The sequence below is a fragment of the Pan troglodytes genome, chromosome 3, assembly GCF_028858775.2.
Source record: "Pan troglodytes isolate AG18354 chromosome 3, NHGRI_mPanTro3-v2.0_pri, whole genome shotgun sequence".
Lineage (NCBI taxonomy): Eukaryota > Metazoa > Chordata > Mammalia > Primates > Hominidae > Pan > Pan troglodytes.
Window position 1 is genome coordinate 126,092,799 of NC_072401.2, and position 72,089 is coordinate 126,164,887.

A 72,089-nucleotide genomic window follows, 5' to 3' on the forward strand; every position below is an offset into this window, starting at 1 on the left:
AGGTACTGTTTTCATGGAATACAATTTTTTCCACGGACTGAGAGTGGGGAATAGTTTTGGGATAATTGAAATGTGTTACATTTATTGTGCATTTTATTTCTATTATTACATTGTAATATATAATGAAATAATTACACACCTCACCATAATGTAGAATCACTGGGAGCCTTGAGCTGCATTGAAACAGTCCCATCTGGGGGTGATGGGAGACAGTGACAGATCATTAAGCATTAGATTCTCATAGGGGCATATAACCTAGATCCTTTGCATATGCAATTTACAATAGCATTTGTGCTCCTGTGAGAATCTAATGCTACCACTGATCTGACAGTGGGTGGAGCTCAGGTCGTAATGCAAGCAACAGGGAGTGGCTGTAAATACAGATGGAGATTCTTTCATTCCCCTACTGCTCACCTCCTGCTGTGCAACCTGGTTCCTAACAGGCCACAGACCAGTACCATGAGGTGACCTGTTAGCAGGGGTCCCCAACCCTGCTAACAGGTATGCTGTGACATCTCTTTGTAATTTTGGTTGGTATTTCACCAATGATTAGTGATGTTTAACATCTTTTCATATGCTGGAGGGCTATTTATATATTTTCTTTGGAAAAATGTCTATTTAAATCCTTTGCCCATTTTTAAAAGGGTTATTTGAAGTTTTTGTTTTCCTTTTGATATTGAGTTGTATTGAATGCCTAACGTTTGGATTTTAACATTTTATCAGATATATGGTTTACAAATATTTTCTTCTATTTCTTAGCCTGTCTTTTAATTTTGTCTATAGTTTCCTTTGCAACACAGAAGCTTTTTACAGTGATGCACTCTCACTTGTTTATTTTTGCTTTTATTGCCAGAGCTTTCAATATCTTATCCAAGAAATTATTACCCAGACCAATGTCAAGGAGCATTTTCCCCACTTTTATCCTTGGAGCTTTATGGTTTCAGGTCTTACATTTAAGTCTTTAATCAGTGTTAAGTTAATTTTTATAAAAGGTGCAACATAAGGGTACAATTTCATTCTTTTGATGTGGATATCCAGTTTTTCTAACACCATTTACATATTGAAGAGACTATCCTTTCCTAATTGTATATTCTTGGCACCACTGTCAAATGTTAGTTGACTGTACATGTGCGAACTTATTTCTGGATTACCTATTTCATTCTCTTTAATTTTTTGGAAGACTTTGATAAGAATTGGTATAAATTATTCTTTAAATGCTTTATACAGTAACCTGTGAGGCCATCTGGTCCTGGAGTTTTCTTTGTTGGGAGATTTTTGTCTACGGATTTAATCTCCTTACTCATTATGAGTCTGTTCAGATTTTCTGTTTCTTCATGATTCAGGCTTGGTAAGTTGCATGTATCTAGAAATGTATCTGTTTCTTCTAAGCTTTCCAATTTGTTGGAGTATAACTGTTCACAGTAGTGTTCTATGTGGTATTGGTTGCAGTGCCTCCTTTTCATTTATAATTTTGTTTGAGCCCTCTCTTTTTTTTCTTGGTTACTCTGCCTAAAGGTTCATCAATTTTGTTTATCTTTTTAAAAAACCAACCTTTAGTTTTGTTCATTTTTTACATTGTTTTTCTAGTTTCTATTTTATTTATTTTTTCTCTGATCTTTATTTTTTTCTTTCTGCTAACATTGGGTTTAATTTGCTTTCTTTTCCTAGTTTCCTGAGGTGTAGGCTTAGGCTTTCTTTTCTTTTCTTTTCTCTTTTCTTTTCTTTCCAGACAAGGTCTCACTCTGTCACTGTGTTACTCAGGCTAGAGTGCAGTGGTGAAATCCTAGCTCACTGCCACCTTGATCTCCTGGACTCAGGCAATCCTCCTGCATAGCTGGAACTACAAGTACATGCTACCACACCTAGCTAGTTTTTAAAATTTAATTTTAGGAGAAATGAGGTTTTGCTATGTTCCCCAGGCTGTGCAGGTATTCATCATAAACTTACCTCTTAGGGGAAGTATGTAGTAAAGTACTGTTGCTGCATGCCATAAGTTTTTATATGTTGTGGTTCCATTTCATTTGTTTCAAAGTCCTTGATTTCCCTTTTGATTTCTTCTTTGATTAATTGGTTGTTTAGGGGTGTATTGTTTAATTTCCACATTTTTGTAAATTTTCCAAAATGCTTCCTGTTATTGACTTTTAGTTTTATAACATTGTGTTTAAAAAAGATATTAGGTATGATTTCAATTTTGTTAAATTTGTTAAGAATTGTTTTGTAACCTAACATATAATCTGCTGGCCATTTGTTGAAAATAGGTTATTGTAGTTCCCTAGTATTATTGATTAAAGTCTGTCTCTCCCTTCAGATCTATTAATATTTGCTTTATACATTTAGGTGCTCTCATGTTGAGTGCATATTTATTTACAATTGTTATATCCTCTTGATGAATTGGTTCCTTTATCATTATGTAGTCTCTTTTTGTCTCCTGTGACAGATTTTGACTGAAGTATTTTGTCTGATATAAGTATAGTCACATATGCTCTCTTTTGGTTATCATTTGCATGGGATCTCTTTTTCAATCCTTCTTGCAGCCTATTTGTGTCCTTCAGACTAATGCAAATCTCTTATAGGGAGAATATTGTCAATTTTTTTTTTCAATCCATTCAGCTCTGCTATGTCTTTTGATTGGATAATTTAATCTATTTATATTTAAAGTAATTATTGACAGATAATGATTTATTACTGCTATTTTGTAATTATTTCTTGGTTCTTTTGTCATTTCTTTGTTTCCTTATTTCTCTCTTCCTGTGTTCCTTTGTGATTGGATGATTTTCTATAGTGACTTTTTTTATTTTTTAAATTTTATCTTTTAGTTATTATAGGGTTTTTTTGTGGTTACCATGAAGCTTATATAAAACATTTTATAACAGATTACTTTAAGTGGATAACAACTTAATATCTATTGCATAGAAAACTCTAATCTTTTACTCCCCCTCGTTTTTGTGTTATTGATGTCACAATTTACATATTTTGGTATTGTATATCCCTTAACAAACTACTGTAGTTATTACTTTTAATACTTTGTTTTTAAACTTATGTTCTAGAGTTAAAATAATTTACACATTACCCAAATAGTACTAGGATTTTCTAATTTGACTATGTATTCACCTTTACCCGTGATTTTATACTTCGATGTTTTATGGTTTTACTTAGCATTCTTTCATTCAACTTGAAGAACGCTCTTTAGCATTTCTTCTAAGTTAGGTCTACTGAAGATGAACTCCCTCAGCTTCTGTTTGTTTTGGAATCTCTCCTTCATTTCTAAAGAACAGCTTTTTTTGGTATAGTATTCTTAGTTGGCAAGATTTTCGTTTTGCACTTTGAATACATTATCTTACTCTCTCCTGGCTTGAAAGTTTTTTCTGAGAAGCCTGGTGATAGTCTAAAATTCCCTTGTATGTGATAAGTCACTCTCTTTTTTTTATACTGCCTTAAAGATTCTCTCTTTGTCTTTCACTTTTGACAATTTGATCACAATGTGACTTTTTTTTTTTTTGAGACAGAGTCTTGCTCTGTCGCCCAGGCTGGAGTGCAGTGGCACGATCTCAGCTCACTGCAAGCTCCGCCTCCCAGGTTCATGCCATTCTCCTGCCTCAGCCTCCCTAGTAGCTGGGACTACAGGTGCCTGCCACCACACTCGGCTAATTTTTTGTATTTTTTTAGTAGAGATAGAGTTTCACAGTGTTAGCCAGGATGGTCTCGATCTCCTGACCTTGTGATCCGCCTGCCTCAGTCTCCCAAAGTGCTGGGATACAGGCGTGAGCCACTGCGCCCGGCCACAGTGTGACTTTTTAAGTTGATCTTTCTTAGGATCCTTGAAGCTCAGTAAATCAGAATGTCCATATCCCTCCTACATTTTGGAAAGTTTTTATCCATTATTTCTTTAAATAAGTTCTTTGCCTCTTGTCTCTCTTCTCCTTTGGGGAATTCCATAATTCATATATTTATTTACTTTAAGGTGCTCATAGGTCCCTCATTCTTTCTTCACTTTTTTTTTCCTTTTTTTTAACCCTATAACTGGTTAATTTCAAATAAATTGTCTTCAAGTTTGCTGACTCTTTTTTCTGCATAACTGAGTCTGCAGTTCTCTATTGTACTTTTCAGTTCTGTCATCATATTTCTCAGCTCCAAGATTTGTGGGTTTTTTTTAATGAGTTCAGTTTTTTTATCCAACTTCTCCTTTGTTCATGCATTGTTTTCCTGATTTCATTTAGTTGCCTATCTGTGTTCTTTTGCACTTCACTGAACTTTTTTTCAGAATTATTATTTTGGATTTTTTTTAATCAGGCATTCATAGAGATACATTTCTTTATGGTCCATTACTGATTTCCTTGGGTAGTGTCATAATTTCCTTGTTATTCATTTTTTGGGAAGCCTTGATTTGGTGTCTGTGTATTTGAAAAGGCAAACAACTGCCCCCAGAACCAAGCATGCTGATCTTTGTCACTTAGGAGATCCTGAAATGGCCCTACAGACTGATTTCACAGAAAAAGACTTTCTTCTCTTCAGTCTCCATACTGATGAAATAGCCTTCAGGATCACAGTCAAGTGTGATTGGAGGTCAGTCATGTGGCTGCTTTTGGGTTCACAGTGGAGTCTGCTATTTTGGGGGCTTTTACTAGTTGTGTAGATAAGAGTGTCTCCCTCCAGGTCCCTGGGAGGACAGTTGTTCTGCCACTAGGTGGGTCCCTGGTCAAGTAAGACTGGTGCTGGACTGAGACTCAGAGGGGCTGCAGCTAAAGTATAGGGCTGCTTCAGGATCTATAGCCAAGATAAAAATCTTTAGGCTTGCATCTGGGGCTACAAATGAGCATCCTCCCCTACCTGATTCCAGACTGGGGAGGACTGCCTATGGACTGCATCTGGGAGAGAATGGAGTTGGGTTGCAGGGCTACTTCAAGATCAGCACTGGATTTGAAGTCAGTGAATTTGCCTTTGGGGGCATGTTTGGGCATGTCTCCTTCTTGGTCCCTGCGCAGGCAACACTTCTCTCAGAATGCAACTGAAAAGGGCTACAACTAAGTTACAAGGTCATTTCAGAATCTCCTGTGTGACAAAGATCAGCATGCCTGGTTCTAGGGGGCACAAGCAAGTGTTTCTCCTGGCAGAACTCATAAACAGGACTGCTCTTAGCCTACAGCTTACACGGTCTGCTTCAGCATTCATAGCCAGTGAAGTTTGTGGTCCTGCCACCCAAGGCATGTGATTCTTTTTAAGTCGCTTGGCAGATACTTCTAATAGCAGGACCAAGGCCTAATGGGGCTGTAGCTGAGTTTACAGTGGTACAAAGCTGTTTTCAGATTTGGAACCAGAACCACAGTTGCTGAGTGTGACACCTGAGTGCAGGCCTTCCCTCTCAAAATGGCCTTCCTCTGTCTTGGGCTCTTGGGCTTCACCAATGTTTTTCAGCCATCTAAGTGGTCCCAAAGCTCCCACAAAGGCAATTTTGTCTATGAATTGTTGTCAAATCTTGTTGCTCTTGGGTGATGTAAGCAGGGGATCTCCTATTCCACCACCTTGCTAAAGTCACTCCCATTAAGTAATTTTATATAAACTTTTTGTTCCTTATATTTATGACACTTGGATATTCTTCTCTCCTTGCTTATCTTTTTCTCTCTTTCTGGTTTAATAACCATAAGAATTGCTAGTCTCACGAGCCATTGTATACTATTTTCACTCTCACCATAGTTTTCTCCTGAGTTTTAAATCTACCGATCTGCCAGTTTCTTTGTCTTTTCCCTCAATTTTTTTTCCATATGATTTATATGGCTTAATTTCCTCAAGTTTATGCTCCTATTTTATTATGTGGACAAAGCTATAGAAATTTTATGAGCAATTTTATGAAGAAAAATCTTGAGTCATTAGGTAATTTCTTATTTGCCTGCTACCTGACAGCATTAATAGCTTCAGCACATGGTGAATGCCTGTTTTTCTCCCAAAACTGTTGTGGGAAAAAAATAAAATAAATGGCATCAGGAAATGACTGAAATTCATAGTAAGAGTTTTTAATGCGTTTTCTAAGAATTTGAACCTCAGCTCTGCATTCTTTATGTATTTCTTTGAAAGATATCAACTTTTTTTTATGTAAAAATTTGGAATGAAATGTTATTTAAGTGAAAATTTCCAAGCTCAGTCAGTATATGCAGGGTATATATATGCAATATATACCCATTATAGGTTATATTAATGTAACTTACCCATTTCTCACTAATATGCCATTACTTTTTTGTATTATGCCAGTATTTTACTTTCTCTGATTCCTAGAACTTGCCGTGGTCTTTTCCCCTTTATCACATGGTAGCATAACTGAAAGTAAATATTTTTCCCTGCCAATCACAGACACATAAACTCCATGAATATTGAATTCATTTTGTCCACTCTCCTAAATAAGGTAAAAGAAAAAAAAAGAGATTTCAGGTATATTTGGTGGGAATAATAAAGGTATTCACTTTGCATTTATTATATTTATCTATTCATTGAGAAGTTGAAGATGTTCAGAAAAATAAAGAAAATCTGCTGACTCTGCTAATGATCACAATGAAAAAGTATTTCAGTAACTATTCTCCTTATAGTTTAGCATATGGCATTTCTTCATGAACATGGCAGGTACATTATTAACGTATATTCTGCAGTTATTGAATGCAGTCTTCTGCAATGTTGATTAAGTCAATTTGATAGTGTTGTTCGAGTCTTTGTCTTATTTTTCTGTTATTGAGAAGGAAGTGATAAAATCTCCAGCTACAATTGGGCATTTATTTATTTCTCCCTGTAATTCTGTCAAGTTTTTCTTCATGTTCCTTTAAATTCTATCAAGTTTTTCTTCATGTCTTTTAAGCTCTGCACATGAGATTACGTGCAGAGAATACATGGAAAATACATGCAGGATTTTCTTTTCTTTCTCTTTCTTTCTTTCTTTCTTTCTTTCTTTCTTTCTTTCTTTCTTTCTTTCTTTCTTTTTTTTTGAGACAGGGTCTCACTATAGCTCACTGCAGCCTCAACATCCTGGACTTAAGTGATCCTCCCACATTAGCATTCTGAGTAGCTGGGACTACAGGCTTGAGCCACTGTGCCTGGCCCAAGCATTTTTACACATACTTGATAAGTTGACACTTTTCTTTCTTTCTTTTTTTTTTTTTTTTTGAGACGGAGTCTGACTTTGTTGCCACGCTGGAGTGCAGTGGTGCCGTCTTGGTTCACTGCAACGTCTGCATCCTGGGTTGAAGTGATTCTCCTGCCTTAGCCTCCCGAGTAGCTGGGACTACAGTTGCGTGCCACCACGCCCAGCTAATTTTTAAATTTTTAGTAGAGATGGGGTTTCACCATGTTGGCCAGGATGGTCTCCATGTCTTGACCTCATGATCTGCCCTTCTCGGCCTCCCATAGTGCTGGGATTACAGGCATGAGCCACTGTGCCTGGCCAAGTTGACCCTTTTAATATTATAGCATATTCCTCTTTGTCTCTGGTAATACTCATTGTCCTGAAGTTTGCTTGGATAATATAATGGTAATACCAATGTTTTTATGTTTAGTGTTGTTGGCATTTCTTTTTCCTTCTTTTATTTTAACAGGTCTATATCTTTATATTTGTTTCATCTCTTGGGTATAGCATATAGTTAGGTTTTCTCTAGGGACTGTAATAACCATCCTTAATTCATCACAATCTACCTTTAATTAATGTAGCACATGTATAATGTAAGACATTTACAACATCCTTTGTGCTATTTTTATGATACATTTTATTTCTGCAAATGCTATGAGCCCCATGATATATTGTTATTTTTGCTTAAGCAATCAACTGACATTTTTGTTTTCTATCTTAAAACTTGATTGTAGGTAACTCAATAAAGGAAATAAAATAATGTTTCTTATTTCCCCACATATTTACCATTTTCAGTGCTCTTTATTTTTTTATATACATCTGAATTTCCACCTGCTACCATTTACCTTCTTCTTGAAGAAATTCCTTCAGAATTTTTTTGTAGAGTGGGTATGGCTGCTAGCAACAAATTGTTGGCTTTTGTTTATCTAAAAAGTCTCAATTTTATCTTTAATTTTAAGTGATATTTTTGGTAAATATAGAATTATATGTTGACAGGTTTTTTTTCAGCACTTTAAATATTTTGTTTTATTCTGCCTTCATTGCTGTTAATGAGACAACAGCCATCATCGTGCTTATTATTGTCCTCTTGAATGCAGTATATCTTTCTCTCTGGATGTTTTTAAGATTTTCTCTTTACCTTTGGTTTTCTACAGTTTGATTATGATATATTTAAATGCAGTTTAAAAAAAAATATTCATCCTGCTTGGGTATTACTTTGTTTCCTGAATATGCATTTGTTTTTTTTAACATTAAACATTTTAGCTAATATTTCTACACATATTTTCTGCCCTATTAACTCTTTTCTCTCTTAGGAACTTCAGTTACATTTATATTAGACCAGTTGGTATTTTTAAATTTTTTCCTGTGCTTCAATTTGGATAATTTCTACTGACCTATTTTCAGAATCATTGGTGCTTTCTTCTAATTTCTCCATTCATAATTATGGCATTGAGAGAATTTTTAATATAGATATTACATAGGTTTTTATATAATTAAAAAAATATTGCACACCTCAAGTCCATTCCTGTTAATTCCAAAATATGGGATATCTGAGAGTCTCTTTCCGTTTATTATGTTTTCTTTTGAGTCATATTTTCTCACTACTTCTCATGTATATTTACTTTTATCCAATCTTGGACATTGGAGAGATACATCCTAGTGAGTTGGGATTGTGTTATCCTTTTCTAAAGAATGTTTGGTTTGGTTTTGGTAGGGAGTTAAATTTATATTGATTACTATGGACTTGTGGAGGTTTGAGTTTAGGCTTTTCTTATGGTATGTCTATTTTACTTTTTCCCTTACTAAGATGTGATCCTTATTTCCAAAGCCTGGTCCTTCTCAGGTTTTAATGGAAATCCTGAATTGTTTACTACTCTCTAACTTGGCAGAGTTGAGCTTTCAAGGTTATTTCCCCTAAAATGGGAAACTTTCGGAATCTCTCTTCACTCCTTTCAAACTTCTTCATGATTCACGTCGGCCACTTAGGTTCTTGTCATATACATGCACAGTTAAGTGTCAACCAGTGATAGGAGGGGAATTTTATGCAAATTTGGGGCTCCTGAACTTCTTCACTCAATTTCTCAGACACACAGTCTCTAATTCTGACTTCTGAATCATCATCCCAGGGAGACCTTGTTTTTAGCTTGAGTTCTATTCCTTGTGAAACGTTGGACAGTGGCGTGCCCTCAAAAGAAAGCCTATAAAAACATGAATTTTACCAATGTGCTTCCTGTTTCAAAACATGGATTTTCTCCAATTTCTATCTGTTTTGTTTGCTTTTCTGAGCCTGCAAATATATGCTTTAAAAATACTTTATTCAGAGGTTATTATGTTATAATAATAAGCTACTTTGCTGTAATGAGGAACATGATTCTGTATCTTCCTTATGGAAAGTCATTTTATCCACTATCCATCTTTATAAGCTGTCTAAAATCAAATTATTAAAAAGACAAATCATTTTGTATACTAATATCAATTTTTGTTTGATAGACTCCTTTTATATGGACCAGAATATGAAATATTTTACTAACACTCTATAGCCTTGATGACTTAAGGAATTATGAAAAATATACCAATTTGGCTGCATTTATGACAAAAAGTATTATTTTCTATGTCTATTTTATATTATGTCCTTGTGTTCAGAGTGAGCTCTCAAAAGGTATACCTGGTTTGTAAAAAATATTTTTAAAGTGACTTTTATGTCATTAGTCACCACATACCTGACACTTAACTGGTAGACACTAAGGCCAATTCAATTAGGATGGTGAATTTTTCAGTAGTGGCAAATGCTTGGCTCAGTTGGCTATATTTCAAATCAGAATCCATGTCATCATTAGGATATAGGTCAAGTAAATGAGGAGTAATAAGGAAGCTAAACCCATTAAAAACCTGGCCAGAACTTGGCCTTACTAATGATAACCATATGCAAGAGCACACAATATGCTGGTTTCTTTGCCAAGAATTAATATCTCTAAAGCGAAACTCCTTTAAATTCCTCTAAACGTGATCAAATTTAGCTGTCATCCATATTCTTTGCTCTGTTTGACACATAGCACTAGATGAAGCAACTCTTTTGCTTCAAGAAGCGATGTCTCCAAACCCATGTCAATCTTCTCCTTTGTTGAGCATTATTTTCAGCAGAATTGATATGTCCCAGTGGATAAAGGAGAATATATCACTACAGGTATTCTTGACAAAATGTATGGACATTGGGATTAAAATATACGTCTGGCTCATCTGAGATGTGTGGCACTGTGAAAGTCACATATCCTCTGATTCCAAGTCTTATGTTTAAAATGGAGAAATATAAGATATAGTCAAGGAAATTTTCTGAGGATTAAATGAAATTATGTAAAGAAATAATTTTGTTATTAAATGTTAACTATTTGTTACATCAATTTTTTTATTTAATAAGATTTTACTTTACTTGGCTTAAAATCCTCAAAGTTACAAATAAGAAGTTTCATCTGACATTAAGCTTTTGATGATAAACGACCAAAGATTTAGCATATAAAGTAGGCAGCTTTGCTACACAATGAATTGATGTTAAATGGGGCACAGATAATAAAGAAAAACTTAAGTAATCAAAGAATTATTAGCACTTAAGACTGATATCTAGTGGTGAAGGGCTCATTTAGGTTTTGGCAACAGAGAGAACTGGATCCACGTACAACTCTGCCATTGTACCCTTGGCCAAAATACTTAATCTCTAAACTTCAGTTTTCTTATTTTTACATGGGTTTGGTATTAAATATCTATCTTAGAAATGATTAGTGAGGCATAATGAAAAATGTCCATGTTAATCACTGAGCCATGGGCCCAGCATAGAGTGACACTCATAGGATATTGTTGTGTGTTGTTATTAACTCAGTAACCAAGGTGTGTCAAATATTATCCCAAGTAAAATAAAATGACCCAAATAAGGGCCAGACACGGGGGTTCATATCTGTAATCCCAGCACTTTGATAGGCCAAAGCGGGAGGATCACTTGAGCCCAGGAGTTTGAGACCACCCTGGGCAACATGGCAAAACCCCTTCTCTACAAGAAAATACAAAAATTAGCCTGGTGTGGTGGTGTGTGGCTGTGGTCCCAGCTACTCAGGAGGATGAGGCGGGAGGATCACCAGAGCCTGGAAGGTTAAGGTAAATGTAGTGAGCTGCAATCTTACCACTACATTCAAACCTGGGTGACAGAGTGAGACCTTGTCTCAAAAAAAAAAAAAAAAAAATGAATAAAATTTAATTTGGAATATTTTACTGATTTTATTGTCACTACATTAATTGCTTTATGCATAGTACTTCATTTGAGTTTACCAAGATCCTGTAAAAAAGTTTTTAACCGTGCTTTACCAGAATAAAACTGAAGCTTAGATGGGTTAAAAACCATGGAATGAATAAGGTAGGAGGTTGGGATATGAACTAAAGCATATCTGACTCTACATTCCATACTCTTAACAATTTGATTATTTTAAAATTCCTATAATGTTATAAATCGTATAATAAAATTATTTTCAGGCCTCAAATTGTGGCTCAGAAATTACAGTCACTATAAGATTTTCTATTATGTTGGTGAAATACACAGAAGTCAGAGACCCCTTTTTTGGGAATTAATTGGTAGTTCAATAAGAAAACTAAACGTTTTTAGAAATAAATAAAATTAAATAATGCTATAAGCAGCTGATCCAGAAATGATTTAAATATGCATATTAATCACACACAAATAAATGCATGAGTGCCAAGAGTTTGCTGGAAAGCTAGAAGTGTCTAAACTCAAATGATTGATAGGTAAATCAACAACAATAAAACAACACAAAGAAAAAAGGCAGCAGTATTTTTAAGACAGATATGATACAGAGGTGGCAAGAAATAAGCTTTCAATGTGAGAGATGTAGTATGCAAAGAAATTCCCTTTAGTCAACTTGATTTTTAGCTATATTTCAAGCCTATTTAGAAAATTGAAATTGAATCCACACTACCTTATCTTAAAACACAACCCTGTGGGTATATACTTCAACAAAACTTTCCTTTTAATCAATTCTATTTATTTTCATTTTCATTTTCTTTCCCTTTCTACATTCCAAGGGATATATTTCTTTGAACACTTTTTATATAATCTACAAATCAAGGGTAGTCTTATCTAACAGTCTCTAGAGTGACATACCTCTTATTCTTTAAGGATTTAATCACATTTTGACACACTTTTAATAGGAAAATCTGGTTTACTTTTTCAGACTAATGAGAGATACCAGCGGTTCATGAGTTTTATGTTTTGTTTTTGTTTTGTTTTGTTTTTTTTTTTGGTGGTTGTTGTTGAATTTGAAAAGAGGAAAATAGAGGGGCAAAAGTAAGTGAATATGTCCAAAGCCTCTGAACAATAAAAATGCATTGGGGTAATTGTAAAAAGAAGAAATTTTGGAGGGATGATTGGTTTCTTACTAAAATGGTAAAGTATACATCTTTATACAATCGGCAATATACAGGCATCATAACATGAAAATACATTTGTCATATAATTCCTATCAAGAGAACCTGGGTAGGACCTAGACTATGTTGTTGCAATATCTTTGGAAATTGCATGTGGATGAGAATTACAGTTATTCAGGCTTTTGTCAGATTATTAAAGATAAGTGATGATGAGAGTCACTAAAATGAATATTCTTATCAAAAAAGAAAAATTACATTGGCTATTAAATGTGTTAAGAACAGGCTTTTTATCTACCAAAACACTATGGAAGATAGTCACTATGAAAGAATTTATTATGGGTTTGATGATAAAGCTAGACTGATATAAGAACAATTTCTATATTTGAGGAAGAAACAAAAGATTTTTATAAAATATCACTGTTTAATTACAAAGATAAATTATGGTTATAGGATATGTTAATTTTTATTTTTATTAAGTTTAGTCACTTGAAAACAATTTATCGACTTTTGATAAATTGTTTCTCTGTTATCTGTGTTTGTAATTATTGTCAAGTGATGAAATTGATAAGCTTTAATTTTTTTATACTCTGTTTAATATGAAATATAAATATTTTGTAAGCATGTTTTATTTACATTATTGAAAACATGAAGCAATTTTTAGAGAGATGCATATATACAAACAAATAGGTGATAATATTTTAAAAGCTGCCCAACATTTATTTTTATTCACTAGATTCTTATGTTATTAATTGGGGGATATCTTTATACCTTAAGTAAGACTAATTACTTAAGGCATATGCATTTAAAGTAATTAAATGCATCAGAAATATTATTTTTCTCTACTTAACAATATGGGAGTATTTAGATTTCCACTGAATAAAAAAATTTCTTGGGTGATATAGCCATACATTTTTATCCCTATGTCTGTGCACTTAAATGTGTGGCAAAATAACAGTGTTAGTATGATAAGTAGATATTTAGATGTTTTTAGTTTCTCTTTACTTCTTTGTATTTTCTAATTTTCTTATAAAATGCCATAAATCTCTATCAAAAACTTGTTTTAATTGGAAATCTAAACAAGGGTAAAATCAAAAAGTAGAAAAATAAAGGAAAGCACTTATATATTAAATGAAAGAGAATAGTTTAACATGGAAGCAGTGGAATATCCTGGAGAAGTGTTTGTTCTTCTTACACTCTGATAAGGAAGCAAATGCTGCTAGTTGCCTAGTCAATATATCCAATCATTTTTTTTCCCATCATACAAGTGTAATTACAATTTTTACAAGGTAGCAGTGTGTCCTGTTGAATGCTCTCATACTTGGATGTGACATAGTATTAGCAAATGAGATGTGTATTGTGCAGGTCTTGGATTGTTTTGCTCTTCAATTCAGAGATGCTGCCTCCATCTCTTCATCACTTCGTTTGTTTGTTGTTGTTGTTGTTTTGTTTTGTTTTGAGACAAGGTCTTGCTCTGTCACCAAGGCTGAAGTGCACTGGCCGGATCTCCACTCACTGCAGCCTTGACCTCCTGGGCTCAAGCAATCCTCCCACCTCAGCCTCCTAGGTAGCTGGGACTACAGGCACATGCCACTGTGCCCAGCTAATTTTTGTAGAGTTGGGGTTTCGCCATGTTGCCCAGGCTGGTCTCAAAATACTGGGCTCTTGGCCGGGCGCGGTGGCTCACGCCTGTAATCCTAACACTTTGGGAGGCCGAGGCAGGCGGTTCACAAAGTTAGGGGTTTTAGACCAGCCTGACCAACATGGTAAAACCCTGTCTCTAATAAAAATACAAAAATTCGCCAAGTGTGGTGCCACCCGCCTGTAATCCCAGCTACTCAGGAGGCTGACACAGGAGAATTGCTTGAACCCGGGAGGCAGAGTTTGCGGTGAGCTGAGATCCTGCCACTGCACTCCAGCCTGGGCGACAGAGCCAGAATCCGTCTGAAAAAAAAAAAAAAAAAAATTCCTGGGCTCAAACGATCCTCTTACCTTAGCCTCCCAAAATGCTGGGATTGCAGGCGTGAGCTACCACGCCTGGCTCTTCATCATTTCTTATTCTTGTTGCCTGGAATGTGAATGCAGCACCTAGAGGATTAGCAGCCATCTTGCAACAGTGAGGACAAGGGTCACATACAAAGTATAGAAAGCAGAAAGATAAAGGGGCTGTGGCTCTTGACAATATCCTTCAACAACTGAATCTTTCTCTAAACTTCTATTTATGTAGGGACATAAATATAAGTTGCCATTTTTTACAGTTTCAGTTAAGTTGGAGCCGAACATGTCTTAACTAGTAAATGCTAATGTAGGTCTTCCAACAGGAAGCCTGTGGTGCCTAAACATCAAGAGTTCCAGAAAATAAATAGCTCTTTCATTCAGTACTGCCCTCATTCCAGGCAAAATAGACCCTCTGAGTCCCATGGCAATACCCACATCTCTTGACATACGTCCTTAAAGCAAAAGTTGACTGTGTCTGAATCCCATAAATAGTTTCAGATTGTGCCAATGCCAGCTGCGAGAAGGACACTGCTTTGCAGATCAGAGTATTTGAACGGTGAAAACAAAGTCATTTAAGAATGAATATAAATCAGTTGATCTGTCAAATCTGGTGTCTCAACAGCATACATGAAATAGTTTTTTTTTTCTATTTTAAATATATTTTTCTCAGTGGTGCTGAGTATCCATTTTCTTGCTTCTCTTCATATTCTAAATCATGGCTCTACAGGTTCTCACAAATGTGAGTGTTATTCAAAGCAGTTGCACATAGCAACTGAAGTATATTTTTCAATATTAAACACTTTATATTTCTCTCAAATTTCAATATGGATAAATGGATGCAAAGTTTAAAGTATGATATCATTTCTAAATATTGGCAACCAAATAAATAGTAAATGTTAGAATTAAGAATATTTTTATTTTATAGAGACTTCTAACAATACTGATTAACTTTTTAAAAAGTAAAGAAAAATGTTCAGCCCTTTATTAAAAGGCCATTGATGGCAAGCTTATGATAATGCTGCTAACATGTTTGATAAAGCAAATAGCAGCCAATATTATGGCCAAAGATCCACGGCATTCTTTGTGCTACTTAGGGTGCACAGTCTGAGTTTTTACTAAAAGACATATCTTCAATTTTGCCAGAATTGATGACACTTAGGGAACAATTACAAATTTACAGTCAAATTTTCTAGACCTTTTCACATGTAGGAATCTTAATAAAGCCTATATAAAATTTGAGATTACAACTACCCTTGGACTTATGATTGAAATGACATCTAAATGTTATTAAAGGTGTTAAAATCAGTATAGACAAGATACAAGATGCATGAAAACAGGTAAAATAGATCTGCAGCTAAAGATGTCATTTTTTGTTAAAAAATGTAGTGAATTTGAAATATGCATGAACTGCATTTTTGAATATGAACTATTGCTTATAATAGTTTAGTAAAAGCTTACAGAAACTCAGAGATCTACATTTGGTAATCTCAGTTTAAAAGGGACTAATTGCTTTAAAAGTTTTAAATTAAATGTTTTTTTCCCCCTCTGTCAAAAATAGACTGCATGTGAAATATACAGCAAAAGCATCATTCCGTTAAGATATAACAATAATAGAACCCAAAAACTAAAATGTTTGCTTGAACATGAAGAGGGATATTTGCATACGAGTAAATTCCAAACTAATATTTAGAAATTATTTTGTAACAAATATAGTTCAAGATATAGTCCTGATTGAGTAGTATATTGCTTTTTAAAAATTTTCTATATGGCAAAATAAAATATTATACAACTTACATGTTAAAATGATGATTTATCATTTGGGATCTTCTTTGTATGATATGTATAAACCAAGGCTCATTCCAGAATCAAAGTATTGATTTAAGAATTGATATTTCCTATTGATGATGACTCAATGGAACAATGTCTTCTTTAAAATTTGAAAGTATAAAAAACAATCTAATTAATAAACATAATAACTCAATAAATGTTTAATTTGGCACATCTGGCAATAAAATACAAATTATGTTAAAAAGCTTCTTTCTAATTAGACCATAACTTACGATTTTTTTTTTTTTTTTTTTTGAAATCGACTCTCACTCTATTGCCCAGGCTAGAGTGCAGTGGTGCAATCTCAGTTAATTGCAACCTCTGTTTCCTGGGTTCAAGCGATTCTCCTGTCTCAGCCTCCCGAATAGCTGGGATTACAGGTGTCCAGCTAATTTTTGTATATTTAGTAGAGACAGGGTTTCACCATGTTGGCTAGGCTGGTCTTGAACTCCTGATTTTACTTATTTTACTTATCAAAATATTTCAGACCTGTCAACAAAACACAGGGACATGCACAATAATTATTTATTTCAAATTACTCAGTACTTTGTCCTCTTTCAGTCCCATAAATATACTTTGCACATCTCCACATGTGTTCATATAAAGTATATTTACATGTAGTGTACATGGGCTTGCATTTCTATTCTTGTCCTAGGCCCTGAAAATGTCACGCAACAGCCTGTCACCATTTCACATAGTTGCTTAAAAATAAAGAGCAGACATGCCTGTACTCGTAGCACTTTGGGAGGCCGAGGTGGGCAGATCACTCGAGGTCAAGAGTTTGAGATTAGCTTAGCCAACATGGTGAAACCCTGTCTCTACTAAAAATACAAAAATCAGCTGGGTGCCTATAATCTCAGCTACTCAGGAGGCTGAGGCAGAAGAATCGCTTGAACCCCAGAGGCAGAGGTTGCAGTGAGCCAAGATCATGCCACTGCACTCCAGCCTGGGTGACAGAGCGATACTCTGTCTCAAAAAAAAAAAAAAAAAAAAAAGAATAAAGAGCAGAGTTAATATCAGCATAATGTCAGTATGGAGGGAGATGATAGAAGGAAAATTAAAAATCAATAAAACTTATATTGGTTGAGGAGCTAGTATGTGCTAAGTTGCAGTCCACATTATTTAATTTTTATAAATATCTGATATTGGTGGAATAGATCCAATTTAGAGATGAGAAAATTTAGATGAAGGAATGTTTTATAATTTTCCAAGTTAATTTTGCTAATTGTCTGGAATAGCCAGAATTCAGAGCAAGGACAGCCTAGGCAGGCTGTAGTCACACAGCTGTTTCTAAGCTTAGGTCACAAAATTAAATGCAACTTGTCACATTAGAGGACAGATATCAGTAGGCACAGAAAGTACAGATTACAGAAAATTGGTAGAAATGTAAAAATCAGTAGAAAAAAAGAGAAAAAGAATGTCTTGGGAGTTTTAAAAGTACTAAATTTCTAAATTCTTTTAGAATTAAAACATTTGCAAATTTCAAAACAAATCTGTAAACTCTCTCCACCTATGTAGGACTATGATAGATGAGTCCAGTGAGAAGAGATGGACATTTCAACAAATAGTGTTGGATATTTAGTTTTATTTCTACATTTACACAATAAATTGAAGATTCTACAATAAATTTAGGATGACAACAATTTATATGGTAGACATTTAAAGACACAAAAATAAAGACCCTGAAAATTAATTTTAAGGTAGAAAACTTTTTCTAAATATTGAAATGGGAGAATTCCCTTATTTTCCTCGCAAGACGTGTGACAGGGGTGTGGCCTGCCTGCTGGATCACCCCACAGCTCAAACCCCTAGTAGGAGCATGCAGATGGGCAGGTACAGAGGCTAGGGTGAGCGGTTTTGGGCTCTGGCCCCATGGCAGCATCTAGAGGTGGGCTACTCCCGAAGCCCAAACAGGCGTGTGTTACAAAGCTCTTTCAGATATGCCATCTGCGGACGGCTTGTGTGTTAATAAGTTGAATGGACCCTCTGCCTTATCAGAAAGGCAGAGGGCTAGTGTGACAGCCCTCTGTATGCCAAGCTCTTGCCCAGTGTCCCGAAAGAATCGGATCACACCCAGGCTTGAAGGATGAGTACAAGGTTTTATTGAGTGGTGGAGGTGGCTCTCAGTGAGATGCAGGGGAAGCCAGAAGTGGGGATGGAGTGGAAAGGTGGTCTTCCCCTGGAGTCGGGCCTCCCAGTGACCAGACTCTTCTCCAACCACCCCGGCCAATCTCCCCTTGGTGTCCAAATGTCCCTCCTCTTCTCTCTTTCTCTGCCATGTCATTCCGCCGGCACTGTTCTGCTGGTCTCCATGTTCAGCCACTTGAGTGCGTGCCCACTAAGGTCTCGAGTTTATATGGGGGCAAGATTAGGGGGCATGGCGAGCCAAAAGGCAACTTTTTTGAGTGCAAAAACAAATGTCTGTCCTCATTTAGGGCAGTGGGTCTTCAGGCTTGAGGATGGGGCCATTGCTCAGGGAACCACGCTCTTCTACCCAGTCATAAGGATAAAACAAAAATATTACAGTACTTTTTTTTTTTTTCAGTTGAACTGAGATGATGTTTGCAGCACTATGACAGGCCAGGATTCAGACTATTGATATTAAAAATCTTACAAATTGGCCAGTCGCGGTGGCTCACACTCCCATCACTTTGGGAGGCCGAGGCGGGCAGATCACGAGGTCAGGAATTTGACAGCAGACTGACCAACATGGTGAAACTCCATCTCTACTAAAAATACAAAAATTAGCCCTGCGTGGTGGCGTGCGCCTGTAGTTCCAGCTACCCGGGGGGCTTAGGCAGGAGAATCACTTAAACCTGGGAGATGGAGGTTGCAGTGAGCCAAGATCGTGCTACTATACTCCAGCCTGGGCGACAGAGCTAGACTCAGTCTCAAAAAAAAAAAAAAAAAAAAAAAAAAAAAAAAAAAAAAAAAAATTAATATATACAGATAGCTCTCTCCACCACCATCTCCCTCCAAAAAATGAGCAAATGGCACCAATGGGAAATTCATACAAAATGAAATAAATTGCTACTGAATCACTGGGAAAGTAATTTGTTTTATCTCTCTCTTGCTTTTTGCACTTTGACTTTTTCAGAATATTATTGCAAAGTTCCTATACAGGCGATATTAGCTCCCAATTGTTAGAATAGGTTTATATTTAGCTGCTTATTAAATCTTCATTTATCCATAGCATAGCAATTGCTTAAAGAAATTTATCTTGGAGAGCTGTTATAAAGCTCCAATGCAGGGATTATAACCAGGACTTTTTCTAATAATAAACCTAAAGGTAGGTGGATATTACCAACTTTATGATTACTGATCTAAATACTACATTGCATTAAATACATGATCATTGGCTGGATCTATTTTCATGTCCTCCAAACAAGAAGCGGGGCTGGTCATATGATTGCCATGCTGAACAGAGGCTTCATATCTGGCACTCAGGAGAAGACCTTAATGGGTTCATGAAGGGTCATGCACCATAATGTCCAAATCACTGATAAGGTTTAATATTTTCCTTCTGGGGTGGTAATTTGCATTTCAATAAGTAATAAAAGGATTGGGCTAATTAAGGAGAAACCAATCTATAAAGCTAGGACTTCAGGAAAGATTGAAACCAGTGGGTTAGGTCCACAGGTGTACAGGAGGCCTTCTACAGTCTCCAAACTGGTTCATGGAAACATGTGCTTACCTGAGCCACACTAGTAAGTAGGTGGCAACATTGAAGGTTTCTTACACTGACCATTCTATAAGAATAGGAGAAGAGACCATAGATGCCAATTTATTTTTCTATCATTTAGCTATCCCTGGTTCTTTCTCCTCTGAATATTAATCCTACCCCCTATTTTACACTTACACATCTCCTATGGAGAGGGTAAAAGTCATGCCAAATAAATGCTTTATAAAAGTACTTAGTTCTTTGTTGATAAGCCCAAATTGATTATTTTTAGATGAGCAAGTTATGAGAAAAATTTTATATGTCCTAGCCAATGTCTGCTTGATAAAGAGAGGTGAGCAAAAAATAGTGATAGAGGTACAAATCAAACAAATTTTTTTAGCCTTTACAGTAATAACAATATATGAAAACAAAATATAGTTTGGCTTAGAGTATAAATCACATAATGTTTCCAAATAAAGTCTGTTCAATGAAGACCTTTAGTGATCTCGCTGAGGCACGTGGAGTAAACATGAGTGCTAGATATTTCTACTTTGCTTTCAGACACATTCCTGCTGATAACCCAAGTTTCAGCTGAAACTTGACCTCTGACAGAGCACTTAGGTGATCAATATCAGTAGTTAAGAACTAAACTTACCCTTTAGTAAATCATCACTGCAGTTTCTAGACCATTTATTGTATTCTTCTGTGATTCTTCTGCTGCAAACATAGTATAGAATATTTTAACTGATATCTATTTGGTCAGAAATAACAAATAGTATGAGGCACTCTCTTAAACAGAATAAAATTTTTAGAATAAGTCAAGATATTGATTTGGTCTCCACTGTCCACAGGACTTACAGAAATCTGAGTCTAGCAATTAAAGTGTAAGGATTGTTTATTAGACATTAGATCTAACTTTAGAATATAGTTTTTGTTTTATTTTGCCAGAGAGGACATATTTTCTGATTTTCATAGAAATATGAAAAAGAGAAAAATAGTTATATATATAATTCATAATTTATATGCATACATAAGTATATATAAACAGTAAAATATATTTATGGAAATACATATACACACATAAATCATAAGAGCATTCACATTAAAAGTTACTAATTCAGCCACATATATAATGTAATTTCTGCCCTTTGCATTTTGCTACTGATAAGGAATAAATATAGTTGGTATGATGTGGTGGAAAGTGTTTTATACTGAGAGTCAGAAGATCTCAATTCATATAGGCACAGAGAATCTTTTATGTTCTCATCTTTAAAGTAGTTCAAATTGAACTGTGATTTCAGAGGCCCCTGGACTCTAATATACTATATAATCTGGCATTTGCATAGCTCTATATGTAAAGAAAAGTCAATCTAATTTAAACAGTTCCAACTGATCATTACACTTGTAGGGAATGAAATGCGTATTTTATCAGCATTGAAATAATATTTAGGGACTAAAAAATAATTATTAAATTAGAAGAAAATTTCTTCTGAAAACAGCCTGCACTCATGCAAAGTGATAAGACTTTATGATTAAACCTACAAAAAATACATGATAAATGTATAAATGTTTAATGGAAAGAGAAACTAGAAATCAAGCAGGCAATTGGGTTATAGAAATGGGCTTCTAAGGTTCACTTTTTGTCTTAATATTCTTTTCATTATACCATTTTAATTTTTATCCTGAATTTTAAAAAGGTAAAAGATCAGAGTACTTGGTAACTGTTACATAGCACATTTTGCTTGAAAATATTTGTGGATTGGTCATCCAAGGAACATCTTGAAAACCATTCAGTTTGGAAAGTAATTTTTTACTGTTACAAAAAATCTGGTTGTATCCTTTCATGTAGACACATAAGTATGTATTTTCTTTCCCAAGAATTTGAGTAGATTTGTAAGAGCTGATGATTGATACCCCATAGAGAACTCTGTCATTTTGAGTGGACTCAGATTGCCCCAGACCCTCTGCCTGCCTAGGGAATAACATCCTAGAAATTTGTCTGAATTTGTAGAGACTGCTTGAACCTGGCTAAACCAGTGACTCCTCTTTCCCCTCAGTCTAGTCTCTGTGAATATTGTACTGGGAGAGATACATTTTGGAACAGTAAATGAGAATGCACTATGTTTAATTAGTTTATATGTCAACATACTTTTTTTTTGGAAGAAAATGTTTCGTGAGCTCTTGAAAATGTTGACAGAGATGTTGCCAGTTACACATAAAATGAAAAAAATGCAAACTTCATAAGGCAGTTTTCTGGTGACTATAATAAGTTTTACACCATCTGTATGAAATTTATAATTCGAAAACTGAAGAATAGCAGGACTTAAGTTGAAACCCCTAAGTTTTGCCCAGTATTTGCTCAGAATTATTAATTGGTCCAGGTTTGGCATCCCAGTAAACTTTGCATGAAACTTAACTAGGGCTAGCTAAAAACTTGGCATTTGTCCCTGGAAAAAAATCATCTTGAGTTTACTTAAAGGTCTGTGAACCTCAGCAAACCTCTCAGTGACCCTTTCTACAGTGTGGTGGTTTCTAGTGATATCTGAAACCAAGAATGTTTTGTGAAGGGCTTAGGTTTCATTTGGAAAGCCATATCTAATCCTAGGTACTGCCTAATGAATTAAGAGGCTGGTCCTCCTTGAATCCTCATAAAGGCAGGGCTGTGCATAAAATCCATGAGTTTTACTACAGAGTAAAATTACACCTTTTAATTAGTCATTTAAAAATACCTTGTGTGTATTTCTAGTGTTTTTTCTGTGTGTAATCTATTTATTCTACTATCACTGTTATCTAAAGCAGGCACGCATTGAGTCTACCATTTGAAACTACAGCACAATTTGTTAAATACAAATAATTATTATAATAGGTAACTATTTTATAAATATTATACATTCTAAAAATGTTTCATATATTGTGCAAGCAAAGACAATCCTAAGAATAACAAACTTTGACCATGTAGGGCTACGGAAAGTAACTACTTTCCAAATAACAACTAATTGGTTGGTCTTTGGGGTATTGAGTTGGGCACTGGTGCATTGAGCTTTCTCTTTCTCCCTTTCTCCCATACCATGACTCACACTGGCCAGGATATATATACAGTTGCATATGGAATGATGCATTTTCCCTAAAATGGGGAAAATGAGACAGTGGGCATTAGCATTAGAAAACAAAAACAATTACAAAAGAAATTTAAAACATAAAATCTAGAGCTGATTTTCAAGGAAGGCATGCATTATTTTTAAAATGGGTAATGGATACAAATTGCAATAACACTCTTTATTTTCCTCTTTAAATTCTCTTTTGAGGCTTTTTTGGCCTGAATAAATTTAATTTTTTTTTTTGTTCTAAGTATTTGTTGCCCATATTTTTTTTTTTTTTTACTGTATTTATATCTCAAATTCTTAGTTAAAACACCTGAGATGTTCTGACATCCTTTATGCTTCTAAATCTGTTTAGTCATTATTATTTAAGGGCCTGTTTCCATTTTAGGAATCAGTTAAAACATTTTAGGAAACGTAATAAAAACATTCTTAAGAAAATATGTGTACATATATTTCTTTCAGTATTTTGAGCCATGTTCCAACCATAGAGAGAAAATGATATTTACATTGAGAACTGATTCTGATTACCAGGGATTTAAGGACAACCTCTGTTGGGGTCAAAAGAGAAAATGAAATCCTAGTGGGGTAAGAAATAGCCTCCAACTTTGATATATAGGCTGTAGTAGCTTCTTTTCTACTGATTGTTTTTGATCCTGCACAGCCACGCACAGTCAATTGCTTAATTTTTTATATTTGAAGCTTTTAACAATAAAAATAAATTTGTCAATTGATATCTTACAAGATATGCTCCATATTTACCCAAAGTACTTTTCACTTGGATGACATTTCTGTGGACACACTTACCAGGGAAACACGTCCAATTTTAGTAGGTCCAATTAGACTTTCATTTTTGACCCATGAGACTTCATGTGCAAATAGATGTCAATATTACCAGTCACATAGGTGTTCCTGACAGATATGACCCTGACTACAATTTGTATTACATATCTTTTTATTATCATAGGCAGCAGAAGGAAAATTTTCAAGGACAAAGACACATCTTTGTGCCCTTTTCAATTATAAGGCAGTTATTAACAAAGGTGAGCACATAATCAAGTAAAAGGAATGCAATGCATGAGCTTTGGACCATGCAGTACCCCAATAGATAGATGCCTGGAGGTAGGTTATGCCATGTTTTTGCCAGTGATCTTATACTTCAACTGCCGTTATGGTTACAGATCTTTCTAAACCACCTCTGAACTATGACTTACATATTTCAGGTCTTTCAATAGGCAGTTAGCTTTTGGGGGGCTTGTCACATAAGTTCCAAATTTTCTTGTAACATCTTAGTTGTATTCTATGTCTTAGTAAATCAGTGACTTATGATTTTACTTCTCACCGGTTTTGGTGTCAAGGCAAATGTCTTGTCCTTATACACAAAAGTCATCAGTCTGCCTCTGTCTGCCGTTGGTTTTTCATCCCTGCTCCACTGCTACCTCCTCATAAAGACACTCACATGAATTACTAGTTTCATGCATTTTTATACTTGATTTGCATAATTCTCACAACATAGTATTTCTATACATCCTAGTCATTAATAGTTTGTATGAGGTCACTGTTTCTATCCCAAAGTTGCCTTTCTTTATTCTATTCATTCTTTATTCAACATCTTGTTTATAAGCTGTCTGCTCATACCTATCTACTTTTGTAGAGTGTGGTTAATTGATATAAATTATAATATCGAGCTACATTTTGCTAATAGACAGTTATTTCCCTCGAAATAATTTTATTGTAGGATGTTAAATCATTTGCAGGAATGGAAAGTTTGTTTTCTGAAGAAAGCATAAGAAGATGATGAAATATGATGAGATATTGTATGGAAAACAGACAAGCTCTTTTAACTTGTTTTTGATGAAAATGGTGACTTATCTCAACAAAGAGTAGATTAAGCTTGTCAAAATGTCAAAGTCAATCACGTTATCATTACCTCTTCAGTCACTATCAGAAGTGATTTCATTTCAGGAAAAAAATGAAAAAGCATTCTTTGGCCAATATGCTGTCATTGAACTATCCAAAGAATTTTTTTCTTTTTTCATTATTTCTTGCAAGAAAATTTACTTCTCCTTAATACAAGTTGTCATCTTTCTTCCTTTGACTATATAGAATCAGAAACATGGTTGATAAAGGAAATCAAGATCACTGTAATTATAAGATCTACAGATAGATTTTCTTAAGGCAGAATGTTTATGTATAATGCCAGGACAGCGCTAACATGAGATGTTGCACAAAGAAGCTTGACTTTGGGATAGTTTGCCTAGTGGGTTCTATGTATTTACGGTTAATTTTGAAGTGTTACTTTTCTGCATTTCCTAGAACCTGGAAACGAGGAGTAATTTAGGAAGTCTTTTCTGCTTCTATTCAGTTTATTTCCTCTTGTTCCAGAGGATTTTGTGATATAAGAGCAGGCGAAGTATATAACTTATTAAGCACATCTAGGTGGAAAGCAGAGTCTAGTAAGCTTGTCATACACTTTATCACTTATTTCACACAGAAGTCTCTTGAGATAGGCACTGTTATTTTTCTCATTCCCCTTTTAGAGGTGAAGAAACTGATATACCCAGAGTTTAAGTAGCTTGCTTAAGGAGATACAATTCGTAAGTTTCAGAACAAGAATTGAAATTTAAGTCTTTAGGATTTCACACAAATGTAGCACCAAGGAGCATGGGCTCTGGAGCTGTACTCTTGGATTAAAAATCAAGGATATCAAAACATCATGTTACCCATTTGAAATACGTACAATTAAAATAAAAACATCCAGCCCTTTAAGATTTGATTATTGTGTCACTTTGGGTAAATTACTTAAATTTTCTGTGTATCAGCATCCTCAAATGGAAATAATAATTATTTAGCACATGCAAAGGATTTAGGACTTAACACACGGGAAATGTTTAATAAATATTAATTGCTAAAATCTCTTCAAAGCTTTTTGTGATGTATTCAATATGCTGATCATATAAATTATATAAGTACAAATTCAGACTTATATTTGAAATATTTCAAGACTGACTTTATTATATTCTAGACGTAATACATGTCTTACCTTTTTATGCTGAATAAGAGAATGCTATGCTTTCTTTGAAAACATAAAATGTCACTTTTCCATACAGGATGCAAATGCTTTATTTCAAAAGGCCAAATCTAAAGGTGCTGTCTTACTTGATTCATTTGGGCCTATTTTAATGAGGACTGCTTTGCTATACAAACTAAATTGCTTTAAGGAGGATCTTTTTCTGGAAGCATATTATCATCTTGGCATTTTATGTCTGTTCAAGAGGGCCTAATTTATGCTCACACAGCAGGGTGCTTCCTTCACTGCAATTGGGCTTCTTTTAGCTTCTTTTCTTCTGTATAGAATAGGACTTTGGTAGGAAGAAGGATAAAAGCAAGACCAGACAATGTCATGGCACAGATAGTATCATGACAAAGGATAAGCAGGTCTACAGGAATGCGGGCATGCATGCAAGTTCAAGAGAATCTGATCATATAACTCAGAGATAGGTTGCTGATGGTTACTCTCCCAAAGCAATCCAACTTACTTGAACAGTTAAGACTATGGGATCTCAATAACCGTGAGTAATCAATATTGTATGGAATTTGGTAGAATTCTGAATCTCCATCCTAGTCTTTGCTTCACAACATTCTCAGAAATAGCAGCTATCCTGTATAGCTGAGCAAAAAGAGTTTGTGAGCAGATAGGAGATTTATCTGAGGTTCTGCACCTTATTAGTTTTAGTGGTAAAATCATGGATTCTAGAACTAAAATCTTTTCATTATAAATCCCCCCTCTGATAGATATTACAATGCTTTTAATCACTACCCAATAACCCAGTGTGTATGAGTGATTAGCATTCTGTGATGAAGAACATTCCGGGAAGATTCACAGGGTCACCAGTCCATGGGCTGGCACTGAGGATAAACAGACCATTATAAAGGACAAAGTTCATAGAAGTAATTTGCCTTTTTGTACTGTAAGAGCTATTTGCATTAGGAAGATCAAAGTTAAAATACATTAGCAGCAATTTGAAAGACAGAATGAACATGTAAGAAAACAGTATGGAGACATATATGGCTAGAGTTGGAATGTACCTTGATAAGTGCTTAGAGAAATTAAGGCGGAAGAATTAGGTGGCTTTCTTTGCTAACTTCTTGTGCCTCCTGTCTTCTGGTTGCTACTGCTGTTTCCTACAGGGGGACATAGAGAAACACTGGTAGAATGGATAAGCCATGACTTAACTATGTCATTTGACAAGTAGTATACATGTCCTTAAAAATTAACAAGATTTATTTTCTTGTGCACTTAAGTCCAGATGCAATAGGGTGAAAGTATGTGTAAAGTTTGCCAACCACTGAAAGCAAAATAAACTACCAAACAAGCCATATAACTCAGGAGCACAGCAAGAAAAGATCCAAGGGAGTTTAGGAAAGTGAATGAAAAGGAATATAATGATTTATCAAACATGTTATGACCCAACATAGTTAATGGGAATAATAACACATTTTCATATAATGCCTCCTCTGAGCTCAAGACTTGGTGGCAGATGGAATACTTCCATTGTTCCCTTATCTCTTTTCTGTCCTCTCTCTAACTTACAAAATAAAAGCATTTATGAACAAGGAAAAAACCTGTGGGGAAAATGTCCACTCATACAGCCAGATAGGCACAGTTGCTGCTAACCATGCACGTTTCACAGCTTGGTGCTTGGCTCTGCAGCTGCCAAGTATTATCTCAAGAGTAACTATAAACACTGTTGGCCCGAGTGGTGTAAGGGATCCAGAAGGCTGACAGAGTCCATGAACTGATTGCCAGCAAGGGATGGGGACATGCCAAATTGTGATTGAATTACACCCGTGTGACACTTCCTACTGTAATCACACCCTCCTTTCGCAGAGGCCAGCCTGAGACTAGAAAAGCAACTACTGTGAGTCAATGTCATTAGAGATGGATGGATTTGGTGCCGACCCCAGCTCAGCAGTTGTTGTGAGAGCTGGGTCAGGGATATGTGTGCTCCAAGAGGGACTTGCCTGAAAGGGCTAAGTGAACAGATGGAAGAAAGACAAATGTTTTTACAGAAATGTGCCCTGTGCTAAATAATGAGTTGATTTTAATAAGCTATAGCAGGAATCAAATGCTTTTAAAAATAAGGGTTTTGGAAAGTCTCACTGGACAGGGCACACAGAAAGCAATACAGGGAGGGGATGGCTTGGATTTTTTTTTTTTAAACTTGACCAATATATGAATGGAAGATCTTATATTCAAGATGTTTCCATGTAATCATCTTTCAAGTATTTTTAGTATATGTACTCTCAAAGTTTCATTCCCTTTTCCTCTAATTTCCTCCTTCAATTTAATTCAGTTGTAGTTTTCTAATACTGGGCCTGATGTCATTAAACCAGAGTACTCCCTGAGCTATCAAGTGTGTACCCAGCAGGGTGCATCGCAGTAGTACACAAGGACTAACATCGAATTATATTCAACTTTAGCATCAACCATGAATTAACTCTTGCTTTCAAAAGGTAGGTTGGTTATGTCAGGAAGTGAAAGTACAAAAAGCAAAGAAATAGAATCTTTCAATTACAGAAGAAGTTGCTCTTGCATTGGTCTTGCTTCTTAGCAAAATTCTGTGTTTCTCATTTTAAAACTCTTTTTTTCACCTTTATTTCCTTGTTACTTTCTGTTGTTTCTTTTTGTAATGCTATTGTAGATACATACAAATACAACTACCAGCATTTTGCTAGGAAGATAGACAACCAGCTTGTGCTAGGAAAAAGGTGTCTACAGAAATGAATAGTTGCATATTTAATTGAAAGACATCTTAATAATTACACTAACAATGACAGAAAATAAACTACAAACAAAGGCATTTAAAAAAAAAGAGGCAAATATTCAAACAGTGAATGTGAGAAATGGCCAGTGGGAGGTCGAAAGGCAGCAGCATAGTCTAAAGGTAAAAAAAAATCCAGCTTGGACCCAAATGCATGTTAGTTACGGTAGATAGCTAGTGACACATGAACAGGGAAGGAGACCCTCCACCCCCCAACTAGGAATGTCAGGTGACCACTGGGTGATGGTTAGGAGGTTGTTAACTGTCTCTCTAAAAAAATAATTGGTAGTAGCTGGCTCCAGGGAAAGGCAGGCTCACAATATATATGAAACACCTGAAACTAATGATCAGTAGCTTCCTGATAAGATCTCAGGAGTTGGGCAAGTGGTCTCACACATGCGCATTAAGAGGCAAAGTGGCAGAGTTTAACTGGTGCCTGACCTCCTAGAGACATTTGGCTGGTAAAGGAAGAACTTCTCAAGTGAGTATGCATACAACTCCAGTAAATGCACTGCGCATGCTCCCCTCCCAAGTGCTGGCAGGCCACTGTGCGTGAGGACAGCCCACCCCCAGGGTAGAATCAGGAGAGAAGGAACACAAGAGACCCCGGAAGTATACCAGCGTATAAAACCTCAAGTCAAAAGGCCAAACCACGCACTTGATCTCTCAAGTTGCCCACTTGGCCCTCATTCAAGTGTACTTTCCTTTCTTTTTATTCCTGCTCTAAAGCTTTTTAATCAACTTTTACTCCTGCTCTAAAACTTGCCTTAGTCTCTTCTGCCTTATGGCCCTCAGTCGAATTCTTTTTTCTGAGGAGGCAAGAATTCAGGTTGTTGCAGACCCATATGGATTTGCTGCTAGTAACAATTATGGGGCATACATTTGGAGGTTTTCTGTTTATTTATTTACGTTCATTAGGTAACATTTATGATGTTTGTGTGAAACTTAATCAAATTCCAAGTTAAATGACCTTTTATTCTATTACCATTTTATGAGAGATTTGAATTTGTAACCTCTCATTCATTGGTCCCAGTAAGAATTCTGATAAACCCAGTGGGATAAATCCATATTTTTCAGAGTATGGTTTACAGACTAGCTGTCCGTCACAGGGCAAGTACAGAAATTGAGAGTATGTGGTTAGAAACATTTAGAGCAATTTGAGTCATTTTATGTCTGCTGAATCAGATGACAAATAATTTGGGCTTATGTTTAGTGTGTCTAATTTTTTAGAAGTTCATTTTTATAATATTTACAATATTATCAATCCATGAAGAATAGGGAATTGTTAAAATGTTCTCTACCATAGTCCCTTGCATAATACTCACTTAATAAGACTTTATTCTGACTGTGCGTTCCACAATTATTTGTGCATGTATGCATGCTTCAAAGGCCAGTGTTTACAGAAGAAAACCAAAATGAAATTTCTCAAGTCATCCCTTAGGAGAGGCTTTAAAAGACACAATATCTATTTCCCAAATCTGACTGCTAAGAAAGCTCAACTGTGTTGGGGGAAAATATTAAACAAGAGGGTCTAAGAGAGTGGTCAATACTTAATGATACATACAACTACCTATGTGGAAACCTTCATCTTATGACTTGTATGCACCAGGGAAGAACACTTTATGTCATGGAGCAGAGTGGAGCTTCCTTTTATACCATTAGCTGGGCATGGTGGCGCATGCCTGTAATCCCAGCTACTCTGGAGGCTGAGGCAGGAAAACCACTTGAACCCGGCAGGCGGAGGCTGCAGTGAGCCGAGAAAGTGCCATTGCAGTTCAGCCTGGGCAACAAGAGGAAAACCCTGTCTCAAAAAATAAAAAATAAAAAGATATTGTTAATACACAATGGATACTCTTGTTTTCTGGTAAAAAAATTGGCTTCTGTTTTAGCAATTCCATAATAATCTTTTAGTATTGTCACTTTCTTCCCTCTTCAATTTTTTTTCTTCCTCTTTTCTGTACTTTCCTTGTCGTTTCCTTCCTTTTCTGTATTTGTGCTGAGTTGTTGGGAGTTGAAGAATTAGGGACTTAAATTTTTGTTGTGTACTAGAAATAGATTTGGAATAGATTACCACTTGCTAAAGATGTCATAGGTGATACGTAGTTTTACATTTGTAGGTTTACAACTATGGATTAATATGTTTTAATATTTTCCAATTCACTGAAAACCAAACCTAACTCTTATGTGGAAACAGTGTCAGTCCTTTGGAAATCCTCTGGAGGAGTATTTGTATATGCCTACAATAATGTTATGAAAAGAAACTTAATAGAATGTAACAAGATAATCAAGATGAGAAAATTAGTTTTTTAAATAAGAGACACTTAATTTCAAGTTAATTAAAGGGCATACAGGAATCTTATCTATTTTGGCATATAGATTTGTAAATGTGAAGTCTCGGTTCTTCTGTTTTGTCCAGACTGAGTATGTTGACCTTTGCAGGCACACTTTTAATTTCTGGTCAAACAAGTTTTTCTGTTTATGTTGAAATTACCTCCAGCAGTTGTTCTCAGGCCAGGCTAATTATCAGAATCACCTGGGGAGTTACCAAATACAAATCTCTGGAGGTAAGAGCTGGGAATTTTTAAACTCCATAATCCCTAAAATCCTACACAGGTGATTTTGATGAATAGTCAAGTTTGGAAGCATTTGTCTGGAGGCAAAAGTCCCCAAAGAGATAAAAATGAATTTAACATTTTTATAAGCATCCTAGTACAAAAGAGGAAGTTCCATTGTTACTGGAAGTTCTACAGTATCTTCTTAAAACATTGGGTAGGTATTCTGAATGTGGACCCTTCAGTTATAATCTCCTTAAGGATGAGGACACAATTTCCTTCTATTGTATTCTTCACATGGTTATTACATTGCACTGAGATGAGACATTCATTTAATTCTGCTGAGCAATTTGACATTCCCAAGAGAAAACGTGGCTAAAAAAGAAATAGAACATTCACTAACTCATGTGCTTTACTTGGAAGACATCCACCTCCAGAGAAAAATGATCAAACTCACACAAGTAGTATTTCCAAGTGCCGATACACAACTGTCATTATGTAAAAGGCAGACTCACTGCTGCTGAATTCCACGTGGACAATCATAGCTAATTGAGGCAGTTATTTTAAGAATATTTCATAATTTCTAAAGCAGCCATAATTTTATTTAATGTTTTGTTTGACAAATATAGCTTTACAGGCTCTATTGTTCCAATTAAAACAATATTAGACTAAACAATTAAAATGTTTTCATTATAAATTTTTATCATAAATGCTTACAATGACAATGATTACAGTGCTGAATTTTTTTATATTGAGTAATTAACAATAGTGTTCCATCATTTAAGAAAACCTTATTTCAACATATTAGACCCAACTTAAGGGCATCGATAAAGATGAAATAAATTGTATTGCCATTAAAAACACTGAAAAATGCCAGATAGTCATTTAGTTATATTTTACAACTTTCTTCTTTTTATATCTTTCTAGAATTATACTGTTATAGTCACTTTGATCTGTTGTTCCTGTTCCTAACTTATCAGATTAATCAATTCTCAAAGATTTGTAGAATGATAAATCAGATCACACCCTGCTCCAAACCAGTCTTTGGGCTATTTTAGCATTTATGCATCTAAATGTTAACCCCGTTACTTAGTTTAAGTGACACATCCATATTCCCTATGAACAGCTTATTTAAAATACCTGACTGATTATACCAAAGATTTCCCAACTCGAAATTTTGCCTTGGGTGTAATAGTCTCTTTTTTTCTTATTGTGCATTTTAGGTGTTTGTTCCAGGCAATACATTATCCTACCTAATCTCCATGTTTAGATTTTTTTTTCTCATGCCTTGAAATTACCTGCCTCATTGACTCATCATGTTAACTGAGTAATCAACTTCCTTGGTGTAATGTAGTCTTTGGACAAGAGTTGAAGGGCTGTGACATCCAATTAATATATGCTTTTTTTTTTTTTAGTATTTTCTTATGAGAGCAATATAAGCACATATTAAAATGTTACAGATGAGTTTATAATGGAAACCAGGAATTCCCTTTCTCAATTCTCACTGTTGTCCTGATCCTCAGAGCAACTGTTTTGAATATATTTTGTTTTTCTTATAGTTACCTTTGTATCTCCCAAATATACTTTTATTACTATGTCTTTATGAAATTTAGAAATATTTACTGATTTTTATCTTTTAAAAGTGAGGATTCAGTTTACTTATCTAACCTATCCTCTTCCCTAACACTTTTTCTTATTTATTATAATAATTACTTTATTAAATATTATAATAAAGTAATAAATATAATACTTTAGCTTATAGCTCTTTTACTGGTATTTTTCTTGGTTTAAGAAATTATTTAAAACTTTATTTCATGTTCCATTATAAATGACTATCCTTAATTTATAAAATAAAGATATTAGCATCTTCATCTTTCTTGACGTCTTTCCTTCCCGTCTTCTCTTTTCTACCTTCCATTCAAGTTACACTGCATTATACATTGTTAGGGTGATAATATTTTATTCAGTTCTATAATCCAAGGATAATTTTATGTGCTTTATATATAGAATCACTTTAAAAGTTGAAAATCAATAAACTAAACTTTTCAATTTATTTTTATTTATTTACATTATCTTGACCATGTAAATTTAGTTCACTATATAGTAGTGAGCTATGATTATATTTCTTTCTTAGGAGTTTTAATTTGTCAATTTTGGTATCACACAAGGGAGAATATTTCTACAATTATGTTCAAATGTAATGACATACAATTGTTCAAAGTCATTTTTAATTTTGTCATATTTAATTTAATCAAAAGTCATATTTGATTATGGATTTTTGTTTAATTTTTGACATCTCCCTAGAGTATCTATTGCCTTTGTGTTTTTCTTGTTAGGATAAAAGACACATATCCTTTCTATTCTATCCCTAATATGATTCAAGTTTTTACTCATTTTATTTATTTCTTGAAAGGCATAAGGTACTTATTTTTGTAGACATGCTTCTTGGTAACCATGACCTTCCATTTTACTTTGGACTATTGTTTTTATGCCTATATTGAAAAAAATTAGGGTCATTTTTAATATTTCAGAGTTTTTTGGTGGTTCTGTGGTAGAATTGCACTTCTCCAATTTGAAATTGTGCATGACAATATGACTTTCTTTGAGTAATAATATATGAGCCGAGGTCTTACAAGCCAGTGGGAAAGGTGCCATAATCTTTCCCCCTGCCACGTAGGTATGGATGGAAACTTTACATTCTAGATCCCAGAGTGACAAGACATAAACCAGGGTTACAGTCAATTATTTAAGAGAGATTCATGTATTGAGTACATATAGTAGTCATCCCTTATCTGTAGGAGATGCATTTGAAGACCCCTAGTGGATTCCTGAAACTGGGGATAGTACCAAAGCCTGCATATACTATGCACAATTTTTTTTCCTTCTTCACAATTTCGTGGAGATTCGTTCTTATTGTAGATCTTAGCAACCTGAGCATATGATTTTTTTTTTATTAGAGAACTTTTACCCTTTCACTTAAAGGAAGCACTTTATTATTTCTCTTTGGCATATCTGAATTATCAACATCATTACTCTTGAACATTAGGTCCATTATTAAGTAAAATAAAGGGTTACTTCAGTACAAGCACTGCTATACCATAACAGTTGATCTGATAACCTAGAGGGCTATTAAGTGACTAACGGGTGGTTAGTGCGTATACAGCATGGATACACCGGACGAGAGATGATTCACGTCCTGGGTGGACTGTCTTAAGATTTCATCACACTACTCAAAGGGGTGTGCAATGTAAAAGTTATGATTTTTAAATTTGTGGTATTTTCCATTTAATATTTTTAGACCACTGTTGCCTGCAAGTAACTAAAACCATGAAAAGTGAAACGGTGGATAACGGGGGGCTATTGTGCTACGTGCCAAAAGTTATTTATATGGAAGGGATATAGGAGAGATTCGAATAGTAAATTTCTTGATGACATGATTTTAGGTACTAGTTAAGGTGGAAGAAAGAGAAACTGAACACATAGGTATGTAGTATGCCAGTGGGCAACATGACACAGAAGAATAAAATAGGCTAAGTGGTCAGAATGAGAGTGAGCCACGGTTCTTCCACAGCACGGTTAGAGAAGGCATTCTAAGATGGTAACATTTGAGCAGAGATAAGGATATGAGGGAGAAGGTTATTTAATATTTGGAAAAATAGTTATTTAATATTTGAAAAAAGATGGAATTCCAGTTGCAATGGCTCTCAGTCAGGAGCATGCTTGGCTTGGAGCAGCAGGGGAGGTCAGTGTGGCTAGGTCAGGAAAGCACTGCTGGGCTGGTCTGAGTGGCCCAGTAGAAGAGTAGTCAAAGACCAGATCGTAAAGACACTTATGGGCCATGATAAGGTTTTGGCTTTTATTCTGTGAGAGCTGGGAAGCTACAGGAGAATTTTAAATAGAAAATGGCGTGATCTGACTCGCACTTTCTAAGACTCACTCCTCCTGCTGGTTGAAGAATAGACCACAGGCAAGGGAGGCATGAAAATCTAAGGTCAAGGTTAAGTTTCCCCAGGACTTCACAGCCTTACTCAAATGCACTCGAGTATTCTTTTTGGCTGATGCAGTTGGCATTTATTTTCATTCTTTTATTGGGCAGATTTTTTTGTTATGCATAAGTTTTTAGACTATTCTCACTTTTCTGCTCTGAAGTGTCATAGTGATGTGTTTTGGATCATGAGGCATTTGTGTTTAAAATTTATCTTGCTCAGCAGCTTGTGGATATTTTTAAAGGCTTGCGTCTCCAGCTCTGGAAATTATTTTCTATTATTTCTTTAAAAATATGTTTTTCTCTCATGTTCCTCTATTCTTTCCTTCTAGGATTTTATTATATATAACTTTCTATTTAACTTTCTCTTTTGTATTAAAAAAATTTATTATTATAGAGTTTAGAAAAGTTGTTTGTTTTCTCTGGCTCTGTTAAAGCAGGAAGACCAAAGGTAGAATAAAAAGACCATAGGTTTCAAGAAATAGCTGGAGTATCTTTAATGTTTTTGTGTGAAATTGAATAATATTTTAATGTCTTTGTTGTATATGATTTTCATAAACCTTCACCAGTTCACTCCTTTCTGATTCTGAATTTATAATTTTCCTTCTCCTTCATTTTAAATTATTTCACTAGGATCTCAGAAAATAAGAAATAAATTTGTTCTATAAACCTAACTCATTTCAATGATGTCACTATATTTAAGGGAAAAGAAAACGGGGGTTTGTTCAGTAATTTTAGACTACTTGGTTAATATTACAAGTTTTTTTTTTCACAAACCACCCCTGAATTTTGCCTCTGTATTTCCCAACATTGAATCTATCAGTTTGTATAGTATAATCATTTCTTCCAATAGCTCTTTTCAGATGCCACCTGAAAATCATTTGATGGAAATAAACTGCAGAATTTTAGAAGAGAGTTCTCTCTCAGATTTTGAACCATGGCTTGACTTTGTGGCTTTAAATATCATCTACAGAGATAATCATTTACCTACTGCATAAAAAAATAGGAATAACTGAAACATTAAGTTGATACATTTTGAATAGTGTATAGGATTTTAAAGAGAGTAGACACAGAGACAATGTAAATTTAGGATACCTTTTTAAAAAAGTAAATTAAGCTTATACAGGTAGATACATATTGCTATATGCATACAATAGAGATATAGTTAGGTCATCTATGATGATGATAATCTTTGGATATGCACCATTCTATAAACTATTGTCTATAAATCTATGGAGACTTGATTCTGGAGAAAATAGAGATGAATTTGCAAAGAATTCCCTGCTTGTAAGAGAACCCATGTCATAAGTTTGTGAACTATCAGTATAGCACTCATCTGCTACAGAGAACTGGGTGAATGACATGAGAATTTACTGTTATAACCTGAAGAATAATATCAGCAACAGGTGCTATAGACTTTTGGAACACAAAAGTGAAACCAGCTCTGTCAGCACTTACAAAAGCAAGGCAGTGTTCAATCTCTAAATACCCAGTTGAGGTTTAGTTCAAGTCATAAGAATATTGAAAGAATGACATTAACTCTTAATACAAGAGGTCCTCTTTGATTCTATAGAGAGTCTATTAAATGTTTCCCTTTTTCCCAAGCAAAACCTTTGTAAAATAATACTATAGGTTGAACATCCCTAAACGGAAAATCCAAACTTCAAAATGCTCCAAAATTTAAACCTTTTTGTGTGGCAACTTGATGTCACAAGTGGAAAATTCTACAGCTAAGTACATAATGCAAACTTTGTTTCATACACATTATTAAAAGGTGTATATGAAATATAAATTAATTTTATGTTGAGACTTGGGTCTCATCCCCAAGATATTTTATTAAGTATATGCAAATGTTCTAAAATCTGAAATCTGAATTCTTAAACACTTCTGGTCACAAGCATTTTAGACAAGGAATACTCAACCTGTAGTAGACATTTATGTATGCTAAAAAATAACTCTACCTGCTTGCATAAAATAAAGGTGCCTTAGTAATGATACTAATATATTTTAAGAAATAATTTAAGAGATTTTTCAAGCGATGATAATATAAATGGATACAACTCTGGATGTCCTTTTTAATTCCCATAAAATTACATAATCTAGACTTCCCATAAGTACATAATTTAAGATATTGATCCATTTTCTACTCCACTCCTCACACCAGGTATTTCCCACTGCTAAACAGGATTTTCAAGGGATTGACATTTTGTTTCATAGACAGCCACTTAGAGTACCCCACATTGGTGCTCCTTTATTTATTCCTTGTTTCATAACATCATCATCACATCATAGCATATGTGTATGTGCATGTCCATGTTGTTTCACACTCTCAGGTTATCTCTGCTGAAATTGAAACTAGGATAATGGTCACACATTACCTTTAGGAATCTTGGCAGCAAACTAAGGAAGTGAACCCGTCTGGGTGGCATGATCTCTGCTCACTGCAACTTCTGCCTCTTGGACTCAGGTGATCCCACATCAGCCCCCCAATAGCTGGGACTACAGGCACACCACCACACCTAAGTTTTTGGATTTTTTTGTAGAGACAGGGTTTTGCCATATTGTCCAGGCTGGTCTCAAACTCCTGAGCTCAAGAGATCTGCCCACCTTGGCCTCCCAAAGTACTGGGATTACAGACATGAGCCACCTCACCGTGCTATTTGATATCAACAGTGCTATATAGATAAATTTTGGTTAACAGTTTTCATTATATCCTATTCCTACTTTTAATGTTTATTTGTCATAACTTTTAGGCTTTTTTTCATAAATATTGTATTTCTAGATTAAAAAAACTCAATTTGTGTTTCTGTCTTCTAATTGCCATGATTATTCCATTCACATTTACTGGGATTACTGATAGGTTTGGACTTAATTTTATGTTTTGTGGTTTTTTACATACCATGATTTTTCTTAGCTTAGTTACTTTTTTCCCCTCCTACTAATCTCTACTTTTTCTTTACTCCCTTTATTTTCTCCATGCATTTGATTTCTGTTTCTTACTGGTTTTCCTTAACTTGTTAGCATTTGAATATAGCATAACATCATAGTATGAGTAAAGTCAGTATCTCTATTCTCTTTCTTGAGCAATTTAAAAACCTCATAATTCTTTAGGTATCAATTGTTTCACTGCTATGTTTTAAGCAGTTTCTTTTATTAAGTACATACTTAATGAATGATTACTGTGTGTCTGGCACTGTTTTAAATGTTGGTAACACATCTATGAAAGTTAACAGGAAAATCTACATACTTGTAGATGCTAAATTCTAGTGGGATGAGGCTTTTTGTTTATTGTTTTAGTTCTACTTTTTTTTTTAATGTCCCAAGTAATCATTAATCTCAGGATTAATTTACGTTTACCAGCCTATTGCCAATTTCTTTGCTCAGCAAGAGTCTTACCTGACACTTCTTTCTTATGACTTTAATTACCTTCTTGCAGATTTAGAGTATCAATGTTCTTTCAGTGAGAGCCTAGGAGTAATTGATTCTCTCAGAATCGATTTTAAAATGTTTTGTTTTCCTTGCCTTCTTGTATGAAAGTTGAGCTGAGTTTAGACTTCTAGGTAGAGAAATTTGCACAGTCTTCTGGCATTTCCTGTTTCGATGAGAAGCCTACTCCCATTTGTCATTCTTGGGAGGTAATATTTATTTTCTCTCTGGTAAATTTTGAATTTTCTTTTTTGTTTCATTTTCTGCAACTTTGCTTTTTTTCCCTGGGTGGTATATTAGTGTTTAGTAATCTCGTTTGTGATCCTTTTTACTCAAATATTTCTTCATTTATGAAAAATTCTCAGCTAAGTTTTTGTATGTTGTCTCTCACTGATGATTTCTGTTAACTCCTCATATTGTATTTTAGATTTCTCCTTTTGTCATTAATATCCATTGATTTATATTTTATATTTTCATCTTTATATATCTTATTGTTACATTTTGTGAGGTCTTTTCCTCCTGTGTCACCCAATTCACATATCCTCCCTTCAAATATGTCTAGTTCACTCTTTAACATGAGTTTTTAAAATTTATTTTTTATTTTAATTTTTTTTTAATTTCCTAAATTAATACTTGGTTCTGTTTTAAGTCTGATGTTTTCTTTTTTCAAAATAGTCTGCTGGTGTCTTATGTTCTTATTTCTTTTTTTTTTTTCATCTCTTTTTACTTATAGTGCCCTTCATTCAGATTTTTGTATAATCCCCAATTCTCCAATTTGTTGTGTGTACTGATTTCTTGATTTTTTTAACTCATGTGGTTATAATTTCTTGACTGTTACTTACATATAAATTCTGTGTTTTCAAGCCCAGGGTGGTACTAGTGCTCCTTAAAAAGATGGTTTTGAGTTTGATTCTTTTCCAGATCAACTTTTAATTAACATCTCACCAAAATATTCCTACCTGACATGGGCAGTAATCCAAACACTGGTGGCTTAAAATAAGAGCAACCATTTATCTATCTTACAATTCTTTGGGTTGGCAGTTTGAGCAGGACTTAGTTGTGTCATTTTTCTGCTTGTCTCAGCTGGGCTCACTTCTGTGTCTGTGGTCAGAACCCAGGTCAACTGGAGGCTGCTTGTTCCACGAGGTAGTTCAGCTAAGATGGATGAGCCCTGCTGCACTTGGTCTCATCCTTGCTGGCTAACCCTGGCTTCTTCACAGGGTAATCACCCCATGAGGAGAGATGCCAATTCCCAGTGAGCAAGCACTCTTTAAGTTCCTGAATGCATGTTTACTATTGTCCTCTTATCTAAAGCAAATTATGTGGCCAAGCCTAAATTCAAGAGATGAAGAAATACACTCTGACTCTTTATAGGTACAGTTGCAAAATATTGTGGCCAGTTTTGCCCTGTACCAAGATTGTGTGTATTTGTCCTCAAAAGAGCAAAGGCTTGGAGTTCTGATTTCTCTGAAGTCATTGCTTTTCCTCCTATTGTTTTAGACACATGGCTAGCTCTTTCACATAGTTTTAATCTCTGCTTTAATTCTGACTCCAGTGACAACTTCTGCTGTGGAGTGAATTGTGTCCCCTCAAAATTCAATTGTTGAAGCCCTAACCCCCCAATGTGGTGGTGTTGGAGATGAGGTCTTTGAGAGCTATAAGATTTAGAAGGATGAGGTCATGAGAGTGGGACTCTTATAATGGGATTAGTATCCTTATAAGAAGAGACACTAGAGAAATTGCCAATTGAGCACACAGTGGGATGGTGGCCATCTACAAGCCAGAAAGAGGGCCCTCACCAGACTCCAACCACATTGGCACACTGAGTTTTGACTCCCAGGCTTCAGAATTTCTGTTGTTGAAGCTTTGGTCTATGGAATTTTATCATGGCAGGCCAAGCTGACTAACACAACTTTCTATTATTCTGCAGCACCTTGAGTGCCTTATTTTCTTTTTCTATTTTGGCTTTGATTTTTTTTTTTTTTTTTTTGTCAACTAATGCTTTTTAATAAAGGATTCTTCCATCACATTACCAAATATCTCCTTTCTTACAATATGGTATTGTTGAGCTGCTGGACTTCTTGTTAGCTTTGCAGCATCATAGAGTTTATTTTATTTCATTTTTTGTTTGTTTGTTTGTTTGGTTTTTTATACTTTAAGTTTTAGGGTACATGTGCACAACATGCAGGTTTGTTACATATGTATACATGCACCATGTTGGTGTACTGCACCCATTAACTCGTCATTTACATTAGGTATTAATCTCCTAATGCTATCCCTCCCCACTCTCCCCACCCCATGACAGGCCCCAGTGTGTGATGTTCCCCTTCCTGTGTCCAAGTGTCCTCATTGTTCAATTCCCACCTATGAGTGAGAACATGCGGTGTTTAGTTTTTTCTCCTTGCAATAGTTTGCTGAGAATGATGGTTTCCAGCTTCATCCATGTTCCTGCAAAGGACATGAACTCATTCTTTTTTTTGTGGCTGCATAGTATTCCATGGTGTATATGTGCCACATTTTCTTAATCCAGTCTATCACTGATGGACATTTGGGATGGTTCCAAGTCTTTGCTATTGTGAATAGTGCTGCAATAAACATACGTGTGCATGTGTCTTTATAGCAGCATGATTTATAATCCTTTGGGTATATACCCAGTAATGGGATGGCTGCGTCAAATGGTATTTCTAGTTCTAGATCCTTGAGGAATCGCCACACTGTCTTCCACAATGGTTGAACTAGTTTACAGTCCCACCAACAGTGTAAAAGTGTTCCTATTTCTCCACATCCTCTCCAGCACCTGTTGTTTCCTGACTTTTTAATGATCGCCATTCTAACTGGTGTGAGATGGTATCTCATTGTGGTTTTGATTTGCATTTCTCTGATGGCCAGTGATGATGAACATTTTTTCACGTGTCTGTTGGCTGCATAAATGTCTTCTTTGGAGAAGTGTCTGTTCATATCCTTCGTCCACTTTTTGATGGGGTTGTTCTTTTTTTGTAAATTTGAGTTCTTTGTAGATTCTGGATATTAGCCCTTTGTCAAATAAGTAGATTGCAACAATTTTCTCCCACTCTGTAGGTTGCCTGTTCACTATGATGGTAGTTTCTTTTGCTGTGCAGAAGCTCTTTAGTTTAATTAGATCCCATTTGTCAATTTTGGCTTTTGTTGCCATTGCTTTTGGTGTTTTAGACATGAAGTCCTTGCCCATGCCTGTGTCTTGAATGGTAATGCCTAGGTTTTCTTCTAGGGTTTTTATGGCTTTAGGTCTGACATTTAAGTCTTTAATCCATCTTGAATTAATTTTTGTATAAGGCATAAGGAAGGGATCCAGTTTCAGCTTTCTACATATGGCTAGCCAGTTTTCCCAGCACCATTTATTAAATAGGGACTCTTTTCCCCATTTCTTGTTTTTGTCGGGTTTGTCAAAGATCAGATGGTTGTAGATGTGTGGTATTATTTCTGAGGGCTCTGTTCTGTTCCATTGATCTATATCTCTGTTTTGGTACCAGTACCATGCTGTTTTGCTTACTATAGCCTTCTAGTATAGTTTGAAGTCAGGTAGTGTGATGACTCCAGCTTTGTTCTTTTGGCTTAGGATTGTCTTGGCTATGCGGGCTCTTTTTTTGGTTCCATATGAACTTTAAAGTAGTTTTTTCCAATTCTGTGAAGAAAGTCATTGGTAGCTTGATGGAGATGGCATTGACTCTATAAATTACCTTGGGCACTATGGCCATTTTCACGATATTGATTCTTCCTATCTATGAACATGGAATGTTCTTCCATTTGTTTGTGTCTTCTTTTATTTCATTGAGCAGTGGTTTGTAGTTCTCCTTGAAGAGGTCCTTCACATCCCTTGTAAATTGGATTCCTAGGTATTTTATTCTCTTTGAAGCAATTGTGAATGGGAGTTTACTCATGATTTGGCTCTCCGTTTGTCTGTTATTGGTGTATAAGAATGCTTGTGATTTTTGCACATTGATTTTGTACCCTGAGACTTTGCTATTATTTGACTCTGCCAGTGAGCAATGCAGACCCAGTAACTGTTCATATCTCTGATTTTGAGTTTCTTCTTCATTTCTAGCACCTGGAGATTCTTTTTTTATTCTAAAATTTGATTAATAATATATTTCAAAAATACGTTGTATTTTGACCAGGCACTATGGGTCATGCCTGGGTGCCTTTGGGAGGTCAAGGTGGGTGGATTGCCTGAGCCCAGGAGTTCAAGACCAGCCTGGGCAACATGGCAAAACCCTGTCTCTACCAAAAAAATACAAAAGTTAGCCAGGTGTGGTGGTACGTGCCTATAGTCCCAGGAGGCAGAGGTTGCAGTGAGCCAAGATCATGCCACTGCACTCCAGCCTGGGTGACAGAGCTAGATCCTGTCTCAAAAAAGTTTTTTTTAGTGTTATATTTTGCTAAGATTTTTGTCAAATGTCTTTCAGCAACATGTGCATCTAATATATAAACTGAAAATCTAGTCTGGCCATATTGGGATTCAGGGATAGTAGATTCTGAGGTTTCTAAATGGATAGGTGACACAGTCACAGAAAGTACATGTGGCAGAAAATGTAATTAAGCAAGCAGGTGGACAATCATTTTGGAGAATATCAGCAAGGCTTCTGGGAGTCTGTAGTGCTGTATTGTCCAATATGATAGCTACCAGATATATGTGGCTATTTAAAATTAAATTAGTTAAAATATAATTTAAATTCAGTTCCTTAGGTTTACTAGCCACTTTTCAAATACTCACTGGCCATATGTGGCTACTGGCTGCAATATTGTACAGCTCAGGAAAACATTTTCATCATCTGAGAGAGTTCTATTCAGCAGTGCTGCTCTAGTTCATCTGCTGAGTATCAGACTAAATACAGGCATAACTGGGACAATATATCCACTTCATCTGTGGAAGGAGATAAGTTTCAAACCCTGTGAGATAGACAGTGGATTATTGATATTCTTACTGTATCTTGATAAATATTGACCCAGAAGAGGGGGAGAGAGAGCCTGGCTGAGAGTGACTACCTGTAGTTTCAATTACACAGAGTTAGGGCAAAGCAGAGACACAGTTTAAAATAAAACAACAGCAGACAGATGCTTATCAGCTTCCCCACTTTTTGTTTGTGTGAGTTCTTTTTTTGTTTTTGCAGATAATAAAGGTAATACATGAGCACTGAGGAATATTTGAAAAGCATAATAACTTTCTTGTCTTCTTATGCAGAGTGTACTGAACATACTTTATTTCTTCCCTAATGACTCTGAGTCATCATTATTGAATTACAGAATGCTGCATGTAGAAAAGAATGAAGGGCAATGTTCTCCCAGACTATTGAGACATCCAGAGAGACTTAATGCATACATTCCCCCCTGTATTAGGCAACTCTAAACCATAGCTCTTTTTAATCTTGCCATTCTTTTACCTCATACTTTATTATTATCTATAACTCCCTACTTGGCTGGGAGCTGTCTGCTTCTAGTAGTCTCTACTATTTCTACTGTCTTATCTTCTATAAACATAATATACAGTAAAGCATGTTAGAAATAACTAGATAATTATACTTCTCAAATAAAATTTTAAGTTTACCATCTAAATGCCTTTGGCCTGCTCTGCTACTGAGTAGGATGTGTGAATATTATGTCAAATAGTTCCCCACTCCGCATATCCTGCCTTCTCCTTGGAAATCATCAGTGAGACATAATGCACACAGCTTGGAACATTGAGGAAGGGAGTACAAAGTTTGACTTATGGCTCAGCTGTATGATGTTGGCCCTGAGCAAATCTCCTAGCTCTGTAAAAATCAGCTTTCTTATCTGTTAATCATCATGTGCATTATCATTAATGTTAACACTCATAAAGTACTTAGCAGTGTCAAGCGATGTTCTAAGTGTCTTTTATGTATTTGCTCACTGTAATCTTCATGATACCTCATGAATTAGGAAAGAAGCTATTATTTATCTGCAATTTACACATAAGGAAAATTAGATACGTACAAATTCAGTACCAGCTCTCAGACCTATATTTCCAAGTTGCAAGTGTTATATTTCTTTGAGAAGCATTTAGCTTTCTTTCGGATTTATGATTTTATTCTGAATGATTGAAGTTTTTGGAGGTGGGTTTCCAGATAATAGAATATGGTAAAGCTCTGACTATTTCAGAGAAACTGTGCAGAACAGCATGCAATAGACGATACTCTCAGTGGAAAACCATTCATCTCTAATGAAGAAGGGGTGATCAGACCAGTGTAGCCTGGAGACAAGTAAAATAAATGTAATCAGTTTGGCTACAATTGTTAGGATTTTGTGAAAACTGTGGGCTGGTAACTTAAGCTTGGGATTTGGAGAGAGTCAAGACAAGGTTTACATGACAAGAAGAAAAATTATTGCATTAGCTTATGTGTAAAACTCAAGGCTTAGTAGAATTTTTGCTCAATTTGGTTTCTAAAAGCATTTCCAAGATTTTATTTTCAAACTAAATATTTATGTTAATATGTTATGTTAATGTGGGCTTAACAGCCTTGTTCTGGAAATAAACTTGTCTTTTTTATGATATTTCTATGGTGATTCTCCCAAATATAAGTTGATGATCAAATACAGTTCTGAGTATCTAAATGACTTTTAAATTATTTGCCTCTTTATATGAAGCCAGGGACTTTATACCAAGAAGAAATCATACCTAGCTACTTTTGTTTCAGGAAAGAAAGGGATTTTGTGATGAGATATTATCCCATGAGCATATTTTAGCACTGGAAGCTATCTTTGTCTCGAAAATGGCTCTCAGTAAAAGATGGACAAATGGAATTTCCTACTGAGCTAGGGATCCGTCGATGAGATTACTATAGTGAACTCATACTGGCTAAATTTTACATCAAAATAAATAGGCCTGGCATGGTGGCTCATGCCTCTAATCCCAGCACTTTGGGAGGCTGAGGCGGGTGGATCACTTGAGGTCAGGAGTTCAAAACCAGCCTAGCCAACATGGCAAAACCCTCTCTCTACTAAAAATACAAAAATTAGCTGGGCATGGTGGTGCATGCCTGTAATCTCAGCTACTCCAGAGGGTAAGGCAGGAGAATCGCCTGAACCCGGTAGGCAGAGGTTGCAGTGAGTGGAGTTTGTGCCACTGCACTCCAGCCTGGGCAACAGAGTGAGACTCTGTCTCAAATAATAATCATAATGATAATAACAATAATAAATAAATAAATAATGATTTTTAAGAAGCCTGCTTAGGGTGCTGTGATTATTGAAGGTGTTTTGTCATCTTCCTTATAGTTCTTCTGCACACGTATTCTCACATCCCTCCCACTCTCAGAGCCATACTCCCCAAAATACACAGGCTAATTTTAGCATTCATAAATTTAAGAAAACTTAGAATTTTTATTTTCTTTTTTCTTTTAAATTATAATATATTTTAGTTTAGCTGAAAGAAAAGCTATATATCAGGTCTAGCAACACTTCCTCCCAAATGACTGTCATAAAATTGAATTTTTCCAGCAGAGAATTACAGAAGTATTTCACAGTGTTGTGTGATTTCTGTACTCTGAGAGGCCATGAACTCTGAAATTTGGGGATGTTCATTATCCTGTACCAGAAGACAGAAGCGTTTCCTCAGTACCTCTGGCTGATCACTTGTGCTGGACTTAGCAGTAGTGCTCAGGCTAGCTGGGACCAGGTTGCTGCAATATGTTTGGAACAGGTTTCCTTATCACTAATTTTCATTTACAGATTTGAGAGTAGCTTCTAATATGTCAACGAAGCAAACCTGTATTCATTGGAAAGTAGCAGAGCTACCAAGGCCATTCAGTACTTTTATGTTGCTGGAAGTTGTCATTTTTTCTTCTTAAGGCATTTGCAAACTGATTAATAATAGGGAAGTTACTGCCCAATGAAGTTAACATGGCTTAAGACCTGTAGTTGACAAAATTCAGAAGAATATAGGTTACACAGCATCCACAGGGCATAAATGCAAATTTTTATACTCATATGATATTAAAATCTTAAGATTATTTTAATTCTTTAGGAAATAATGAAGGGAAAGCAGAAAACTAAATTACTCCATAAAATAAAGCATTATAGTGGACCACAGGAACTGAAGGTTGTAGCAGCAGTGTGTGAAAAATAAAACTCAGCTGGGCTCGGTGGCTCACACCTGTAATCCCAGGACTTTGGGAGGCCAAGGCAGGTGGATCACCTGAGGTCAGGAGTTCGAGACCAGCCTGACCAATATGGAGAAACCTGTCTCTACTAAAAATAAGAAAATTAGCCTGGCCTGGTGGTGTGGGACTGTAGTCCCAGCTACTCGGGATGCTGAGACAGAAAAACTGCTTGAACCCGGGAGGTGGAGGTTGCAGCGAGCGGAGATTGCCTGGATAACAGAGTGAGACTTCATCTAAAAATAAATAAATAAACAAATAAATAAATAAATCTCATTTAAACCCTGTTTGATTACAAATTTGCATTCCATTGCCTAAATTCTGTAACAAGTTCATGTCACAGGTGCACTTGTTAGAGTTCTCTATAAATGAAAAATACGCTGGACTCTTTGAGCCGGTATGTAAATGTTCTGCCCTGTTGTCCTCATATACATGTTCTTATACTCTGCTTTTCTGGGGGACAGTGTATCCCTATCTTTAATTAGGGAAATATGAGCACTATCATTACGGGCATAGCTAAGGATATACTAAACTGATTTATGAAAAATGTTTAAAAACATATTAGCCCTAAGGTACTACTTTTACCTCTTGTTAAATCTAATGCAAATAATATCCTGATTACATTAACAGAGGCATGTAAGTTTATGAAAATCAGCAAAACTTCTAAATATTCAGTATGTTTGACCTTCACTTAGCTCCATCTCTCCATGACCATATGAATTTTGCCACTTTAGCTCCCTACTTTCTTGCAGGTAGTCATCAATTTTCCCGCTTCAATTGTTACTAAGGTTTATTCTGTGTAGTTAATTCTTTGCAATCTCTTCATGCAGGCAGTGATAGATTCTTTCCTCATCATGATATAATTAACTTCTTTACATAATATTTAGCATTAAAACAACCTGTTGACTTTATTTTGAGAGGCTATTATAATGCAAGGAGGTATGTTAAAGAAAAGGAGAAGTTTTCTTTCTCAAGTTCCAAGAGCATGAGTTTCTGGGCATAAAATTTGAAAGAAGAAAACTCATTGAGAGTGGTTTCTTTCTCTGTTAGAATTACATGCATCTCTACAATTCATTGGTTGCGAACATCTTATAAAACAAAGTTGTGTAAGTCAGCAAATACATCTAATTTAATAATGCCTAGATTCTAAACACAATTTATGAAACTCCAGACATGACATTAGCTAAAGAGAGTTGAGAAGAAGAAAAGGTAAATGTGAACTCTGACAAGAAATTATGGGAAAGGCTCCTTCAAAGAAAGGGGTCAGCAACATAGCCTTATGGCTAAACACCAAGAAGTAAGCCTTAGTGCTGATTTCACATTCATAGAAATATGCTAGGAAAGCGTAGGTAATATTATATTTACACATCCGTGCTAACCTCCTATTTTTAACACTCAAGTCTAGGATATAAAAAAAATAAGAGTAAATCTTTAGCTCAGAATTCATCCAAAAATGAATTCCTTTTGCTTTTTTGATTAAGATCCACTCATCTATTTTTGCAATCTTTGAATATGGGAAGAAAGAGATTTATCAGATTCACAACATACAACTCATATAACTAAAAAATAGCTTTCTATTCATGTTTCAGGACTGGCAGACAGGTAAAGTATATCAGCTTGGCCTTGTTTAAAGAAATTTGTATTAAGAAAACAAGGTGTGAATGATATGGTTTGGCTATGTCCACACCCAAATCTCATCCTGAATTTTAGTTCCCATAATCTCCACCTGTCATGGGAGGGACCTGGTAGGAGTCCCTCCAGTCCTTATTGAATCATAGGGACGGTTACCCCATGTTGGTGTTCTCATGATAGTGAGTGAGTCTCACAAGATCTGATGGTTTTATAAAGGGAGTTCCCCTGCACATGCTCTCTTGCCTGCCACCATGTAATGTGCCTTTGCTTCTCCTTTGCCTCTACCATGATTGTGAGGCCTCCCCAGCCATGTAGAACTGAGTCCATTAAACCTCTTTTTCTTTATAAATTACCCAGTCTCAGGTATGTCTTTATTAGCAGAGTGGGAACAGGCTAATACAATGACACTTTCTAAATTTTTCTTGAAATAAAATCGTACAATCCAAGCATATGTTTGATAATAAAATACAAGATGATTAATGCTTAATTTCCATTAAATTTAAAAAGATATACTTGGGATATCTGCAAGTATGAAGGCACTGGGAGAGATGGTTATGAAAAGTGAAAATTTGTACAATGCTTGCACTAGGCCTTATATAGAGAGAAATGTATATATACATATGTGTGGGTGTGTTTGTGTGTGTGTGTGTGTGTGTATATATATATATATATATAGAGAGAGAGAGATCTCATCCCAGTGCCTTGGGATGGCTGTGCATTTCAGAAATCTTTGTGTCTTGCAAAATCATGCACTAAAAATCACAAGGTGTATGGGAACAATAAAGCTTAGGGACTGATTTCCCCCAAACAAATGCAACTTTGTAACCAAAGCAATAATAAAACAATTATTGATATGTCATAAAACAACTTAGTTCAGGTATGCCACTTCAGCAACATCAAATAGGTGCAAAAACAATAAAGTAGAAATGCTGGCTTGAGGGCCGCTGAGATAATGCAAACACAAATGAAGGTCTGTGCTCCTTGGTAAAAATACAACCTGCTGAGAGAGGCCTCAGTCCCAGGAGTATTGCTCTAGCATCAGAGCTCTGGGCTAGAGTTTGCTTCTAATTTTCTTAAAATATAGCTAAAAATGTTCTTACCTGTGCAGTAGCCAAGTTGAAAGCTTTTTTTCTTTTCTAACACAGTTATAATTCTATTTCTGCTACACCAGCCTCTCTTGCTTGGGCAAAATTGATAATGAAACAACTCAGTTTCCTGTTACACTGACATCATCTCCCCTACTTACCAATCATGTAAGAACTCATTTGTGCTAGGGAAATATATGTTATAGCACAACAGACTATAGGTATCTTAGGAGCTGTCTCTAATTTTTATGACAGTCATGAATTGCTTAAAGATGAGGATACATTCTGAGAAATGCATCACTGGGCAATTTCATCATTGCATGAACACAAATTTAGATGGCATAGCCTACTACACAACTAAGCTATATGGCATAGCCCATGCTTCTAGACTAAAAACCTGTATGTTACTATACTGAATAGTGTAGGCAATATAACCATGGTATTTGTGTATCTAAACATATCAAAACATAGAAAAGTGATAGTAAAAATACAGTATTATAATCTTATTGTACCACCATCATATATGTGGTTTTTCATTGACTAAGACATCATTTTATGACACATGACTATACTTTATTGAGCTATTGATATTTGTATCTATATATAGCTATTCATATCTATTTCTTTCTATATTTTATTAATCTTAGTGTAGCCATTAAGAATTCCCTCATAGCATGTACTCACTCTCTCCCGTATATATTTCTATATATACACATGTACATAAAATATATATATACATATATATGTGTATATATATATATATAGCTTTAGGCCTTGTATGGAGGGATATATATATGGGTTTCCTGAGGCCTCCCCAACCATGTGGAAGATATATATATATATATATAATCCCTCCATATAAGGCCTAAAGCAAGCATTATAAAATTTTCATTTTCATAGCTATCTCTCCCAGTGCCTTGTACCTGTTCAGAGTTAGAGGATGATTATAATATAAATGCAGTAAAGAAAGTGCCACCAGAGGGCTGGGAGGACAATCCTGAGTGTTTGGGGATATGGAAGCCAAGGCAAGAGTCTGTGACAGAAGAAGGGGGACTCAGCCTAGAGTCTATGGAGGGTAAATGTTGTTGGAGACATATTCTTTGGATTTAAAAGTAATGAGTTTGTCTGTGACTTTAACAAGAATAGTTTCAGCAGAGTAGCATGGCCAGAAGTCAGATTTCAGAAGTTTGCATACTCAACTAGAGGATACAAGTAGAGAAAGCACTTGTAGATGACTCTTTATGAAATTTGATTACAAAATAGAAGAGAGAATAAGGGGAACAGCTAGAGGAGGATGTAGATTTGGTTATTTGTTTTATTACAAGGAAGAAAAATGTTTAAATGTTGTTGTAGGTGGTGGCCATCTAGGACACAGGCTAGAAAGTGTGTATATTAGGGAGGGTGGTCCCAGAGAAGGCTGTATGTGTTAGGCAAACAGAGATATAGAAGCAAGGTGGGAAACTTTTACATGGTGTATTAGTTCATTTTCACACTGCTATAATGAAGTATACGAGACTGGGTAATTTATCAAGAAAAGAGATTTAATTGACTCACAGTTCAACATGGTTGGGGGGGTCCTCAGGAAACCTACAATCATCATGGAAGGTGAAGGGAAAGTAAGGCATGTCTTTCATGGTGGCAAGAGAGAGAAAGCATGCAAGGGAAACTGACACTTTTAAACCATCAGATCTTGTGAGAACTTCCTCACTATCATAAGGGCAGCATGGGGGAAAGAGCCCCCATGGTCCAATCACTTCCCATCAGGTCCCTCCCTTGACATGTGGGGATTTGAGATGAGATTTGGGTGGGAACACAGAGCCAAACCATATCATTCTGCCCTTCCCAAATCTCATATCCTTTTCTCATTTCAAAATTAATCATGTCTTCCTAACAGCCAAAGTCTTAAGTCATTCCAGCATTAACTCAAAAGTCCAAGCCCAAAGTTGCATCTAAGACAAGGCAAGTCCCTTTCACATATGAGCCTGTAAAATCAAAAGCAAGTTAGTTTCTTCCAAGATACAATGGGGCTACAGGAATTTGGTAAATGTTCCCATTCCAAATGGGAGAAATTGGCCAAAATGAAGGGGCTATCAGCCCCATACAATTTCAAAATCCAGCAGAGCAGTCATTAAATCTTTAAGTTCCAACATCTCATTTAATTCCATGTCTCACATCCAGGGCATGCTGATGCAAAGGGTGGGTTCCCACAGCCTTAGGCAGCTCCACCCCTGTGGCTCTGCAGGGTACAGTCCCTGTGGCTGCTTTCATGGGCTGGCATTGAGTGCCTGTGATTTTTCCAGATGGATGCTGGTGCTAGCTGTTGGTGGATTTACCATTCTGGGGTCTTGAGGAGAGTGACCCATTTCTCACAGCTCGACTAGGCAGTATCCTTGTGGGAAGTCGGTGTGGGGGCTTCAACCCCACATTTCCTTTCCACACTGCCTTGGCCCAAGTTCTCCATGAGGGCTCCATCTGTGCTACAAACTTCTGCCTGGACATCCAGGCATTCCCATACATCCTCTGAAATCTGGGCAGAAGTTCCCAAAGCTCAGTTGTTGTCTTCTGCACATCTGCAGGCCCAGGACCACATGGAAGCCACCAAGGCTTGAGGCTTATACCCTCTGAAGCAATGAGCCAAGCTGTACCTTTGCCCCTTTTAGCCATAACTGGAGCTTGAGCAATTGGGATGCAGGGCACCATGTCCTGAGGCTGCACAAGCAGCAAGGCCCTGGGCTTGGCCCACAAAACCATTTTTCCCTCCCAGGCCTCCAGGCCTGTGATGAGAGGGGCTGCCATGAAGATATCTGAAATGCCCTGGAGACATTTTCCCCATTGTCTTGGGGATTAACATTTCGGCTGCTCATTACTTATGCAAATTTCTGCAGCCAGCTGAATTTCTCCCAAGAAAATGTGTTTTTCTTTTCTACCTCATGGTCAGGCTGCAAATTTTCTAAACTGTTATGCTGCACTTCCCTTTTAAATACAATTTCCAGTTTTAGATAAGCTTTTTGTGAACATACATGACTGAACACTTTCAGGTTGCATCTTGACTGCTTTGCTACTTAGAAATTTCTTCTGCCAGATACCCTAAATCATCTATCTCAAGTTCAAAGTTCCACAGATTTCTAGGGCAGGGGCAAAATGCCTCTAGTCTCTTTGCTAAAGCATAGCAAGAGCAACCTTGCCCCAGTTCCCAATAAGTTCCTCATCCACATCTGATACCACCTCAGCCTGGGCTTGACTGTCCATATCACTATCAGTATTTTGGTCAAAACCATTCAACAAGTCTCTAGGAAGTTCCAAACTTTCCCTCATCTTCTCTTCTTTTTCTGAGCCCTCCAAACTGTCCCAATCTCTCCCCATTACCCAGTTCCTAAGTCGCTTCCACATTTTCAGGTTATCTTTATAGTGGTACCCTGCTCTTGGTATCAGTTTTCTGTAATAGTTCATTTTCACGTTGCTATAACAAACTAGAATAGAGGTTTAATTGACTCACAGTTCTGCATGGCTGGGGAGGCCTCAGGAAACTTACAATCATGGTAGAAGGTGAAGAGGAAGCAATGCACATGTATCTTACATATTGGCAGGAGAGAGAGTGCATAGGGAAACTGCCACTTTAAAACTATCAGATCTCATGTGCACTCTCAGTCTATCAGGAGAACAACATGGAAGAAACTGCCCCCATGATTCAACCACCTCCCACCAGGTTCCTCCCTTAACACGTGGGGATTACTATTCGAGATGAGATTTGGTTGGGGACACAAAGCCAAACCATATCATATGGTAATGGGAGAAAGGAGGAAATGATAGTTGCATATGAATAAGCATGTAGGGTCAGAAGAAGAAAGTTGAAGTTTTTGTCTAATATTTTCTATTTTCTTTGAAGTAGAAGATAAAAGGAGGTTATTTTATTAGGGTTTTAAAATAGCTGCTGTTAAGAACAATAAATAGTTGAGACTGCAAGAGGGCTCATAGGACCACTGATGCAGAGAAGGGTAACTGACATGAGCAGTTGATCCCTTTCCCCATCATCCTGGATCTCAGTTTGAGCTGACCCACATGTGACATACATACTTCAGGAAGATGGTTTAACAACCATATGATCCAGCAGAGCAGTCCCTTCCCTTATATTATTCTAGTGAGGCCTGTCTAATCCAGCTTTATTTCTCACTGGAATTCATGAGGAAAATAATTATGTTAACCTCAGCATCTCCTCTGTGTGTGCTTCACTGGGGTAAAATAGGAATAACACAGGCTCTGGTACAAGGCCGACCCAGATTGGCTTCTCAGCTTCTTTGTTTCCTAATGGCATAGCAAGGACTTCATTTTTTGGATCTCATTTTCTATATAAAGCAGAGTTAAGCACCTACTTTTCTGCAGTCCTTACAAGCATTCAATGAAGCAATATATGTAAAGGTTCTGGCACAGAGTAGATGCTCAGCAAAGATATAGTTCCTCACTTGTATAGTTAAATGCTGCTTCTAGAAATTTTTAGCTTAAGAGACGAGATGTTATTAGAGGAGATGTTAGTTTAACAGAAGAGATAAGATGGTTGAGGATTTAGAACAAGAGTCTGACAATGTTTAAAATGTTTCTTTGCTTTTCGTAATTAAATTGTCAAGCAGTACTCCCAGAAGAAGTTTGTTTTATGTATTTAGGTTTCTCAAACTAATAATCATTGTGTGTTTAAGAAAGAAGAGACATTATAGGGCTACCGAACCCTGGTAGGTTGGTATTAAGGCTAGAAAAAAAAAGAAAAACAAAACTGTCTGGGTGGCATAAAGATGAATAATATGGGTTTTTTCTGTTGTTCGTTTTGGTTTATTTCTTTTTAGATCTCAATAGAATCATTCAGGTAAATTAGATAATTACTTACCAGATAAAACTGCATAATCATTGACAAGAATTTCTTCAGAGTCAAATTTCAGAGATTTAGGTTTTTATCTATTAGGTATAATTTGGTGAACTTTTCAACCATAGGTACTCTTTTTGGTCCTCTACCAAGCAAATCAAACACCAAGTAGAAAGTATAAGCTAGGCTTCAGGATATTTCTTCATTTCACATTTTAGCACATACCACAGGACCTATTTCAATGGGTAGAACTATAGCTCAGGAGGTTAAATACTTAAAGCAGTTTTAGACAGGAGGCATAGCAGCTTACACCCCGCCTGTGTTTATACATGTTTACATATAAAAATTATAGAGAGTTTTAATAGCAATTTTTTCCATTTTGCTGGCAATTTATGTTTATTCATGAACCCTTAGATAGAGGACTTCATGTTTTCTGTTTGTTCTTTTCTTGAGTAAGAAATGCTCCGGAACAGAAATTGAAATAAAACTCAACCCTTCTATCTCAATTACTCTAGTGGACTGCTTGGCTTTTGCCCTCTAAGAAATATTTTTAAATTATCAGAGGAATCAACATACAAATAGAAGCAAGGGTTCAACTGTAAAAGAAAGGCTATAAAGTGAAGATTGGCCTTGCAGACATTGTAAAGGCTGAAGCACTTTCCCTGAACAAAGGGATAGTTGATCTTATCTTGATGATGTGTTGCTCCCAGCTGAAGAATTATTTTGTTTTCGCTACAGACTAACCCTGGGTCTATGGTGCCATCTGCCCAAAGGACAGTGCTTCCAGGATGGAACAGGGACAAAGAGTCTGTATTATCCTGTGAAATCATAATCTTGTAAAATGCTTTGGAGAGGTCAATCCTGTAAAACAACCTCAAACTCAGAAAAGATTAACTCTTCAGATTATAAATACGTAGTTTGTTCTTTCATGTTTACCAGCATGTTTTCCAAGAGATTGGCCATACCTGAGATTTTAATCACACAGTTTATATCAATGATAGTAAGGGTGTATAACCTGATCATGCTTCAAAGACATTTATAAGACATAAGATATCTCATACAGAAATAACTGTATTTTACAGACTAATGATTTGGAGTACATAAATTGGATCTTATGAACTAATGGATGTTAAAACTTCAGACTGCAGAAACTAGTTCCGACCTTGCAATTTACGATGAAAATACCATGGAAGATACACACATTTTAGAGAAATAAAACAAATAAAAGTGTAGAGACAGGAGTACGGCTTCGAATCCTTAATGGCAGTTTAAAAAGACTCAGAAATGCTATTAGAGGCTGCTGTTTAATACTTCACACTGACCCAGAGATAGCAATGGTATAAAAGCCTTAAATTATTACTCAAAGGGGTAAATGGGAGTCACTCTAAATCACAGAACAATGGATGGTCTAATTCAGAATTTATTTCTTTTCCCTGATGTCAGTAAAAAGCCCCAGTGATCAAAACAGTGGCAAATTAGATTTCTGGGCACTTTAAATGGTTTTAGATGTTGAGGTCACACTTCTTTATTATCTCTAATTGCACTTTAAAGTGTATTGCTTTCTTTTCCTTAACACTTGTGTCGATTTATTTTTCTCATATAGGTGAATACCTCTTAGGATGTAGTTAGAACAGGCCAGATAAGAAGTGGTGGGGCATGAGAAGTAGCGGTGAAGTTGAGAAAAGGAACTGATTAAAGGTACGTCCATATCTTTTTCAATGATATGTATGCAATTAATTCAGTATGAGAGGCAAAGGAGAGGCAAAAGGAAAAGGAGACTTCTAGTCTTTTTCTTCAGATGATTTTGGTTAAATGAAAATGTCTTTCTTTGAAACTGGGTGTATAACACACGAAGGAGGTTTGGAGGAAAAATATATACTTCAGTTTGTAATGTTGAATATAAATTGCTCACTTGGTGGGATGTCAAATAGGCTGTCAAATACATAGATTTGGAGCTTAGGTGGAAATAATGATTTGGCTGTCATGAGTGAAAAGCTGGCGGTTGCAGTCATAACAATAAATCAGATTGCTCAGGAAAAACAAGTAGCACAAGGGAAGGACAAGGATAAAACTCTAAGGAATAGTGAAAATTAAAAGGCAAGAGAGGAAGTGAAGCCTAGCAGGAAACACACTGAGCAATGGTCAAATTAAGTTAAAAAATTGGTGCATTTTAGAAAAACCAAAGTAGGTCAAGAAAGGAATAGTCACTAGTGAAAAAAGCCACAGAATGAACAAAGCAATTTAGCAATTAGGAAAGTATTGGTGACTTTATAAAGAAGAGTTTTTATGGAGTGGCATTAAATTTGAAACCTGATTATGAGGTAAGTAAATGGAGACATAGACTGATCTTTTTGGAGGTTTGACATAGAAGAGGCTTCAAACTAGAGGGGAAGTAAAAGGCCCCAGCATCATTTTTTTAAGTATAAGAGAGCTAAACTAATTTATATTAGAAGGGAACACCTGTAAAGAGGGAAAAGAAGAATAAAACAAAAGTAAATGATGGAGGCAAAATTTTGGAGCAGACCAGACAACATAAGATCTGTCATAAAGATAAAAGAATTAGATTTGGACAGAGGAGAGCTATCTTTCTCTAAGAAGTTAAAAAAAAAAATAAGGCGTATCTCTTCTAAAGCAAATTATGTAATCCAATTCCTTTTATTTTAGTAAATAGCATCATAACTAATGTACTTTTAAACTCAGAAAAGCTAGTAAACACATAATAGATGATGGTAAATAAATTCAGTCACTCTAATAAAAAAAAAAATCCATCTCCCAGGTGAGAAGCAGGATGCACAAGACTTGACACATGAATGTAATTAACTTATCCAAATAGAAGGGAGGTCAGGGTGGAATAGAATCAGAGAGGGGGTATTTATCCAGCTGTATCCAGGGGAGTTGATTGATAAAATCTCTAATTATTGTTAATTCCATGCAACAGCCATAGAACCATAGTAGAAAGGAAAGTATCAGGTAAGGAGCTGAATGACAGTAGCCACTGAGTCATTCAGCTAATTCCTCCTCCTCTGATTCCATGTTCATAATATAACATCCTCCATGTAACTTGGCTTACCACAATAGCCTCCCTGCAAACAGTTTTCCAATGACCATGATCATTCCTTTTCCTGGACAATTCTAATTCTATTTTCTTTCATATCTGGCTGGAAAGATCTGACTTCTGAAAGACCAATCACCACTGGCTGCAATATTGGGATGGTTCTGCACTTTAAAGCTGGGCATAACTGAGCCTTGATGACAATAATTTCATCTACATTATGTCATCCTGTAGATGCTCCGCTCCCCGAAATGACACCTCTATTATCATCTTTAATCTCAGACAACAGCTTTGTGGACCCAGATGTTTATGAAATTATATAAATAATAGAATGAATAATAGAGTTTATACATTTCTTCAAAACCCCATGCCTTAGGCTTTTCCTAGTTTTTCGGAATGTCCGAGCACACAGGCCTATGCTGCTTTTAGTGACTACAGTGTGCCCCATAGCTAGATCCTAACTGTGCATTAATAATATTCAGTATTTAAAATGCCTTTCATACTCTCTTATCCTAATATTTTTTATTGTAAGGGTAAAATAACTGAAAAATAATTTCTTTATTTATCTTTTATAAAGCAAACGGCAAACCAAGATCCAGTCACAACTACAGGCCTTCTATTTCACAGAAACTTAATTTATTTGATGATATGAAAGCTTAGCTTTTACAGTTCAATTACAAATGTGGTTGAAATCCAAGTATAAAAATTATATTTTACAAATCCTGTAAGTAGTAGAATGGTGAATTAAGTTCACAGTAAGAATTGAAGTACCAGCAAGAAAAGAGAAAATGTTTTTTGATTTTAAGAAAGGAAAGGGAAATTTAACTTTTAAACAATGGCTTGTAATTCTGAATGGGAAATTAATATGAATCTAGAATTTATTTTTCCTCTAAGCTTCCTTTTTGTGTTTTTTTTTCCCTTTTCAGATGCTGGTTAAATTTCTTATCTATTTATTTCTATCTTTATTTTGGAATTCATCACAGCCTTATGACAATCACTTGAAGGATGACTATATTTGATATATTTGGGTGGGAATACAACCATAGCCCACCCATTTGGGCAATTCTCAATTTAGAAACAAATGGTATTAAGCATTTGTGGGGGAAAATAGGACATTTGTGTAACTGTCAAATTTCACAGCACTCAAAGCCACCTAGCGGATTATATCTCATGGCTCTCTCTTCACACAGTAGCTCTGATAAACAACAAGGGCTGGTGGTGAAGGCATCCCAGCCAGTACAGGTAGGGTCAAAATTTACATATATCTGATGCATATAGATACACGGAAACACAGACATACATAAAAGGAAAAAAAGCTTATTCTTCTAGAGTCATAATTTGTCAACTGTTAAAGAGAGGCAAAAGAAAGGATCATTGAATCAATAAAACATCAATTTAGCTCCTCTTTGCAAGTACCTATTTTTAGTTCCTGATAAAGAGGTGATGCTTAAAGTTTATATCATGCTTTCCTGGAAGATTTTTATATCCTGCCTTTCTGGAAGTTGAGGAGTAGAGACAAAACTGTGAGAGATTTAACAGGGCAAGATTGTATGAAGCCTAGAGAAGAGTTTGATGTTTGTTTAATAATAGGGAAATTACATGTTGTTAATTGAAAATGTATTAACATGAGTCTAAATTATTTTAAGAAAGAGATGAGACTTAAGTTCTCTTTGTATGCCCAGGTCATATCCATGAGAAGTCACAAAATATTTGTTAATAATAATAACATTAATGTCAATAGCTGTCCCCATGCCACAGTTCTAAGGCACATGAAATATGTTAGAATTGGAAAAAAGAGAGGGACTCAGTGCCAGAGCTCCAGCTCAGCTTTGGAAAGGCTATACTATGGGCAGAATAGAGAGGTTGGATTCACAAAAACAGGTGTTCTCCCAGCCCACACCCAAGCCTGCAGCCCAAACTTAGTGTGTGTGTTTTTGTTGTTTTCTTACTTGCTTTTTTCTGCCTTTTTATTTAAGAGGTTTCAGTTGGGCTAAGTAAGTTAATGAAGACTATCCAAGAATAGGCATTATTCTTATGCTCAAAACTGTTTCGAGCTTCCTTCATTTTTAAATGTCTTTATGGTATTTAAATGGGAGATGGTGAGAAGGCATATCAGGACCTGCCTGACTTCTGCCATCCTAATGCTGGAGTTTTTACAGTTTCAGAATTCTCAATCTACTACATGCAGAACATTATGTATCTCCAGAATAGGAGAAGGGAGTGAGACCAGGTAGATAACTGACATGAGAAATCATATGAAATGAAAAGGATAATTACTCCGAGGATAGATAGTTCAGCATAAAAGCTAACCTTTTCCCTAATAAGCCCTAATTGTCAGTGAAACACTTGCCTTGAGAAATGCAAAATAATTTGCTATAGTGATAATCGGCTTTCTGTTTTATCCTCATTATTTGGAGTTTGCAGCAGAGGATTCTCAGCTTAAACATTAACATTCAGGACTGTGCTTTATCTTTGTTTTAACCATCCAACTTCTTAATTACCATATTTTGAGATTACTGTCAAGGGCCCTGTTTTCTATTATTCAGTTTATAATGGTGCTATAAAAATTTAGTCATTATTTTACATAATAACTCAATTCATAATCTTATTTCATGCACTAATGTTTAAGTATGCAAACATGATCTTCATGCTTTTAATAATTTCATTCAACTGTTTCCAAAGGATGTTAGTAGGAAGTTTTCATTTTTTAAATTTTTCTATACTTTCAACTTGTATTTTAGATTCAGGGAGTACATTTGCAAGTTTGTTACCTTGGGTCCATTGCATAATGCTGAGGTTTGGAGTATGATTGATCCCATCACCCAGGTACCAAGTATAGTACCCAATAGTTACCGTTGCAAGCCTTTCTCTCTCCCTCCCTCTTCTCTCTAGTAGTCCACACTGTCTATGGTTGCCATCTTTATGTCCATGAATATCCATTTTTAACTCCCACTTATGAATGAGAACATGTGATATTTCGTTTTCTGTTCCTGAGTTAATGTGCTTAGGGTAATGGATTCCAGCTGCAACCATACTGCTGCAAAGAACATTATTCCATTCTTTTTTATGGCTGCATAGTATTCCATGGTGTATATGTACCACATTTTCTTTATCCAATCCACCATTTGTGGGCACCTAGGTTGATTCCATGTCTTTGCTATTGTGAATAGTGCTGTGATGAACACACAAGTGCATGTGTCTTTTTAGAAGCAAGACTCATTTTCTTTTAGGTATATACCCAGTAATGGGATTGCTGGGTCAAATGGTAGTTCTGCTTTAAGTTCTTCGAGAAATCTCCAAACTGCTTTCTACAGTGGCTGAACTAATTCACATTCCCACCAACACCGTAAAAGTGTGCCTTTTTCTCCACAGCTTCAGCAGGGTCAGATGTTTTCTGACTTTTTAATAATAGTTATTCTGACTGGTATGTGATGGCATCTCATTGTGGTTTTGATTTGCATTTCTCTGATGATTAGTAATGTGGAGCTTTTTAAATACATTTGTTGGCTGCTTGTATGTCTTCTTTAGAGAAGAGTGTGTTCATGTCTTTTGCCCACTTTTTAATGGAGTTGTTTTTTACTTGTTGAATTAAATTCCATATAAATTCTAGATATTAGACTTTTTTCAAATGCGTAGTATGTGGCTATTTTGTTCCATTCTGTAGGTTGTTTACTCTGTTGAGTTTCTTCTGCTGTGCAGAAGATCTTTAGTTTCATTAGGTCCTACCTGTCAATTTTTGTTTTTGTTGCAATTGCTTTTGAGGACTTAGTCATAAATTCTTTCCTAAGGCCTATGTTAATGTTGTTGTTTTCTAGATGGTCTTCTAGGATTTTAATAGTTTGTGGTCTTACATTTAAGTCTTTGATCCACCTTGAGTTAATTTTTGTATATATAGAAAGGTAGGGGTCCAGTGTCATTCTTCAGCATATGGCTAGCCAGCTAGCTCATAAGCATTTATTAAATAAATTTCTTTCCCCATTGCTTATTTTTGTTAACTTTGTCAAAGATGAGATGGCTGTAGGTGTGTGGTTTTGTTTTTGAGTTCCATGTGGAACTGTAAATCTAATTAATCCTCTTTCTTTTGTAAATTGCCCAGTCTCAGGTATGTTTTTATCAGCAGTGTGAAAATGGATTAATACACCGTGTTTCTGCTAGAATACAGGCATGTTTTGGAAAGTCTGAAGGACTGTTGGGGCAGCTCACCTAGGATCCATGGGACAAAAGCCTGTCAGAAGGGAAAGAGAGAGTCAAAGAGTCAAAGGTGTTTGGAGACAATGGGCCAGTGTCCACAGAGAAGGGTGGTTCTAAAAACAGCATGGTATCTTCTATTCAGATCATCCTCTGGTCTTTACAGATTCATGCTTCAGTGATAGTATAAGCAAGTGGTTAAAAAATGTATGATAAATGGGGCATAAAGAGTATGAAGTGTCTTCTGCCAGAGGCACATGTACCAGAATTGCAAGGGGAGAAACATCTTCAGCAGAAAGTCAACACCTTCACACTGGCACCCAAGGCTTCCTTGGGACGTGAGCAAGGATTAGTAGAGGTGATAAAATTAAACTTTTTTTTTTTTTTTTTTTGTCAAATGACAGTGATAATCAGCTTCAAAATAGCTCCCCATTTTCCTCATCTACTGGTATTCATGCTCGGTTTAGTTCCCTGTTAGCCATATATGTATGGCTTCTTTTTAGGAGGAGCAATATAAGAAATCATCACAGAAATCTAAGAGGTAAAAAGGAACTGTAGGAACCAAGTGGAAGTGAAAAAGTTTGGTTTGTAGCTCACACCAAAAACAGCTACACAGGTCTTTTAGAAATACTTTGGAATAATTTGGGATGAAGAATACTGTAGTACTTAGAAAGTAGGTGAAGACAGGGCCAAACATTATATAGTTATGCTGTTTTTACCCTATTATACTTTTCCCTGATGGACTTAGCTTAGGGAAGAGGATTTATTTATTTTAATTTGATGTCCATTTTAATGTAGCTTCCTATCCATAAGTTCAAACAGGTGTTAGATATGTAATAAAAATATATTCTGTATTGTGGAGCTATCTACAAATAACTTTAAGAGCCTAGAAATATAGGAAGTTATTTAAAAATAATAGACTCCTCAGATATATACCAAAAATTGAATCATAGACTGTTGTACAAAAATCTCTGTCCAAACTTACACTGGGATAAATACATTACTCTTTGAAATTAACTTTTTTGTTAAATGACTATGATAATCAGCTTCAAAATAGCTCTCTATTTTCCTTATCTACTGGTATTCATGCTCAGTATAGTCTCCCCTTTTTGTTGGGCTGGACCTAGTTAGTGACTGCCTTGGTTTTTTTATTTTTATTTTATTTTATTTTTTTTTTGAGATGGAGTCTTGCTCTGTTGCCCAGGCTGGAGTGTAGTGGCGTGATCTTGGCTCACTGCAAGCTCCGCCTCCCGGGTTCAAGCCATTCTCCTGCCTCAGCCTCCCGAGTAGCTGGGACTACAGGCACCTGTCACCACGCCTGGCTAATTTTTTGTATTTTTAGTAGAGATGGGGTTTCACTGTGTTAGCCAGGATGGTCTCAATCTCCTGACCTCGTGATCCGCCCGCCTCAGCCTCCCAAAGTGCTGGGATTACAGGCGTGAGCCACCGCGCCCGGCCGTGACTGCCTTGTTTTTATACTTCCTACATATATTACATTCTATTAATTATCAACATTTTTCAATTTGTCACAGATTGAATAGAATCTAATTCCTCAGTGAATTGATGCTGTTCTTTGTAACCTGGTAATTAGTATAAAAGACAAATTTATGGATTGTGTAAATCTGTTTTATGGAATACCCACAGCACATTTGATGTTTATACAACAACTACATTCAATCTTGACCTTTACCATATATTTATGGTTTAAGAAACCAAGAAGAACAAACATGCCATCCACATCTTATCGTAATTGTGTGACAAGAGGAAGTTTGAAACCTTCATAGAAGAGAGAATGAACTCTCATTTGTTTTAGAGACAACAATATACTCTTTTGACCCTTAATTAATTGAAATGAATTTTCTGGAGGAAATAAAGGTTTACATGGACTGTAGATCAAGGAGTCTTTGTCTGGTGAGTCTTTGTAGAAGGAAATAAAATTCTAAAAATTGGCATTTCTTTTTCTCAAAACCTTTTCAGACAGAAATCTGACAATGTGCCTCTATTTATCTCTCTCAGCCAGACCTTGGCTTTGTCTGTGTTTTTCAGTCTATCAAAATGTCCACAAGATCAGCATACTGTACTTATGCAGTCAGTTCAAAAAGATGGAGGATTTTTCTAACTAGGGTTTTAAATATACATATTTTTTCCAACAGAGAGAAACACATTTTGTAAACTCCTTGAAGTTAGAGATTTATATTAGTTTCCTTCTTTATTCTCAGCACTAGATGTGTGCTATCATGTAGTAGGACCTCATTAATATCGTTGAAATCTTACTCTAACCCAAGGGTGTCAGGAAACATATGAAAGACATTGTAAGTATCTGTATGTACAACCAGAGTATGATCCCTATTATGCATATCCTTGCTTGCTTTTATGATACTGTGTTCTAAGTATGCCCTTTCTTTGAACATGATTAGGCAAAAAGGCCTGCCATAGCCTGGGCAACTTAAAATCGAAAACTTCCTTTCACCCTGTTTTGCTTTGCTTATGCTTTACAGTACTTCCTACTTTCCTGTCTTCTACCATTCGTATGACTCATTCCATGACTTTTCATTCCATAAAATTATAAAAGCTGGAATAATACTTGGGGTAGGACTGACATTAACATCAAACCCTTAGTTAAAGAAAGAAATTTTAAAAAAAATTGAGGCTGGTAAGGAAGCTGTTTAGCTGGGCAGTACAAAATTGACCAGACCAAGGCCCAGGAGAAGCATAGGGAATGAGGGCCAGAGAGCAGATGAAAATGTTGTTTCTCCTGATAGCCTGCCCAGCTATAAGAATCCCCTGTGGGGTTTTGCATTACTTTCATCCAAAGAGGAAAAGAGGAGTGATATTTGAGAACGTTGATAAAGTTAGTTCTGTCAACAAGTTTGGTGTATTGACACTGATTTCCTCTGGCTTGTTCTACACATTAAAAATAGATTGTGCTGTATTGGCGCTCCATCTGCCTTTCTTCACAAACTCTTAAATCTTTGAAAAGAAAAACATGAGAACAGTGTACTGTTGATTTACTATCCATAGCTAATGTGTGATTTATTTTTAGCAACCAGCTAGACATTTAGTTGAGTGCTTCATATTGAAGAAGGCTTGTAATATAGGCTTAAAAGTTGTGATGACTTCAAAATCATGAATTTGTGTGCAAAACCACGAACTTGGGGTGTGTCTGTGTGTATGTGTGTATGAGTGTGTATATATGTACATATATACGTAAAATATGATGAGGCATGAGGCTTATTTTCATTTCTTAACTAAAGCCTACTGGTAGCACAAGACCATAATGTAGCCTAATAAAAGATTAGATTTTTATTTGAGGGTAAGCAGCACCTGTGTCAAAATCACCCTGGAGGGAAGGAGGCAGTATGAGAAAAGGCTTTGTAGACATATTTAAATAAAGCAGGTCTCTACCTCATTGGAATTCCTGACTTATTAACTCAGTGGGTTCAAGAGTTCATAAGAACATAAAATCCTCACATAATATTTAATACGCTTTATGAAATCAGAAGTGAGTTACAGAGATATTAGAGACAACAAAAGTCATTTAATCTTCTATCAGTTCACCTAAAGGCATTGTATTCAGCCCTAAGTTTTTTGTACCACTTTATCAGAGTTTACAACAATTATGTAATGTAAAATCAGGTTTTGCATATCAAACAAACTCTGAATGGAATAAGATATAAAATGTACATGGTTAATAGTCTGGATTTTCCTGAGGTTTTAAAATTGGAATATTTAATTAAAAACTCAACTACTTTAATCATAAAAGATTATTGGCATGAAATTGAACTTGAAAATGAAATGTAATTAATGTATATAATCACCTATTTAGTCGCTGTTTCATTATAAAAAGATTTGACTCATAAAATAAATTTTATGTGAAAAATTAAGCAGGAAATTTCCAAGCAGCTTATCAATGAAACTTTATTAAATACCATTTAATAAAGGTGCCAGAAACTTTCACACCCATTACCTCATTTAGTCCATTCCACACATTGTCAGGCTTATTTTTAGTGTTTAGAAGACACCAAAGCTCACATATGTAAAGGTCCCTTACTTGTCCATTATCAAAAAATAAGTAAGTGGCAGAGTTTGGGCTCATACCAGGATCTCTTTCCCAGTACTTTATCATTACTTTCTCTCTATCTTAGAATCATCAAAGTTATAGCCTTCAGCCTATCAAAGGACTACACACAAGACAAAATTTCCTAGTAAGTAAAGTACAAAAACACAGCTTCAACCCATTGCCAAAATACAACAAATCTGAGGTAGGAGAAGTTGTTGTCCCCTTCCTTAATGATAGATTTCCTTAATGATAGAAACAATGCAATTTCGCTATATTGTGAATTGCATTCTGAGAACTCAATCACTATCATAAATTAGTATTTTTTAAAAAATATTGTTATAGGCTAAGCATATGGAGTTGAAAACTTCTTAGAAAATAATTCCCTTAACTAATGCAAAAATCTGACTTAACCAATATATGACCTGAGAATCAGCCAACATTTTTCCTAATTTGAGATACCAGTAGAAAATCTAAATAATTCATATACAGGACAATTGTATAACATATCATAAATTATTTTGATTTTGATTATTCTAAAATAAAGTATAAGTGCAAATTGCTCCTTATTGGAGAAAAACCTGGAGGTCCAAGTATTTCTGGAGACAGTGTCAGAACAGTACAGACAAGATTCACAACTACAGAGCAAAACTGTTGTTAATAACTTGTCACTATAAAGCGCTGTCCATGTAGCATTGCATGCCTTTTTCCTTTTTTTCCCAAGTTTCTAATGCTGCCTGAGTGCAACCACTTTTAGCAGAGAACAAGTCCCATCTTATGGAGAAATCAAGACCATTAAGGCGGTGTTCCTTCATCCAGATGCTTCTCTAGCAGAGCTACTGTGGCTTTCAGACAGACTTTCACCTTTCCTAACATCACAGAGGAACATCTACCTTTAATATTTTAAGGTCAAATTCTCTATTTGTGTTTGCAATGTCTATTTCCTCTCTCACCATTAGGATCTTGCTTTATCATTTATATTCTCTCTATATCATCTACTTTTTATATTTATTCTTTTATTCTTTTCAGAGAAGATAGGGAGTTCAAATAATGTTATAGGACACATGTGGATCTCCACTTTCCATATGCAAATACACTTTGATTCTCATCTACCTCTTAACTGTTCCTATTCAGCTTCTATAGGCTCCATTTTGTTCACTCTACCATTAAATTCTGATGTTCCCAGGGCATCATCCTCAATCATCTTTTATTCTCATTCTACATCTGTAATTCATCAAACTCAGCATTTTAAGTTCTGCTATATATAAATCCAAATCTGTTTTCAGCCTGGACTGTTCTACTTTTCTACTGCTTCCTGTACCTATATAATTATCTGCCTATGAGATATTGCCAAATGTATATATCAAAGCCCCCCTCAAATCAGCATGTCAAAAGTTTTATTAACCATATTTCCACTCGTTTATGCATCTTCTTTACTCTAAACAGTATCACTACCAGATTTGAAGTGAAACACTTGAGAACTGTTTTACTCCCATCCCTTTCATGCCATATCCTACTAGCTCCTGCAACATCTACCCCTTAGTAGATTTCATGTCCTCCCCTCTCATTCCTGCCTTTCCATAGGCTTCATGCTTTTACATTTGTGTCACTGTAATATCCCCTTAACTGGTCTCACTTCCTTGAGTTTGACTGGCTTCCAATTTGTCACTCAATGCTATTAATGGGACCTCCCACTCTGATCACTTAGGTCTCCAGTATCAGATAAGTATCTAGACACTCATATTTTCCTCTGTTCATCCAGTGATTCTTTATTATTAAAATGACCCTAAATATTATAGATTTACTAAAAGCAAATTTCATGTGAATAATTAAAACAAAAAATATTTTTTATAGGAATAAGCATGAAACAATTTTGTGCCAAGATTAGCAAAATAAATATATTTTAACAAAAGACAAATTTCTTGATGTTCCAAATGCTATAACTGCATTTGAAGTTGGCAGGTTTTTTTTTTTAGTAACTATTAGTCTCTAGAGGATACTGAAGCAAGGTAACAATAGTTTTGTGAGAGCATTTTCTATTTTGACAGTGGAAACCAACTTTTCATGTTGGGATCATTCAACTTTTCTGTTGGGAACATGGCATCCCTGGAAAGGGACCTTTGAAAAAAACTGTAATTCACTTTTTTCCAAACAGAATGCAGTGAATTCTGCTATAACATGACATATACATTCTTATAAATCAACACACTGTGTAAAATCCTGCAATAAAACCACAGGGTTTATAGGGAAAATGAAGTGAAGGGCATGACATTCAACTACTTAGTCAGTGACTCCTAAGAGAAGATGTGAACTGAACAAAAATGGCAGCATAATTTTACCCATGTCAAATCATTAAGAAATACATGAATACAACAGTAAACATAACAGCTTACCTTGAAAGAAACCCTGAAGTTTTCTTGTGGGAGTGGCCATCAGAAGTATTATAAACGTGGAGTAAAATCAGTTCATGGTGGCTCATAATCAGACACCATCTACTGAGGAAGCTAGAGATGTTTGAGGTGTGTGTATGCGCCAGGCCTATTTGGCCCAGTTTTTTTGCATTCACCTAGTGTTTCTTATGGATGAATATGTGAATAAAAATGTAAAATTCACATTATGGACAAGTAATCCCTTCAGGAGTTTTTTTTAAAAATCACTTATTTGTTTACACTAAAAGAGGAACCTGTTTGCTACTTCTGTTTACATCTCTGGGGCTCAGTGACAAGGAACTCCATTTGCAGAATCTGAAGTGGCCAGGTTTCTTCTATTAAAGCAAGATAAAAATAATCCAAGTTAACTAAAAAAAAAAATTGCAGGATCACATTGACCTGGTTAACATGATTTCTCTTTACAAAGAAGAAATAAACAGTACTGTAGGGCTCTGCTTAATTTTCAGCATTTGTTCTGTATATTATTGAGAAACTCCTCAAGAATCACTTCTATACTCTAATTTCATTTTGAATTTGGTTGCTGTATATTAATATTTTATGTTTCCTACTCATAGTTAACAGAAATGGCAGGCTTTCTGCATTGTAATGCAAAATATTTCCTCCATATTAATGATCTTTGGAACTATGATAGTAAAAGAAAAATAAAACACAACACTGGCTCAAAGCAACGCATTAATTTTTTGCTTGATGTAAATTATTTTTGTGCTCTCTCAAGAATGAGTCACAGAATTCTTCAGAATAACATAATATTACATTCAAACAGTGAAACTAGCTTTTCTAATATTCATTGTTATCCTCTTTGTTAGCACTGCAAACAAATACTCTAATGAAAACAAAAACAATTTAAAGTTTACAAATAAAGGTGGTATAGAGAATAAAAGGAATGCTCTTTGCATTTTTTTTATCTTTAGCAATAAGAACCTAGACTTTACTATAAATCGCAATTAAGTGTGGCTAAATTGTTGCAAACATAAAAATATCTTAAAGACAAATAAAATTTTAATAATGGCACTTTGAACTGGAAACCTGAATATTATATTAATGGTCACGATCATTAATGAAATCTTTACTTGGTTAACAAATATCTAGAGATAATTACTGCTTAGATAGTGATATGTTTTGGCTGTGTCCTCACCTAAATCTCATCTTCAATTCCCATGTGTTGTGGGAGGGACTCAGTGGGAGGTAATTGAGTCATGGGGGCAGATCTTTCCCATGCTTTCTTTGTGATAGTGAATAAGTTTCACAAGATCTGATGGTTTTAAAAAAAGGAGTTCCCCTGCATAAGCTCTCTTTCTTTGCCTGTTTCCATCCACATAAGACATGACTTGCTCCTCCTTCTCCTTGCCTTTTGCCATGATTGTGAGGCCTCCCCAGCCATGTGGAACTGTAAGTCCATTAAATGGCTTTCTTTCTTAAATTGCCTAGTCTTGGGTATGTCTTTATCAGCAGCATGAAAATGGACTAACACAGATAGCATAAAATGGATTACTCATTCTTAAAGAATAATCAATATGTTAGTTAGAAAAAAATATAAAACTATTTGAATATTCTTCATCAATGATTTTTTGTAATTTCTGACCTTGCTTATGGTATAAAGACTTATGACTTGGTGCCCATTTCCTTGGCAACAGACTTCTTAAAAACAAATTAAACATGCACAGGTATTACTAATTAGTCTATGTGTTTGTGTTTCTGCATTTCTATGCATAGAAAGGCATAGAAGAAAGATTCTATGATAAATTCACTGTTAGATTTATTACTATGATAGATTCATTGATCTTGGTTCACACCCTATCAACAGTAATTTTAGGGAAGCTAAATGCTTGTTTTAAGTAGAGATATTAAAGTATTGTACTGCAATGAAGAACATAAACTCTGGAGCCACTGAATAGCTCTGATACCATGAGTAAGTTATTTAGTTCCTCTGCATCTCATTTATCTCATGTTAAAATGGGAATAATAGTGGTGCCTACCTCACATGGTTTCTGCAAGAATTAAATTACATAAGGGATATACTTACAAAAGTGCCTGTCATTTATTAAACTCCATGTGATGATGTTAATGATGCAACCGATGAAGCAGATCAGACACCTTTCTCTATTGGCTCCGTCTTGAATCTCTGGTACATTTGTTTTAACATGAATGTATTATTCAGTTTCATTTTGTCTAATTATGACTTAATTTTATATTAAACAAGTTGCAGTGGAATGTTATAAAACAACAGAGCTATACCAATGCTGACACTGCTGGGAAATTATTTTATAACGAACACATCATGTAGATCCAAGCATACAGATCCTGTGGTATTAAACTAAAGAGCAAATAGTTTTACATTATTTTCTTTATTAGCATTTTGCTTCAAGACTGAACAATTTTCATTTGCTAGCTTTGGACTAGAGTTATAAAACGCCTACAGTCAAAAATCTGTTAATTTACTCTATCTTTTCTTCCAAATACCCCAAGTAGGCTTTGCCTGACCTGGGACAGAGGTGTAAAACACTTATCCTCTATTTATTATCCTGTTATCAAATACTTAGGTTGCATATCCATAGATGCAGGAAATTTTCATATTCTTGTAATAATGAATATGATGTTTTTCTAATAGCTAAAACAACTTCCAGTGTCAATTTTGAAGTGATTCAATAACCTTAAAAGGCTGAGTTAAGGCAAACAGGTGCTATGGGAAAATAAAAGTAAAAAGAGGGGAAAGGGATGAGACAAGAGGAATATAGGTGAACCCAAGGCAAACATGAGAGTGTGAGTCAGAGAGTCCCACAGAGGACATTTATCAGTGATAGGGTTAGTAACATGTAGAGCCTAAAAAGGGAGAGAAAGAAAAACCAAAACTCCTTTGTCTGCGACAGATTTTATTTTATTTTTTTCTGGCGATCTTTATCCCTTCTTATCCTGATTCTATTATTTATAGCTGCATTAAAAAGTATCCCAGGCAAGAGGCATTTATTACCTCACCATGTCTGTGAGTCAGGAATCTCATAGTGATATATCTGGGTGATTCAACCTTAGGGTCTGTGTCTTACAAAGTAGCCATCAAACTTGTTTGGGGCTGCTGTCATCAGATGGTTCAACTAGGTGAAGATCTGCTTCTGGACTCACTCACGTCACTGTTGGCTGGCCACAGAAGATCTATTTCTAAACATACTCATCTGGGTCTCACTTCAGGGCTACTGCATGTCATGACAGTGGCTTTCTCCAGATGCAAGGGATCTGAGAGAGGAAGAAAGAACCAAAGCACGCAAGGTGGAAGCCACAACCGTCTATAATCTAATCTCAGAAGTGATGTCTCATCACTTCTGCCATATTCTACTTATTACAAATGAGTCATTAAATCCAGCCCACACTCACCGAGAAGGTATTACACAGAGGCATGAATTCCAGGAGGTGGAGATTATGAGAGCCCCTTTTAGAGGCCACCTCTAACACTGAATTCAGTACTGTCATTCAAGCCGATCTCAAACTTGTGTGCAGGAGACTGGGGAACTCAGGTATCTGTCTCTGTAAAATAATAATGGTATGAAGGAAAAAATTTTACTGAAATTCTATTCTTTACCTGAAAATTCAGAAATTCAACAATGACAATAACAAAAAAATGCCTTCTCCCTTAGAGGGAAACATAGAATTTCTTTGTTAATATTTTAATTGTGACATCTGCTATTGGCTTTAAAATATCTCAACTTCATTGCATTGGAATTTAGAAGAAACAAGATGGC

The 72,089-nt window shown here is 35.7% G+C and overlaps 1 long non-coding RNA gene across 1 annotated transcript in view; it reads right to left on the bottom strand.

The window, feature by feature from the left end:
* Nucleotides 1–71,214: 71,214 nt before the first annotated feature.
* LOC107974108 (uncharacterized) overlaps nt 71,215–72,089 on the bottom strand; it is an 8,156-nt gene continuing 7,281 nt past the window's right edge. Inside the window, exons 2-3 of the long non-coding RNA XR_001716653.4 lie at nt 71,725–71,874; nt 71,215–71,586 (exon numbers count right to left, since the gene is read on the bottom strand). This is a non-coding gene — a long non-coding RNA (uncharacterized LOC107974108). The remainder of the gene's footprint in view (nt 71,587–71,724; nt 71,875–72,089) is intronic.